Here is a 72,089-nt window from a genome sequence, read left to right on the forward strand (position 1 = left end):
ATCTAGATGTAATAAAAGCATATATGAAATCATCGATACTTGAGCTAATTCAAGTGATCTTATATCAGAAGAAAAGGATTACACAATAAACAAAATAGATCTACCAAGGTTAAACACATCGTTAGTCAATCAAATCAAAAGTCGAAAACTAAATAACAATACGAAGTTTCCCACCAATGGTACTACTAGAAACTTCTTGATCCCAAAAAAGTCTTTAAACCAAGCGGACGTAAGAGATTTCACCTAATTAAGATGCTCTCCTCTCTAGTGAGTATTACGAGAATATTTCTTATGGGATTCCTCACACAAACATCAAGTTTCGTGTGTTCCTGGATAAATTTGCAAGAAAAGACAAACTTCATCATTTATAATGACCAAGGTAGTTTGGACAACAAGGAATTATCGAACCCGAAAATACAAAAGATATGCAATAAATGCATATTTTCAGTTTTGTAAATATTCCAATGGTGTAGATCATCCAGAGGAGATATGTATGTATTTTACCTAAGGATAAATCCCAGAATTCTTTTGTTTTTTTGGATTTGGATAAATGCGGATTTCCAAGAACAACTAACTAAATATTAGATAGCATATAAACTATACTTTACTAATATAGCAACCAGAGATGTGCTTATATGAACGACACATAAATTCTGAATATTACAAAGATATTTAGAATGAGAATTTTTGGTTTGGGATCTCATCTTAAGTATCAAGGAAAATAGTTGAACATTAAGTAATAAGTGTTTAGCACACGTTCAGATACTATGTTGACATCTTGTGAACTTTCCATATTAACTAAGCCATATATCCGATAGCTATCCAAACCCTAAGTTAATGTCCGAATCGAAAAACATCTTATTTGTTTAACATAAGGACCGGTCCAACTAGAGATCCTTATTCAAGGATCGTTCCTTCTAGTGATCCTTGGAACTGTATCTACTAGAGATCCTTGGTAACGGATCGTAACTACTAGATATCCTTAGGATCGTTCCTAGTAGAGATCCTTGTTTAAGGAATCGGTCCTAGAATATATCCATTTATTTCTTACATGAAATACATGAAGGTAAATATGAACACAAAGGCTTTTACGTGGTTCGACCATTTATAGGATATACATCTATGGGTTTGGGGTTTCACTATGATGATTAATGAAATTACAAGATCTTATCTCGCACACAAATATTATAGATATATTTTTACTTCCTCACTATTTACCACTCGCATACTAGTGTTACATTTCACTGTCAATAGCTCTTACTTCGCCTAAGACTCAAAACGTGCCCTTACTCTTCACCCTAGCTAAATATTTATAAGCACTAGGAGTTAAAAGGATTATTCTAGTGTTTCTCAGACTACTATGATATGGTACATCATATTATCGCTCGGGCTTGTCTTTTCAATGAGGCTCTGCTTTTTGTAACTCATATGACCACTCTGATGACTCATTTCTGGATCATAGTCTTGTCCGAAGCTCTGTCATGCCATATTATCTTCTAAAACTGGATTCCATTATGTCTGAAGCTTCATTAAGTTCATTGACTTAGCTTTGAACTTGACCTTCAGATGATCCCGTCACCTTTCACACATCCTTGTCGATTTGAAGCTGTAAATACCTTAGTTTATGTGCAGCAACTTTTAAGATCTTCCTCTATGCCTCGTCTTTTTTCTCTTATCTTTCAGCCTCTCTACAGGATACATCCACGTGGCAATCCAATATTTTGTAAAAATGAGGGGACACCTATTACACCGTTAACTTTTTCGTTCGTGAACCTATATGGACTAACCTTGTACAATCTTACAAGACTGTAAAACAAGGTATCCTTGAGATGATCAATTAAGATAAAAATCTACAAACTCGACCAAGAATGTACCCGAACCTTCAAGATCCGAATTCAATCAAGAAAAATTCATGTATAATCTACTTGTGATATTCAATTATACAGATAAAACAATATCAAGCAGAAAAGAGAAAATACAAGACACCAAAAAAATTGTTAACGAGAAAACTTGCAATACAACTCGCCCTATTCAAATACCGCTCTTTATTAACCACCTACAAACATTATCCTACTATTAAACTTAGAATAAGAAAGTATTTGAAAACGAATCAATCCTACGAATAATTCATCTTTGGTCATGCTCCTTACGTCTCTTGGATTTCGCAGGATGTTATGCACTTGGTTCCCCTAGACAACGTCCTTTACATACCTAGGATTTTCTTTACATCACTCGTGAAGGCAAGTTCTACGATGCCTCTAACACGACACTTATTTTATTTTCTTCGGATATGTTTCAATCAAGGTATTGGAAATTTATTTGCTTTGAGGGATCTCTAGATAAAAAAGATATCAAGCAAACCTTAACAATTAGGATAACTCAATTAAAAATTAGGATAATTCACTCTCTTCAAAGGTTATAGAGATGCATAATTGATTCTACCTCGCAAAATCTATCCAAATTAATTTTAGATGTTAATCTTGCCGAACCATAAGGTCGGACACGAAAAACTCCTTGTATTTTTTATCAATTTTATTCCCTATTCAATAGTTCTTGAATGGCCATATAGCATAAGAGATGGATCTTTAGAATAAACAAGATGATCAATCTTATTCCTCAACCAATAGTTGCAAAAAATTCTTTATTCATAATGATGAAACCTAGATTGCTTAAATTTCAAGTAACTTGCATTCAACGCAAGTTCGTGAACTAGTTTCTATGTTTAAGAATTACTTTGATCCAAAGCAAACTTTAACTTTTCAGTATAAATTTATTCAAATTGAAAAGGCGAGGGTACCCAAATATACCTCAAGCTAAAACTTTTCTTACCTATAAGTCCTTTGTCCGAAAGTGATTGTCTATGGACTGAGTCGAGACAGTACAACTAATCGGTTCACACTTCGTGTGATCATCTATGGATACGAGATCGAGACAATACAACAACAAAGTATGTTACTTGATAAAAAGGTTCGGACTTAACCAAACACAATAGGATTCACTTATCAAGTAAATAGGAATTAACGTTTGTGCAATTTATTTTAATTATAATAAAACAATTATAATGCGGAAATATAAAGTAAATGACACAGCAAGATTTTGTTAACGAGGAAACCGCAAATGCAGAAAAACCCCAGGACCTTGTTCAGAATTTAATACTCTCTGGATTAAGCCTCTACACAAAATTACACCTAACTTCGTATAGTTGAGACCAAGCAACTAAACCTATAGTTCACCTAATTCCGTCTGTATTCCCACGCCTCCAACTTATAAATAAGTCACGTACTTGGAACAATTCCTTTGGTTCATATTCCAAACAGTAAAGGAACAACAAATATGTTTGGTATCAACTCTCTTTAACCAAGTGATATGAGTCGGAAAAAGGCTCTTCCGTTTATCTTAGCATAAACTCATTCGTCAAGTCCTTAGATCTATCTTATTTTCAATTACCGAAGTAATCGTTTAAGATTAATCCAACAACACTCTTAATCCAAAGAATTGTGTTGATGCCGATCTACTCAATTAATCAATCCAATCTACCACAAGGATAAACCGATTATTAATTGGATCCTCTTTTACCAAAACAAGTATTGTGCACACCAAAGATTATAAACCCAAGTCAGATCTTCAATATCTTCTTTGTCTTCAAATCTTATTAAATCTTCAATAAAAACCTGCACACAATCACTTGAATCTCTTATGATCAATCACGCACAGAACGGAGTCTGTTAACAATGGATTATCACAAGATCATCTTTAGAACTAACAGTCTAAAGATCCCTGTCGAAACTTTGAACTAGTTTGAGTGAATCTTATATCAGAAGAGAAGATCCTCAAGAATAAACAAACTAGGTGCAATCATATTTCAACCACCATTAGTCAATCAAATCAATCGAAAACAAAAGATAAACCGTAATTATCTGGTTTCCCACCAATGGTACACGCTAGAGATTCTCAATCCCAAAGAAGACTTTAAACTGATCGGCCGTAAGAGATTTCGCCTAATTAGGTTACTCTCCTCTCCGAATAGGCGGCTACACCAGTAACAACAACAAAAGAGGAAGCATGTTGTTACGAAGGATTGGTTTGCTAGAAAGGCAAACTTCAAGTATTTATAGACAAGGAAGTTTGAAAACCAAGGAATTTCCAAAACCGAAAATATTCTCAAGATATTAATTAAAGAACAAATTCGGTTTTCATAATTCCTGGAAATGCTCTGTCCAAAAATAATGATCGAAATCTCTCGGAAAATCTAATTAGTAAATGCACATTAATAATTCTGGAATTTCCCTACAAAATGAAATTAATAACCTTAATTAAAAGATTCTTTACTTACTTATGTTTCGATCCTGGGATTCTCTTCCCTTAGCTGTTAAGGAATATCTTTGAACAATTAATGATAAACATTCACAGCACGTATTCAAAGTATGGTCGATATCCTATCTTTGTAATTTCTCTTTCACACTTACAACCTTGAAACCGATTTTCCACACTTCAAAACAAGTTTGGAATTGGTTCATCTGACTTTCAAGAACTATGTGATTGATCAAACAAGCATTCAATCACAATCATGGGTTTAACGGTTCTACCAAAACAAGTTTTGGTTCTACCTCCATGTGAGTATTCTGCATAGTCACACTAGCTTTCCAAAATTAGGTTGACTAGGTAGTAGGATCGGTTCCCCATATATATATATGGTTTCTAACTTATATGTGTTGCACATGTCCATAGGATCGGTTCCCCTTTGCCTAAAAACGTGTTGCACATGTCCATAGGATCGGTTCCTCTTTCTGCTATAAACCTTGTTGCACCCCATACAAGGATCGGTTCCCTTTTGTGATGTACTGCACCTCTTACTAGGATCGGTTCCCCTTTCCTAAATTTGGTCAGACAAAACACAAACCCGATCATACCATCTCAGGTGATTACTTAAGATCGGTTTCACTAATAAAAGTCATACCAATACATAAGTCAGGCCTTTATGAATAGTTCTACCAAGAACACAAACAAGTTATGAGCGGTTATACTCAATCACACATATTGGTTGTTCATAAGATATGCAATGAATAACAAAATCAATAACACCTCGAAATTTCCTTTTCGGTTCACAAACAAGTTTATGAACTTACTTCCTTAGAACACATGTAAAACATTGTTCCCTAGGATGAAATCCTCGCCTCATACCCATACATAATCACAATATCATTCAAATGATTATGGCGATGTCTTATCTACAAAGTTTAATGGTTAAGTAATAAACCTTATATTGTATTCCTTAATATTATGTCTATCTAGAGTTCAAATATGCTTCGTAGTTATGTTTTCAATATGCACGACTTGAAAGATATGTTAGGGAATGAAACAGTTCAAGTAAAATATCACTAACCTCAAGTGGAAGGATGATCGTTTTCGTTGTAGCTCCTTGGTTCTTCACATCTTCAAGACTTCACAATACTTGTAATGTCTCATATCCTAATACTTTCAAGCTAACCTATACGAAGTTTACTCTAGTACATAATGAAGTGACTCTTAACATGAGTTTTGATTCACTAAAATATGACAACCAAACTTGACATACCAACGGTTGGTGGGTTCAACCGAGCTATGCTATAACAATCTCCCCCTTTGTCAATTTTAGTGACAAAACTCTTACATCATATGGATAAACAAATTACAAGAATTCATTACACATATGCTTGATTCCCGAATTCAACATCACAGTAAACTGCTTACATTCAATCCTTTAAAATGCCGTTGTTGACATTATAATAACAAAGAAAATACTCCCCCTAAGGAAGATAGGTAGATATTCAATCCGCACGTCTTTGTTATACCAATTCATATGACATGTTACTCCCCCTTAGTTTGTGCTTTCACTCTTTCGTTAGATAAACATTCAAGCACCAATGTTCTTTTCCTTAGCGATACCAATCAATGTAAAATCAATGCCAGTATCACTTGTTTACTCCATATATTTCTCCCCATTTTTGTCACAAAATGACAAAGAAACGAAAAAATAAAGCACAACACGAAAAGAATCTTACAAATCTCAATAGACTTGCAACCTGTAGAGTTAGGAAGGAGGGTTCCACACATTATGTTCTGATAACCAATATCAAAACCGAAACTACAAGTAGTTTTATTTTGATATGTTACCAAGGAAACAATTGTCCGAAACAATTTTTCCACTTTAGTTTAGCAAAAAAAAATCAACTAAGCATCTTAGTCCCTTTGCTAAACCGATTTTTCAAAAACAACCGCTTAATTCGATAAGACCAAAATAAAGATAACTCTATGAAAAAGCGGGGGTCTAACACCACCACCCAATAATTCGATTAACAATCTGTATGGACTAACTCCGAAATACTTTGCTAGAGAATCAACTAGACAGTCAGACTCAATCTAGATTAAAGTATCTCAAGGAGTTAATATCTCTCACTTGTTTTGATTTACTCAGGATAAAACAATAGCGAGTCTTTAATAAAACACAAGGAATAACTTGGACGGTACCAAAGACCAATGTTCAAGGATCAATAAATATCAATCAACAAGCAAAGGTTGGATTTCCAATTGATGATCTTGACGCACAACCTGTATTATTTCAATTATATAAAATATAATGCGGAAAAGAAATAACATAGACACCAGAAGTTTTGTTAACGAGGAAACCGCAAATGCATAAAAACCTCGGGACCTAGTCCAGATTGAACACACACTGTATTAAGCCGCTACAGACACTATCCTAGTACAAGATAACTTCGGACTGGACTATAGTTGAACCCCAATCAGTCTCCCACCGATCCAAGGTACAGTTGTACTCCCTACGCCTCTGATCCCAGCAGAATACTACGCACTTGATTCCCTTAGATGGTCTCACCCACAACTAAGAGTTGCTAAGACCAAAAATCGCAGGCTTTGACAATAAACAAATTTGTCTCACACAGAAAAGTCTATCAAAGGATAAATCTGTCTCCCACAGAAAAACCCTAGTTTTTTTTCCGTCTTATGATATGAAATCAAGGTGAACAGGAACCAATTGATAATCCGGTCTTATATTCCTGAAGAACAGCCTAGATTAATCAATCACCTCTCTACAATCCTTCCTGACTACACAGGTGGTTTGTCGAGGAATCACAAACAGTCAGACGAAGATGTTTGTGACTTCTTTATCTTTCCTATCGGAGAACTCTCACGATCTCAAGCCAATCAAAGATTGTACTCGTACGATAGAAGATGCAAGATCAGATCACACAACTACGATAAAAGTAGTATCGGTCTGTCTTCACAATCCCAATGAAGTCTTTAAGTCGTTAACCTGGTTTTAGAGAAGTAAACCAAAGGTTAAAGGAGAATCGACTCTAGAGAGCGCACTAGTATCACACAGACGTGTGAGGATTAGTTTTTCCCAATGCTAGATGACTCCTTTATATAGTCTTCAAATCAGGGTTTTGCCTTAGTTACAAAGCAATCCATATTCACCGTTAGATGAAAACCTGATTTAGATTCAAGCTAATATTTCTCAACCGTTAGATCGAAAACTTAGCTTGTCACACACCATTGAGGTATACGTTTACTGGGTTAGTGAAAACCATGCCCAAACGTGTACATGTACGTGTATGTTGGTTCAACATAGTAACACAAAAGGTTAACCATATGAGCATTTCATATTAAACTTGTTCTTCTTCACCATAACTAGTTCAAATGACTTCAAGATGAACTAGTTAGAGAGTTTTTAAATTGCTATGAGATCTTATGTAACTACACAAGACACAATTGAAACAAATATGATTTGATTCGATGAATCGGCTCATGAACGTTTTCATGTTCAGAGCACATCTTTAGATCATAATCACTTAAGTACACAAACAAGTTCGCGGACTTAAGATAACCGGCAGAGTTTTCCAAAACTCAACAGAAATTCTCGGTAAGAGAAATTCCGCCAGTTCACGGACTGAGTTCGCAGACTTAGCACATAAACGAGTTATAGGAAATCCCAGCAGAAATTCTCGGTATGAGAACTTCTCGACAGTTCGCGGACTGCTTCTGCAAACTGGTTCGTGGACTTGGCAAAGCCAATTCCTCCGGTTTCTCTCAATCAACAAAGTTCGAAAACTTCGGATTAAGGAACAGGACTTATGCACATATGTGTTACCACACAATGCTTATATCCATCATTGGTTATATAGACCTAAACTATTATTCCAACCATTGAAACATTCTCAGAGTTCGTTATTCAGTCGTTATTCACAGACCTTTCTCGTCAGAGCAATTTCCAAAGTAATTGACACTTTTCATGACTTTCGTCACTAGGTGAAGATAAACTCGATCAAAGCGAAACGCTTTACCAACACACGATTTCGAGAAAAAGATAAGTAGAGTATACTCAGCTCGAAATGTCAAATATGTATGATCCAGTCTATATAGCAGACTACTTTTGTCTCATAAGAAGTAGGAGATAGAATAGATAGACTTTTGAGTGATAGATAAGTTTAAGTCTCCACATACCTTTTTGTTGATGAATTTCCACGGTTCCTTGAATATATCTTCGTCGTTGTATGATGAATCTCCATGAAGTCCTTGAGCTCAACTACACTTTTCTATCCTAGTCCGAGACATAGCTATAATAGACTAGAAATCAAGACTCATAGTTTTGATCACTAACATTGAAAAACATGCTTGATATAGCAACGCATGCGAGGTTGACCGAGCTATGCTCTAACAATCTCCCCCTTTGTCAATTTTAGTGACAAAACTATTAATACATGTGGAATACAAAAAAGATAAACTTTAGTGGCTCCTATTCCATAGTCTAATCTTCAACGTTCCTTGAAATCTTTGTCCTTCCAAGTACTCCAACGATCCAAAAGGTTGTAATTTAGCACCACCGCTGTTGAAGATCCGTAGCTATAACAATGAGAGAAATTGAGATTCTCGATCATTATTATACAGTGATATAGTATTATTATGTAACATCATAGTCCAATTGGATCACGACTTTAACAACAATACTATGGTGATATGTATCACTCCCCCTTAGTCAATACCCCGTCTCGATTATGGAAACCACTCCCCCTTACATAATGATCCGAAAACCATATGTAGTTGTAGTGTGAACTACATTATTTCTCCCCCTTTTTGTCAATAAAATTGGCAAAGGTAAAAGAACAGGATCATAATGAAATTTCCACAAGAGACATTTCATAGACTAAAAGAAAAATACATACCAACTTAATTTAGATGCAATCATAAAGCCGAAGCTAAATGTATTCATCAAGGAGTTTTAAGATACAAGATAACCCCTATAAAATTCCACAGCCGCACACCCCGCAAGATATTACCATTAAGCACAAGTTCAAAAGAACTCTCCCCCATTTGATGTCATTCCCGAAAGAACAACAAGAGCGACCTTAATTTCGAAAGAAAAGAAGGATTTTTTAATTGGACACCAAAAACCATAGGAATGATTTTCTATATCCAAAACTCAACTAAATTAATCACAAGTAAACCCATGATTAATTTAATTGGAATACGTAACTAAATCAAACCACAAAAGTGATCGATTTAATTGATTGTGCTCAACATAAGTAAACCTAATGAGCTACGACTAAGCTAATCACATGGAGATGACTAACTTAACCGTTCAAATACTCAACATAAGGAACACCTTACGGAATATATGACTACATTAACCAATAGAACATGATTAGTATAGCCATTCATATACTCGGCACAAGGACTTGTGGAATATATGAAAACTCAACTAGATTAATTACAAGAGAACCTATAATTAATCTAATTGGAATACACAACCAAACTAATCACCGAAGTAATCAATTTAATTGTTAAAAGATTTTTCTCGACAAAAGAAGACTTTCGGAGAAAATAACTAAATAACCAATCAAGATGATTAATTTAGTTCAAGACTGCTCAACATATAGCATCTCATGGAACAACCAAACCAAAATTGAGTGACTTAGTTGTATCGTGCTCAACATGAGACACATAATGGAGCCTTCACGGTAATACATAACAAATGGATCAATGAAGATCAATACCGTGGATAACATACAAGGATCTATTCTATTTTCCATTATTAAATGCATAACAACATAATAGACTTTATCCTTGTCTTACAAAAGATTTCATCCTATTTTCCATCAAATAAATAACTGCATAGGCATAACTTTTGTAGTTGTCAAAAGTCCATTCGTCATTTCATCAATACGAATACCGATTTATGAACGACTTTACTTTTGACAACATATGGGACCTTCAAGTTCACGAAAGCAAACAGTACATATCCCATAAAAATATTAGAATACTTCAAAACAGATTAATACTGCAATAACCATCATCCTCCAAATATTTTTAGAATTTAAAACAAATAAACCTAAAAAATAACACAAGAAGATGAAAAACATAATAGCTATGTGTAGTCACAATCCTCGCTATTCAAAACACTGGTTATTCTTCCAACTAAACCAAAAACAAGACATACTAGGTATCAAAGATCTCTTCCAAAGCTTCTACAGAGAACTCCTTATCGTTATTGAAAAATCCACTGATAAACGGATCATTCAATTCCTCCAAATCTTTTGAAAACACTGTCAGCTTACTAAGTTCTTTTTCTAGTTTTCGTAAAGTGTTTGTAGATTGAGACAACATTTGTTCATAGTGAATTATATCTTTTAAGGATGCAGCGATCCGAGATTTTAAGATGTTTCTTTTGCTGATGAATTATTTTACCAGGTTCCTGAAGTTTACATCACTTTGATAAGTAGCCAAGAACCAGTTTGACGAAGGATTTTTACCATTAACTATAGTCTTCACTTTCTTTAATCTTGTGGAGGAGATTCCAGTACACCGACGTACGTTATCTGCCAGAGTTGCATTCCTGCTTGTGCTGCATCTAGTAACAGATGCCATGGAATAGAAGCTTTTTGAGATACACCGTTCGTGAACGACTGAAACCCTGGACAAACAAAAGATTTTGTATCTTTAGAGATTTATATATACAAAAATAACTATAAATACACTCCTTGAGACAAAAGACGCAAATCCCCATTTTCTCAAGACAAACATGGGGACGCGAACGTCTAAGGTTAGGTAGAAACGATGGGACCAAAAAGATCCCTTAGTTTATCCCATAGTGACTTTCTAAGGTAAGACACGTGAGCAGAGATTCTTATTCTTTCGTTCCCTGAAGCGCTTGTCACGTAGGACATGTGACAATTATAAGTAGGTTTAATAGCAAAAAAACATTCCATAGGAACAATTGTTTCTTTAAGCTCAATTTCTTCAACACATGAGTGTCCTTGAGGAATGACCCTGAGATTATCTCTGAAAGTGTTTAAATATTCTTCCTCATTCCTGGATACCCATTTAGAACCTTTATTATAGACTTTGGACTTGCATGATACAAGGTTCCACACAACTTGTTTATGAAGTTGATCTAACTCATCATCCATTGTTTTTTCCCAAGAGGAGTTGCTTAGAGTTATATCAATATTTCTTGGTTCTGAATGAGAAGAATAACAACCAATCGGAAGAAGTCCATCTGTCTTAGTTGTAGAGTCTTTTCCACGTTTAGATACGATAGAAGATACACACAATAAAGAATCACTAACATATGTAGGAAAGAAGTACAACGATTGTCACTACACCATTGAAGGGGAAAAGTAGGACATGAAGTAAGATTACCTATACCATCAGTACTTTTCTGTTTAGAATTTCCTGATAGTATTGTAGTCCCTTTTAAGTAACACAAGGTTGCACAGTATTCTTGCAAGGATTACTTGCAGCCTCCAGACTCTTTAAAGAAGACATACAGGGTCGTCGAGGATGATCGGATGAACAGCCATATGAATCAGACCCTTGAAATTTGTCTGAGTGGTTCCTAGTCACATTAGTTTTCTCAACAATCAGTTGTTGAACATTGTATAAACAGTGACTCTTCTTTGGAAAGGAATAACTGGATTCTCTCAGATTCAATAAGAGACTTTTACGAGATATCAAATCCTTAAGAGTTGCGATTTCTGCATACGAGACCAGAATAGATCCGGATTTTTTCTTCCAACCTCTTTTAAAAGTAACCAGTTTATCATACCATTTTTTACGGTTGTTTTTTAAACCTGGTGAAGCGTCAATTGAGACTTTATGGTCCATATAGTAAGATCGCTACAAACACAGGCTGGTTAGGTCTTTAAACGTGTTTGCCTACTCTGATACCAATTTAAAAAGCGGGGGTCTAACAACACCACCCAATAATTCGATTAACAATCTGTATGGACTAACTCCGAAATACTTTGCTAGAGAATCAACTAGACAGTCAGACTCAATCTAGATTAAAGTATCTCAAGGAGTTAATATCTCTCACTTGTTTTGATTTACTCAGGATAAAACAATAGCGAGTCTTTAATAAAACACAAGGAATAACTTGGACGGTACCAAAGACCAATGTTCAAGGATCAATAAATATCAATCAACAAGCAAAGGTTGGATTTCCAATTGATGATCTTGACGCACAACCTGTATTATTTCAATTATATAAAATATAATGCGGAAAAGAAATAACATAGACACCAGAAGTTTTGTTAACGAGGAAACCGCAAATGCATAAAAACCTCGGGACCTAGTCCAGATAGAACACACACTGTATTAAGCCGCTACAGACACTATCCTAGTACAAGATAACTTCGGACTGGACTATAGTTGAACCCCAATCAGTCTCCCACCGATCCAAGGTACAGTTGTACTCCCTACGCCTCTGATCCCAGCAGAATAATACGCACTTGATTCCCTTAGATGGTCTCACCCACAACTAAGAGTTGCTAAGACCAAAAATCGCAGGCTTTGACAATAAACAAATTTGTCTCACACAGAAAAGTCTATCAAAGGATAAATCTGTCTCCCACAGAAAAACCATAGTTTTTGTTCCGTCTTATGATATGAAATCAAGGTGAACATGAACCAATTGATAATCCGGTCTTATATTCCCGAAGAACAACCTAGATTAATCAATCACCTCTCTACAATCCTTTCTGACTACACATGCGGTTTGTCGACGAATCGCAAACAGTGAGACGAAGATGTTTGTGACTTCTTTATCTTGCCTATCGGAGAACTCTCATGATCTCAAGCCAATCAAAGATTGTACTCGTACGATAGAAGATGCAATTTCAGATCACACAACTACGGTAAAAGTAGTATCGGTCTGGCTTCACAATCCCAATGAAGTCTTTAAGTTGTTAACTTGGTTTTAGAGAAGAAAACCAAAGGTTAAAGGAGAATCGACTCTAGCGAGCGCACTAGTATCACACAGACGTGTGGGGATTAGTTTTTCCCAATTCTAGATGTCTCCTTTATATAGTCTTCAAATCAGGGTTTTGCCTTAGTTACAAAGCAATCCATATTCACCGTTAGATTAAAACCTGATTTATATTCAAGCTAATATTTCTCAACCGTTAGATCGAAAACTTAGCTTGTCACACACACTTGAGGTATACGTTTACTGGGTTCGTGAAAACCATGCCCAAATGTGTACATGTATGTTTGTTCAACATAGTAAACCAAAAGGTTAACCATATGATCATTTCATATTACCCTTGTTCTTCTTCACCATAACTAGTTCAAATGACTTCAAGATGAACTAGTTAGAGAGTTGTTCAATTGCTATGAGATCTTATTTAACTACACAAGACACAATTGAAACAAAGATGATTCGATTCGATGAATCGGCTCATGAACTTTAGCCACGGTTTCCATAAAGCATTCCTTAGTAATTTAAGTTTCATGTTCAGATCACATCTTTAGATCATAACCACTTAAGTACACAAACAAGTTCGCGGACTTAAGATAACCGGCAGAGTTTTCTAAAACTCGGCAGAAATTCTCGGTAAGAGAACTTCCGCCAGTTCACGGACTTAGCACACAAACGAGTTATAGGAAATCCCAGCAGAAATTCTCGGTATGAGAACCTCTCGACAGTTCGCGGACTTGGCAAAGCCAATTCCTCCGGTTTCTCTCAATCAACATAGTTCGAAAACTTCGGATTAAGGAACAGGACTTATGCACATATGTGTTACCACACAATGCTTATATCCATCATTGGTTATATAGACCTAAACTATTATTCCAACCATTGAAACATTCTCAGAGGACGTTATTCAGTCGTTATTCACAGACCTTTCTCGTCAGAGCAATTTCCAAAGTAATTGAAACTTTTCATGACTTTCGTCACTAGGTGAAGATAAACTCAATCAAAGCGAAACGCTTTACCAACACACGATTTCGAGAAAAAGATAAGTAGAGTATACTCAGCTCGAAATGTCAAATGTGTATGATCCAGTTTATATAGCATACGACTTTTGTCTCATAAGAAGTAGGAGATAGAATAGATAGACTTTTGAGTGATAGATAAGTTCAAGTCTCCACATACCTTTTTGTTGATGAAGTTCCACGGTTCCTTGAGTAGATCTTCGTCATTGTATGATGAAGCGCCATGAAGTCCTTGAGCTCAACTACACTTTTCTTTCCTAGTCCGAGACATAGCTATAATAGACTAGAAATCAAGACTGATAGTTTTGATCACTAACATTGACAAACATGCTTGATATAGCAACGCATGCAAGGTTGACCGAGCTATGCTCTAACACTCTATTTTTCTCATCAGGGTCTAATTATCCATAAACTTAGACCTTTCAATTTTAAACAAGACAAGTACTAGGTTAGTTAACTAGCATTTCTTTTTAAGTCATTCGATTAGACTTGAATAACCGAAACCTCACTTCGATAAGTCTAACTAAGATCATAATTAACTTAGTTTCTCTTGTCCGAAATCGAATTGGACTAAACAACTCATCCCGTACACCTTTTATTTCGTTAAGCCATAAATAATTCATACAAACCAACATAAATCAACTTGCATAGTTATTCACCTCAACCGGAAGCAATTGAAACAACATAGACATTAAAAGCTCCGCAATTGCACCGAAATTTTGTAATCCTAAAGAACTGATACCACACAATAAAGCAAGATAAAAACAGTTTTTCTTAACCGGAACCAATTGAATCACACACATCCACACACACACATCATGGAGGAAACATCAATTAAACCGAAATTTTGTTAAACAAAAGCAATAAATATATATAATATAAACTCAGGCTTTTCTTAAACATGAAAACAATTAACTAACAAGATTGTTACCTCAAATTTCGCATCCACTTCTCCAATATGTTTGCATCTTCGTCCAGGGAGAACTTATATCGAAATATCATCATGTTGTCATCCTTATTCCAAAACAAAAGAATAACAACAACCCTCAACTTTTACCAAAGAAAGGTTAAAAATCGGTTTTAACAATTGCAAGCAAAAGTTGAAAACCGACGAAACACATATGCTTTTATGCTAAACCAAAACCGATTCAACATATTGTGACTTTTTCACATATTGTTTCTACCAGAACCCCTCATGATTCTTTGATAAAGCCTGCCAACATGGGCTAGAACTTAATCCTGCTATACCAAAAAGTCACCCAAACCATAAGGGTTCACAATATATGAGATTGATTATTAAGGTAGTAAAACCGAAATCAAACATCCCATAAACATACATAGCAATAAGATAAAAGCATTTAAGCACAGGCTATGTAAACCGAAAACTATCACAAGAAAAATTACCAATCAAATAATTTTATTCATAATAGTTTTATTCATAATAGACCAATACAATCATTGAAAGAAATCAAAAATTGATGTCTATTTTTCTCAGTTTTGAAACTCTAAGCTCGACTTTTTAGAGTTTTCCTCTAAGAATGAAACCGGATCAGCAGATTTTACCGGATTCCAATCATCTTCTATAATAAAAAGTCTTGATTCAAGACTAACAACATTGTCATTGACTTATTTAACTTCCTTTCGCAGATCCTTTTCCATGTTCCTTACTTCACATAAAATTAGATCTAACTTTAGTGAGAGACTCTTGAGAAGATTATCATTGATAGAAGAGATCTCTTCATTAGGAGCATCATTTTGAAGCTCTGGAGATGAATCAGAATCGCCATCATAAGACTCAAGAAGAAATTTATTGTTAGGAAACAATATAATACGGACCTTTTCGGTCTTGCGTGAATTGCATTAGAGGTAGACATTCTGTCAGAACACTATGAAAATGAAGTAAGATATCTTACCTCTTATAAGCTCTACAACTTTTTCTCAAAGATCTTTGAGAATATTATTCATAACCGAAAAATAAATTTTTTGAAATATTTTTATCCAAATATTTACATCTATATCCTTATTGTATACTATCAAGGGTAACAAGTAAGGATTTATGATAACCCGTTAGGCTGTCACAAATTGGTCGTTGAAATTTCTTCCTTTGAAGATTTCAACAATGTGTTTGAGCATTTAGATTCACCTCTTAATCTTGATGTGAGATCATGATGCTCGAAGAGCTTATTCTCTTGTTTCGAAGAGACCTTTGATCTAAGCTTAGATCTTGATTTTCTGGTTTTATACAGTCTCTCTCTATGTTTAGTATTCGGACATTCCCTTTGAAAGTGCCCACTTTGTTTGCACAAGAAGCAAACATCAGAAATATTACTTTTCTGGATTTAGATCCTTGAGAATTGTTTAGCCTCAACTTCTTGTCTCTTGAATCGTACATACATGGTGATGATGTTTCAAGGTAATTGAGTCTTTCTCTCAGTTTCAGATTTTCTGCTTTTAACTTCCTGATCTCATCTTGGCAATAATGAATATCGAAGATAAGTTTAGACACTTGCGCTTTTCCGGAGCATTGAGTAACTTCGATTTCTTTAGTCGCTTGTTGAATTTTTCTTTATCATTTAGAAAACTCTGCTTGAGTTGATTAAGTGATGATTTTATTTCATAATGTCAGATTTAAGAAGGTGAGTTCTTTTATATTTACATGGAAATATCTCCTCGAAAATCGAAGGATTAAACTCTTTTTGAGTGTCTATAGTTGGAAGAATTTCAGATTCATTGACTTTTGCAATAATTGCAACATGATTTATCTCATCAACTTGAACATTCTCATTAGGACAATAATCAAGAGTGGCAGTGTAAGCATTTCTTTTCCACTGTGTGTCCATGGTTGGACAGTCTGGAGAAATATGACCAAATCCCCTACACTTGTAGCATTGAGTAATGATATCATCATCATCCCATGTGTCTCCACGTTTATGTGAAGGAACATGTTTTCTTTTTGACACAGGAGATTCTCTTTTTCGATGTCTCAACAGCTTCTTGAATTGTTAAGTAATAAGAGACAAGTGATGATTTATTTCAACTTCATCTTCATCAGATTGATCTTCGTGATCTATAAATATTTTCGAAAATTCAGTCGGAACACTTTTAAAGGCTTTGTAGGCCAGATTGTCCTTTTGCTTAGACATATTCTCTTGATCAAATATCTTCAATTTTCCTACTAGGGAACTTCTATAAAGAGATGAAAGATCATTAGCTTCAATGATTGCATGCTTTTTTGAATCGTGTCTAGATGGCAACGATCTGAAAATTTTTCATACTATATCCTTTTCATAAATAGTCTTTCAAAGAGATAAAGAGGCATTGATTATCTCAAAGAGTCGAAAATGAAACTCTTCAAAAGTGCCGATGTCATCCATTCGAAGATTTTCCCAATCGGACATAAGAGTTTGAAGTCTAGCTTCTTTCTCTGATGTATATCCTTCGAATACGATCAAAAGATTATCCCAAGCTTCTTTCAAAGTTTGACATGTTGAAACATGATGTTGTAAATCACTGCTTACAGCATGAATAATAGCATTCAAACCATCTGAATTCTGCTTGGCAAAAGCCTTTTCTTCGTTTGAAAAATCCACTAAGCGTTTGGGCTCGGTTTTCGAATTTTCTGCCCTAGGGTAAATGTATCGACGACTAATAGCCAAGTATTAAAGTCTCTTGATTGAAGAAAAGATCTCATAGCATATTTCCACCATAGATAGTTTGTCCCGTCAAATCTTGGCGGTACGTTAATTGAAGTCGATTCATGAGAACTCGAGTTCATTCTAATAGGTTGGATCGCACCAAAAACAGATTGTTGGATCTTTTCGTGTTTGTCTGCTCTGATTCCAATTGAAAAGGCGAGGGTACCCAAATATACCTCAAGCTAAACTTTTCCTACCTATAAGTTCTTTCTCCGAAAGTGATTGTCTATGGACTGAGTCGAGACAATACAACTAATCGATTCACACTTCGTGTGATCGTCTATAGATACGAGATCGAGACAATACAACAACAAAGTATGTTACTTGATAAAAAGGTTCGGACTTCACCAAACACAATAGGATTCACTTATCAAGTAAATAGGAATTAACGTTTGTGCAATTTACTTTAATTATAATGAAACAATTATAATTCGAAAATATAAAGTAAATGACACAGCAAGATTTTGTTAACGAGGAAACCGCAAATGCATAAAAACCCCGGGACCTTGTCCAGAATTGAATACTCTCTGTATTAAGCCTCTACACAAAATTACACCTAACTTCGTATAGTTGAGACCAAGCAACTAAACCTATAGTTCACCTAGTTCCGTCTGTATTCCCACGCCTACAACTTATAAATAAGTCACGTACTTGGAACAATTACTTTGGTTCGTATTCCAAACAGTAAAGGAGCAACAAATCTGTTTGGTATCAACTCTCTTCAACCAAGTGATATGAGTCGGACAAAGGCTCTTCCGTTTATCTTAACATAAACTCCTTCGTCAGGTCCTTAGATCTATCTTATGTTCAATTACGGAAATAATCGTTTAAGATTAAGCCAACAACACTCTTAATCCAAAGAATTGTGTTGATGTCGATCTACTCAATTAATCAATCTAATCTACCAAAAGGATAAACCGATTATTAATTGGATCCTCTTTTACCAAAACAAGTATTGTGCACACCAAAGATTATAAACCCAAGTCAGATCTTCAATATCTTCTTTGTCTTCAAATATTCTTAAATCTTCAATAAAAATCTGCACATAATCACTTGATTCTCTTGTGATCAATCACACACATAACGGAGTCTGTTAACAATGGATTATCACAAGATCGTCTTTAGAACTAACAACAGTCTAAAGATCCCTGTCGAAACTCTGAACTAGTTTGAGTAAATCTTATATCATAAGAGAATATCCTCAAGCATAAACAAACTAGGTGCAATCAGATTTCAACCACCGTTAGTCAATCAAATCAATCGAAAACAAAAGATAAACCGCAATTATCTAGTTTCCCACCAACGGTACACACTAGAGATTCTCAATTCCAAAGAAGACTTTAAACTGAACGGTCATAAGAGATTTCGCCTAATTAGGCTACTCTCGTCTCTGAATAGGCGGCTACACCAGTAACAACAACAAAAGAGGAAGTCTGTTTTTACGAAGGATTAGTTTGCTAGAAAGGCAAACTTAAAGTATTTATAGACAAGGAAGTTTGGACACCAAGGAATTTCCAAAATCGAAAATATTTTCAAGATATTCATTAAAGCACAAATTCGGTTTTCATAATTCCTGGAAATTCTCTGTCCAAATATAATGATCGAAATCTCTCGGAAAATCTAATTAGTAAATGCACATTACTAATTCTGGAATTTTCCTACAAAATGAAATTAATAACCTTAATTAAAATATTATTAACTTACTTATGTTTCGATCCTGGGATTCTCATCCCTTAGCTGTTAAGGAATATCTTTGAACAATTAATGATAAACATTCACAGCACGTGTTCAAAGTATGTCGACATCCTATCTTTGTAAGTTCTCTTTCACACTTACAACCTTGAAACCGATTTTCCACACTTCCAAACAAGTTAAGAATTGGTTCATTTGACTTTCAAGAACTATGTGATTGATCAAACAAATATTCAATCACAATCACGGGTTTAACAGTTCTACCAAAACAAGTTTCAGTTCTACCTCCATGTGAGTATTGTGCATAGTCACACTAGCTTTCCAAAATTCGGTTGACTAGATACTAGGATCGGTTCCTGATGTGATTTGTAGATAGTGGTAAAAGTGGTTCGATTCTCAGACTTGTGAAGGATATTAATTAGACTTAAATTCTAATATTAAAATAGAAAACTCACTAAAAATTATAGCAAACTTAATCAAAGATGATGTCAATACTAAAAGAAACACTGAGGCTAAGATTCCACTATTTTCCAAGTTCAAAGTGATTAAACCAATACTTATATTTATGCAATTTTCTTGTTTAATTTGATTCTAAAATATTGCAACAAGTAGATTTTCAAAAGTAATAATTGTAAATACCAAGTATGAAGCATCAAAAGTCTTAAAACTAAGCATACTCCATCAAAATGGATCACAAGCACTCAAATAAAAATCATATTCAATAATAGTTCAAGGAAAATAATCATATAATTATTGCAAATAAAAAGATAAAATAGAATATACCACTTTTTGTTAGAAAAATAGCTTCCTCTATCGCCTCAGCAATCGGTTTAGCTCCTTATATTAATCCTGATCTTAAAATATGTGTTTGTTACTCAAAAGATGATTAAAAGAGTGAAAAGTAATAACACAAACTGTTTGCAACAATGTATTGGTGTTGCAAAACAGTTGTTACAATGGAAGTGTTACAGAAAACTGTTGCTTTGTCGCTGATTTTAAGACCCTAGAATACGACTGCGCTGCACATCTTAATGTTCTTCAGCTGTTAAACAATGACACTGTTCTGCGACTGTTTCCTGTGCGTCAATGTTCTTCGCGTTCTTCCTCTTCAGTAGCAGCAGCAAAAACAGAGTTTGGTAAAGCTCTGATTTCTTCTTCTATGGCTCTCCTTAGGTTCCCAAACTCTCGACACCTCTTCTATATGACCCAAGACATCTATTTATATCAAAAATACCGATTAAATCTCTCCCAAATCTTCCAAAATCTCTTTCCTTCTCTTAACGGCCAAGTTGCGGCAATTTATTGTTTTAGAATTTCTACGCGTTTCTGAGCTTTCCTTTTTATTCTAAACTCTTTCTTAGATAGATACAAATCTTTGGGAAGGTTTACAGTGCTTTAATCTCTCTAGAATTCCCTAAAACAGGTCACACACGTGACTTTCCATATTTCCTGTTGTGAGAAAAATCTGTCGATTGAGCCCAGTCTAATCGATTTAAACACCCATATCAGATTTCTAGACCCATAAGGAGTCTATCCTATGAAAATCAGAGGTTTAATCGACCTCAAACTCCTCCAAATCACGATTGCCAAAACTTTTCTTCACTGCACCTATTTTCCCGCCAAAACCTGGTTTTGAAATGTTGAAGATGGTTGCCCCTTATACAGAGTAGGGGTGCGATTAGCATCTGCCTGGAAATGGGATTCCCCTTAGTAATTAGGTTTCCCCTTATCCAAAGTGAGAGTCCGAATAGAAAATGTCCTCCGGGTGCTTTCCGACAACTTTTCGAGCCAATTTTTTCCAAAAATTTTTATTGGCAAAAAATACCTACAAATAAATAAAACACCATAATAAGTACAAAAATGAGCCCTAACAATATATAGAATCGAGACAAATCGGACACAAAAATGTGTCTATCAAATACCCCCAAACCTATTATTTGCTGGTCCTCGAGCAAAAATAAAATAGAAATAAAATCCTAACTCACTGTCGCAGGCATCTTCGATTGCATTTAGCGTGTGCAAGAAGCTTTAAACCCCTAAGTGTCCCTAGTGGCGGAGTGTTGTCTCCGGAGGGCTTACCAGAGGTATACCCACAAAACCTTTATACTCCAGACCCTAGCTATCTACACAGAACCTTGGAAGGAACTAAAGAATCTCCTTGGTTGGCATACTTATTGACTACAGGAGGAAGTACCCTGATGCGAAATTCCAATTGTTGTACACGAGTTTGCACTCAAGCATACTAAAATTCATATGAAGTGACAGAGCTCTACTCAGATAGTCGCACTATGGACATCAATATCCGGATTCAAAACTAATCACATGGATAAAAACCTAGAACGATCTTGCTTACCCCAATGTTGAGGGGTTCGACCAGTAACAAGATAATTCACTATATTTTCATACCAAGGTGATTGGGAAACAGAGAACAATTGTTCATCAGGAAAGCTATCCCTTATAGGAAGGGAATCACTAGGGGAACTAACAACTAGTCTAGACAAGTGGTCTGCTACTATATCTTCTGCACCCTTTATGTCTCTAATGTCTTGGGAAAATTCATGTAACAATAGGATCCATCTAATCAATCTAGGTTTGGTATCCTTCTTAGATAAAAAGGTATTTCAAAGCAGCATGATCTGTATAGATTATGATCTTAGAACCTAATAGGTAGGACCTAAACTTATCCAAGGCAAACACGATGGCTAAAATTTCCTTCTCGGTAGTTGTGTAGTTCATTTGGGCATCATTCAGAGTTTTGCTAGCATAATAAATCACATGAAGTAATTTGTTTTCTCGTTGTCCTAAAATGACGCCTATAGCATAATCTGAAGAATCACACATCATCTCAAAGGGTAGGTTCCAGTTAGGTGCCTGGACTATCGGGGCAGTAGTGAGTAAAGTTTTAAGCTTCTCAAAAGCCTCTAAACAAGCATCATCAAAGACAAATTTAACATCTTTTGCAAGCAAATTTCAAATAGGTCTAGAAATCAAGCTAAAATCCTTAATGAATCGACGGTAAAAACCTGCATGCCCTAGGAATGACCTAATATCTTTTACGGTTTTTGGGACCTGTAAAGTCTTAATAAGGTCAACTTTGGCTTTGTCTACCTCTATACCCTTTGAAGACGATGTGCCCTAACAATTCCTGATTTAACCATGAAATGGCATTTTTCCCAATTAAGCACTAAATTTTTTTCCTTACACCTAGTCAACACTAATGTCAAATGATGCAAGCACTCATCGAAAGATGAACCAAACACTGAAAAATCATCCATAAAGACCTCTAAGAACCGTTCTACCATATCAGAAAATATGCTCATCATACAACGCTGAAAAGTTGCAGGGGCATTACATAGCCCGAAAGGCATGCGTCTATACGCAAAGGTACCAAAGGGACATAAAGTGGTTTTTCTTGGTCTTCTGGGGCAATAACGATCTGATTATAACCGGAGTAGCCATCTAAGAAGGACTATGTCCAGCTAATCGCTCTAGCATTTGGTCGATAAAAGGAAGGGGAAAGTGATCCTTCCTTGTGACCTTGTTCAATTTCCTATAGTCAATACACACACGCCATCCCGTGGTCACTCGGGTTGGGATTAATTCATTATTATCATTCTGGACTACAGTGATACCTGATTTCTTGGGGACAACCTGAACAGGGCTGACCCACTTACTGTCTGAAATTGGGTAAATAATACCCGCATCTAACAACTTAAGCACCTCTTTTCGAACTACCTCTTTCATGTTAGGGTTCAGTCGACGTTGCATCTCCCTAGAAGGTTTGGAGTCTTCCTCTAAATGAATCTGATGCACACAGTAGGACTTATACCCTTAATGTCTCTATAGTCCACCCTAAAGCTTCCTTATTGTCTTGAAGTACATTTACTAGCCTACTTTCCTGATCACTATCCAAATTGGAAGCTACAATCACAGGTAAAGTCTCAGATGGGCCTAAAAACACATACTTTAGAGTATCGGGTAGTGGTTTAAGGTCCAACTTTGGGGGCTCTTCTAAAGAAGGAATTAGGGTAGTCTCAGAAACTGGTAACGGTTCGAACCTAGCTTTCCATCTATCAGTGTCTAACACAGGGGTAGAATCTAATAGAGCATTCACCTGTTCAATAGTGCTATCGTCGTCAAAATCTAAACCAAAATGGGATAGACAACTTTCTAATGGGTCTTCAGACAAGATGTTTGGTAATGACTCCTGAACTAAGGCTTCTATCATGTTCACCTCCTCAACACATGTGTCATCTAGCTCATGAGGTTGCTTACTGACATTAAAAATGTTCATCTCCATAGTCATACCAAAAGATAAACTCATCACACCATTTCGACAGTTAATGATCGCATTAGACGTAGCTAAAAATGGGCGACCTAAAATCACAGGTATCTGGTTCTCTGGGTCAGGGACAGGTTGGGTATCTAGGACCACGAAATCCACTGGATAAATAAACTTGTCGACCTCAATAAGAACATCCTCGATAACACCTCGAGGGATTTTAACAGACCTATCAGCTAACTGCAGTGTCATCTGAGTAGGTTTCATTTCACCAAGTCCTAGCTGTAAGTATACATGGAATGGCAGTAAGTTCACACTGGCTCCTAAGTCAAGTAAAGCTTTTTCTACCCGGAAGTTACCTATTGTGCAAGCAATGGTAGGAGAACCTGGGTCTTTGTACTTTGGAGTTGTGGTGTTCTGAATGATTGAACTTACGTGACTAGCTAAAAAGGCTTTCTTATGGACGCTAAGTTTTCGCTTTCGCGTACACATATCCTTAAGGAACTTGGCATAAGCAGGAATTTGCCTAATTGCATCTAATAAGGGAAGGTTTATGGTAACTTGCTTAAAAACCTCCACTATGTCATTAAAGTTCGATTCCTTCTTTGTTGGTACTAATAGCTGAGGAAATGGGGCTCTAGGCCTAAAATCAGACCTTTCAGGAACCGAATTCACATCATCAGAAACTTTATCAGTCTCTTCAGCTACTGGTCCTGAGAGGTGAGATCCTGAGGGGTGAACTACAGTATGTTCACTATCGGGCATGGTTACCTTATTGTCTACAACTCTACCACTTCTAAGGGTTCTAACAGCATTCAATTGATTCGATGGTTTTGCACCTAATTCATGAACTCCTCTAGGGTTGGGTTGTGTTTGACTAGGAAACTTACCTTTTTCTCTCAAAGAATCACTTATCAGACCAACCTGGGTTTTTAACTCGGAAATAGCCTGACTATTTTCTTGTCCTATCCTGTTACTAGCTTGTAGACTCTGTTCTACGGATAACTGGAATTTTGCAGTTTGCTGAGTTAACAAGGCGAGAGATTCCTCTAAACTTAGGATTTTCTTATCTGACTGATTCTGAAACTGAGCTAGTCCTGAAGGATTCTTAGTATAGCCAAAACCTGGGGGAGCATTAGAATTACTAAACTGACCTTGACTTTGGCCCTTAGACCAAGAAAGGTTCGGATGGTTTCTCCAACCAGGATTATAGGTTTCTGAATATGGGTCAATCTTTTGACGGTTATCAAATCTAGTGTTATTATAAAGAGCATTGGCCTGCTCTTCAATATTCTGGCCTTCCCAAAAAGGCTCCACTCTACCACTAGTCTGGCCCACTTCTAAGGCTTCTAACCTTTTTGCTATAGCAGCAATTTTGGCATCTGATTCATAGCCTCCTTCTACCCTATTAACGTTTCCTCTACTTAAAAGAATTGTTTTCTGGGGTGCCCTACTATTTTCCCATTGCTGGGTTTTTTCGGCGATTTCATTAAAAAATTCCATCGCCGCATCAACAGTTTGGTTTTCAAATCCACCAGTGCATAGAGACTCAACCATGGTCGTTGTGGAATAATCTAAACCCTCATAAAGGATCTGAACTAGCCTAACCTTTTCTAAACCATGATGAGGACACTGGGATAATAAATCATTGAACCTTTCCAAATACCTATATAAAGATTCTCCCTCTTGTTGTGAAAATGTGCATATTTGCGTCCTAATAGACGATGTTTTGTGCCTAGGGAAAAACTTATTGAAAAAGGCAGATGTAAGTTGTTCATATGTCTCAATTGACTCGGAGTCCAAACTATACAACCACGACTTGGCCTTATCTTTCAGGGAAAATGAGAATAACCTAAGTTTCAAAGCATCATTATCTAAGCCTCTAATTCTTAGAGTACTACAAATTTCCTCAAAATCCCTAACATGGTAATAAGGGTTTTCATTTTCTTTCCCTAAAAATATTGGGAGCATCTGTAAGGTCCCAGGTTTCAGTTCATAGGGTGCCTCCGTTTCAGCTAACTTAATACACGAAGGACGAGTAGTCCTAGTTGGATTCAACAAAGCTTTCAAAGTTGCCATTTCTTGCGCTATTGGAGCAACATGGATTCTCTCCTCAGTCAAAGAACGTTCAAAAACAGACTCTTCAAAAGCCGGACTTTCTAGATTAAGGTAATCGAGACGCTTCGAACTACTAGGTTTCTCTTTACCAAATCTACCTAGTGCGTCTCTTTTATGTTCAGGCATACAATAGAATTTTCTAAATTGGAAGGGTAAGCAAACACAGATCAAGGACGACTCAACCAAATCAAACCTATTGATTTCTAGCAAACAAAAAGCATGATGGCTCCACTTAGATTGTTTCTAGACCAGCTTCTAATCCTTCGAACGGGAATTCGTTACAATTTAAGCAAACTCCTCTGGAATCAATAACGTAATTTGAATAGAGGCGAGGGAATCTCGGTGGAGCTTTGATACCCAAGGCCTCACCAGTATTACAAGGCGGCGCAGTCACGCATTCAACTTACAGAAACCGTCAAGAACTTCGAAGTATGCTTAAAAGAGTAACCAATATTTTTCGAATGACTTTCCTGTTAAGCTCGTTACCCTATCAGTCTCGTTCTAGTCAAAATTTTAGGCTTAGGTTCGCGTAGGTTACGTGTTCCTAAAGCGGGCAAGAAGAGAACGGTGATGAAATCCGAACCCTTATCTTGTATGGTCAGGCCTTGCCATTTACTAGAAAAATAAATGTTCGTATTCAGTCCTCAACATATATGCATACGAAGGAGTCCAGTAACTCGCTGACAGGGGATTGACGAGTGTTTAGAATCTTACCTACCGTTCCAGACGGGGGATGAATCGGTCGTAGTCGACTCGGGCTACTGACTCCGATGTCTAGTGTACGAACCCAAGGTGCAGAGACAATATCGTAATTTTCCTCCTTCTCTGCAAACAGTTTATATTTAAAGTACCCTTCCGTAAGGTAATAAAAAAAATAATGTCCCAAAGTCCAAAAGTCCAAAAAAAAAAATAAAGGAAAATTACAAAAATAATAAACCCTAATACAGTTTTTTTTTTAAATAAAATAAACAAACCCTAAACTAAAATTGTCTAAAATAAAATTGTCTTCTTTTCTGTTCTTTTTGCTTTAATCTTTAGCTCCAAGTCTTTATGAAATCACCAAACTCCTTGGCTCAATTTTCTTTATGATCCAGAACCTGTAGACACAAGATAAATACCCAAAAACATTAAAAAAAAGGACAAAAATAATAATAAAATAATAAAATAAATCTAAAACCCTAAAAACAAGTCCCCGGCAACGGCGCCAAAAATTGATGTGATTTGTAGATAGTGGTAAAAGTGGTTCGATTCTCAGACTTGTGAAGGATATTAATTAGACTTAAATTCTAATATTAAAATAGAAAACTCACTCAAAATTATAGAAAACTCAATCAAAGATGATATCAATACTAAAAGAAACACTGAGGCTAAGATTCCACTATTTTCCAAGTTCAAAGTGATTAAACCAATACTTAAATTTATGCAATTTTCTTGTTTAATTTGATTCTAAAATATTGCAACAAGTAGATTTTCAAAAGTAATAATTATAAATACCAAGTATGAAGCATCAAAAGTCTTAAAACTAAGCATACTCCATCAAAATAGATCAAAATCACTCAAATAAAAATCATATTCAATAATAGTTCAAGGCAAATAATCATATAATTATTGCAAATAAAAAGATAAAATAGAATATATCACTTTTTGTTGGAAAAATAGCTTCCTCTATCGCCTCAGCAATGGGGTTTAGCTTCTCATATTAATCATGATCTCAAAATATGTGTTTGTTGCTCAAAAGATGATTAAAAGAGTGAAAAGTAATAACACAGACTGTTTGCAACAGTGTATTGGTGTTGCAAAACAGCTGTTACAATGGAAATGTTACAGAAAACTGTTGCTTTGTCGCTGATTTTAAGACCCTAGAATACGACTTCCCTGCACAGCTTAATTTTCTTCAGATGTTAAACAACGACACTGTTCTGCGACTGTTTCATGTGCGTCAATGTTCTTCGCGTTTTTCATCTTCAGCAGCAACAGAAACAGAGTTTGGTAAAGCTCTGATTTCTTCTTCTCTGGATCTCCTTAGGTTCCGAAACTCTCGTCACCTCTTCTATATGACCCAAGACATCTATTTATATCAGAAATACCGATTAAATCTCTCCCAAATCTTCCAAAATCTCTTTCCTTCTCTTCACGGCAAAATTGCGGCAATTTCTTGTTTTAGAATTTCTACGCGTTTCTGAGCTTTCCTTTTTATTCTAAACTCTTCCTTAGATAGATACAAATCTTTGGGAAGGTTTACAGCGCTTTAATCTCTCTAAAATTTCCTAAAACATGTCACACACGTGACTTTCTATATTTTCTGTTGTGAGAAAAATCCGTCGATTGAACCCAGTATAATCGATTTAAACACCCATATCAGATTCCTAGACCCATAAGGAGTCTATCCTATGAAAATCAGAGGTTTAATCGACCTCAAACTCCTCCAAATCACGATTGCCAAAATTGTTCTTCACTGCACCTATTTTCCCGCCAAAACCTGGTTTTGAAATGTTGAAGATGGTTTCCCCTTATCCAGAGTAGAGGTGCGATTAGCAACTGCCTGGAAATGGGATTCCCCTTTGTAATTAGGTTACCCCTTATCCAAAGTGAGAGTCTGAATAACAAATGTTCTCCGGGTGCTTTCCGACAACTTTTCGAGCCAATTTTTTCCAAAAATGTTTTTTGGCCAAAAATACCTACAAATAAATAATACACCATAATAAGTACAAAAATGAGCCCTAAAAATATATAGAATCAAGACAAATCGGACACAAATATGTGTCTATCAGTTCCCCACATATACATGGTATCTAACTTATATGTGTTGCACATGTCCACGGGATCGGTTCCCCTTTGCCTAAAAACGTGTTGCACATGTCCATAGGATCGGTTCCCCTTTCTGCTATAAACCTTGTTGCACCCCATACAAGGATCAGTTCCCCTTTGTGATGTATTGCACCTCTTACTAGGATCGGTTCCCTTTCCCAAATTTGGTCAGACAAAACACAAACCCGATCATACCTTCTCAGGTGATTACTTAAGATCGGTTTCACTAATAAAAGTCATACCAATACATAAGTCAGGCCTTTGTGAATAGTTCTGCCAAGAACACAACAAGTTGTGAGCGGTTATACTCTATCACACATATTGGTTGTTCATAAGATATGCAATGAATAATAAAACCAATAACACCTGGCAATTTCCTTTTCGGTCCACAAACAAGTTTATGAACTTACTTCCTTAGAACACATGTAAACATTGTTCCCTAGGATGAAATCCTCATCTCATACCCATACATATTCACAATAGCATTCAAATGATTATGGCTATGTCTTATCTACAAAGTTTAATGGTTCATCAATAAACCTCGTATTGTATTCCTTAATACTATGTCTATCTAGAGTTCAAATATGCTTCGCAATTATGTTTTCAATATGAACGACTTGAAAGATACGTTAGGGAATGAAACAGTTCAATTCAAATATCACTAACCTCAAGTGGAAGGATGATCATTTCGTTGTAGATCCTTGCTTCTTCACATCTTCAAGACTTCGCAATACTTGTAATGTCTCATATCCTAATACTTTCAAGCTAACCTATATGAAGTTGACTCTAGTACATAATCAAGCGACTCTTAACATGAGTTTTGATTCACTAAAATATGACAATGAAACTTGACATATCAATGCTTGGTGGGTTCAACCGAGCTATGCTCTAACACAAACAATGGACATCATGTAAGCATATAGGAAGGTTTCCTTGTAATATAAAGAAGAATGTGTACCCGCATATTGTCGATTGAGAATCATGTACAAAATTTAGCTCATGAATTAATCAATTTGATCAGTGAACCATCAAGCAATGTCGAAGCTTAGTAGCACCCAAAATCTGACCAGTTTGCAAACTAAAAAACTTGGTTCGCAAACATAACATGTTTGGAGCGTCCATGAACATTTGGAGCGTCCATGAACATATTCGAAAGTGCTTAGTTCGCAAACTAAAATACCAGGTCATGAACATAAGAGAAAATTCACGAGCTCTAGAAATATCATGAAACTGCATAATTCCTCAACTAGGAAAATCAGTTCGTGAACTCTTATGCACTTAGGAGTTCAGTAACATCAAATTTTTGCGCAGTTCACGAACTAAAAAATCAGTTTGCGAAAATCAAAGCAACTTGATTCTTAGGATCTTCTTTTACAAATATAGTTTATTGAACAATAAGGATTGTCCTAAACCTCAAAAGCGATAAGTTCTATGAACATCTAATGGCAGTTCTTGTAGGATGAACAAACCATAGATTTGTCAATTTTTCTCCCATTATGAGATGAGCAAATCGCAAAAACGGATGGCCCATTGCGGCCCATCAGAGTCGCTCGTTTATTTATATACCGCGCGGATGAAATTTTTCCGATGGCGGATGAAGTTTTCCCTCCCAATACTTCTATCTATATATTATATACAAATATTCTTATATTACATGTCATCTTTACTTTTTAATCATTAAATTTTTTGATTTTATTATATTTTGTTATTTGTTTTATTAATTGAATAATTAGTGGGAGTCCAGTTTTTATTAGTGGGATCCTAAAAAAACCAAATTTATTCATTTTGCTTTGATTTTTTATAATGGAAAACCACGTTTTTCCATCCATGTGGTTGGGCAAAATTTTCAATCTATCCATTACCATAGAACTGCCATAATGCTTGAGGTCATGTTTCGAGATTATTATAATATAAACTTGAACTCTAAACTTCTGTTTTGTAATTCGCCATATATACTAAAGTCATACGACATAATTGTCTCAGAAGATAGAATCATAAAGATACTGAGTAGATAGGATAGCCAGTCTGCATATTGAAATTCTTGCATGTAGATTCCTTTGTTGTTCTTCAGTCTTCAATCTTTGAGAGTATTCGGTGATTTCTAATACTCAACTACCTAAATCTAATCCTAGTCCTAGAAAATTAATCAATAAATGAATTTAATCAACTAACATTGACAAGTCGCTTGACACACCAATACGTGTAGGTTTAATTGCGATCCTCTAATATTTTGTTCTCGCGGCTATTATTTTACATCGGAATGTATTTTCGAGCATTTAGACCATGTTACCCAAATATCGTCAGCAAATTCCTCTTATAAATGCGCTTTGCTTCCCATCTTAAAAACATTTACAGGGGTTAGTCAATTGAGACTTGTGGAGAAAGAATTTTGGAGACTTCTAAAATCTCTTGTTAGTCAATAAAGAGTTCTTCAAAATATCAAACAATCTCTGTTATTGGATCTTGACTTTCTAAAAGTCCCGAGGATTCTCTGTTATTGGATTTGGAATTTGAAATCAATGACTTACGGTTTTGAGAATTCTCTGTTTATACCATAAGTGGCTAAGAAAAAGTCTCTCCTAAGTAGGTGATATTTTGAGAGACTTTGTTTTTCTCTTTTCTTTAAAGATTAAATATCAAAATATTAAAAACAATAACCAAATAAGCTACAATTAAATTCGTAAAAATGGAAAAAAAATGTTGTCTTCTAAAACCCAATAAGTTTACTAGAGATTCAAATTCCTTCTGTTTGTCTCCTTTTGATTTTATTGGCAAAATGGTTACAATTTTTGTTAGCTATGCATGGGCTAATACATTTTCATCGAAATATTAATATATTCATTTTGTAGTATATTGTTTGTCTCATGTGTGTAAGCTATAATTCATACATGTTTTATTGTCTCAATAAATTACCATAATTCCTTGAAAATCATTTAGAGAGTCTCTCAAAATCTCTAAACTCACAGAGATCACCTAGGATCTCTTACATAAAAAATCTCCCCTATTAGATATTTTGCTACCAACACGATATTTTTATCTTTTAAAATCTCGTATTGACGAATTTCGAATTCCTCTTACAAATCACGTCCAATAACTTTACTAATATAAAAGACAGTTTAATAGGTGATACTTTTCTTAGGTCACGAGTTTACGTATATACATATACAAATCGTTGTCCTTGGACATGACATCTGAAGAATGAGTAAAATACTTTAGCTCCTCCAAATAACCTTGTCTCCCATTTTCCTAAATTAAGTTTTAAGCCGCATTCATTGACTGAGAAGATCAATGACGACTTCCGACCAAACAGTTGCTAATTAGTTACTATTTAGCCTTGCTACTTGATTGAGATTTAACATTTTGCCTCTCCTTTACGTTCGTTTCGTATCACTCCTGACATGCATAAAGTTTTTGGCTTTCGGCCTCTCCCTTTAAAAGTTGAAGAAAAGTAGTGAAATTGAAATTAAAGATACGAGCAACATGGCAACATACATCTAGTTGGTAGATGATTCCATTGATGAAAAACACTAAAAGCCACTAAAAAGCTTTGTATGCTATGTGAATAGCAAATTTGAAGAACAAGATGTTTGAATTTTGGGTAAAAGGTTATGATTTGAGTTGTTTTATCTCACATGTTGCAATGAACAGCTTGTCGGGGTTTTGCTTATAACTTGGATGACGGATGGATGAGACTATATGATAGTTCTCTTTGTTTTCGAGTCACTTCAGTTTCACTGTCATGGTGTGTGTTGGTCACTTCAGCTGCGAGTTCATTTTTGTTGTTACGCGCCTGGCTCAGAAAATAATTACGTAGTAAAATTGCTGCTGAGTAGATAATTTCTAATATCTGTCTGTTATTCGTCATGATACTGCAATGGTGATATCTGAACCGATATACATCGTTAACACACCAACAACATTGCCAACTGTGTTAATCACGGAGCTGCGTTTGCATGTCTTTTCTTTTTCTTCTTCCTAGCTAATGGGGAAGCTGATTCTGCCTATCTTCATGTCCCCAACACTCTAAAAGAGGCCTTGACCATTCATGCACCCGTTATATCCGGCCGTTGAACACTAACTTCCCTACATGGTCCCATTTCCAAACAAGTAAAACTAAAATCTTATACATAACCACCACCATGTGGACCCAATCAACATAATTTGGTGTCTCATTTATCCAACTTTGTGAGACCAAACTGTTTATTGATCTACAACTATGAGTGGCATTCAGAGATGGGGTTCTCACCAGGTGTTTAACTTAACGTCCTATACTTCTATCTCCCACATAATGTAGCAACTGATGATATATCCTGTCATTTTGAATTCAGGTGAAAGTGCAGAACATTTCCAACATCATGATATGAACTAGTAAGGGGATACTTATCTTTCTTTTTTTCAGTATTTATGCTCAAATTGCTTTGATGCATTAGCAGTGCTATTTGTAATGTCCCTAAAAGAAGGGATACTTCTTTTAATAGTTGAACCAAAAATGATGGCTATAACAACCTAAACTGGATAAGAGAGTGACACCATGATGTCCCTCAGAAATTGAACTGTCAAAGTCCTCGAGGACCATACAATGTCAGTCGGTATAAGGTTTGTGCTTTGTGGGATATACCAGACCAGTAAGGCAATCCATGAACATCTTATTTAAATAATAGGTATCCATCACAAATAGCTGTAAGCATCTGAATCACAGCAGAGTCTCCCAAAATTGAGGGGACCATAGGGGACAAACAACTCAAAACCCCAGGGCACACCAACACTGATCCCAATTCTAGGGATTAAGCTCACCACACTAACTTGGAACTTGTATGATGAGGCCCAAATCCACTGCCTCTGATTTTGGTACCAACAGCTAGAAAAATAACAACAGATTCAAGAATAAATTCTTATACTAAGATTCAAAGACTCGAGTGTGAGTACCAAAACCTAAGAAGTACAGAAGGGAAATGGACAATTAAGACACATTAATCTGCCTAAATCGGAGAACGAAACCAATACTTTGGCCTAAATAAAGTGTGACACTATTGAAAGAACAGAATAAGCAAAAGGTTTATCATTAACTAGTACTCGAGGTTCTAAATCTGAAATGGGCAATTAAGTAAGACACATCAATCTGCCAAAATCAGTGACCGAAACAAATACATTGGCCTAAATGAAGTCTGACGCTATTGAATAAACAGAATATGCAAAAGGGTTATCTCTCATATGATACGTTAACTAGCTACTGGAGGTTCTGAATATCAACTTCACAAATTTAGACAACATAATCTGTATAAGGTAGCTTAATATGTTCAGACTCTACTGCATATCATAGTATAACAGCTCAAGTGTATTGTAAATATTTTCTGATTCAGCATGAGTTTCATCCCTTGTGGTAAACAAAGGTACCTTACCATTTATGTCAACCCAACTGTAACTAATCTCCTTCTTTGCTTCTCTTTGATTCATTCTCCTCCTCATATCTAAGGCATCCGCGGATCGTCCAACAGATGAATAAATCTCAATGGCCATCAAACAAGCACTTGAACTATGGGGTTCAAGGTCTAATACTCGAGCAGCTGCAAACATGCCCAATTTCAAGTCTCCCCAAATCTTACACCCGTTCAGCAATGTTCTCCAAAAGATGGCCACTGGTTCAAATGGCATTTTCATTACTATCATCAATGCTTCTTTGACGAATCCTGCACGTGAGAGGACATCCACAATGCAAGCGTAGTGCTCAGGTCCAGGGGAAATACCATAATCCATTTTCATATTTTTAAAGTATTGAATTGCTTCTTCCACAAGTCCACGGTGGCTGCACCCTTGAAGTACACCCAAGAAACTAATGCTGTCAGGTAAAAAGTGAGTTTTTTGCATTTGATGGAAAACCAAAATTGATTCCACAGCATACCCATTTTGCCCATAACCCACAATCATAGAATTCCAGGTGATAATGTCCGGCTGAGGCAAACCTTCAGATATTCCCCTTGCAAAATCCAAATTCCCAGATTTCACAAACATAGAAATGGCCGAGTTTCCTACACAAGTGTTACCCTCAAACCCCGCCTTAATGCATTGAGAATACAATTGCTGGCCAATTGAGTGTGCAGCTACATCTGCGGAAGCAGTAAAAACGCTAGTAAATGAATGGGGAGTTGGTCGAATACCCACTGATAACATTTGTCTAAAAAGAATCAAGGTTTTAGAAGCCAACCCATTTTGTTGAAATCCTGATATAATCGCAGACCATGAAATAGAGTTAGGTTCAGGCATTAGCTTAAACAACCGCCACGCATCTGTTATTTGTCTGTCTCGAGAAAGCCCTGAAATGATTGTAGTCCAGCTGGTAACATCCTTATCAGGCATGATAGAAAACAGCTTCAGCGCGATATGCATCTTTCTTTCTCGGGCATAAGCCATGATCATTGAATTCCATGATACAGTGTTCTTCTCATGCATCCTTTCAAACATATCTTGCGCATCACTAATCCTATGATTCTCAATGTAACTCTTAAGCATAACGTTCCAAGTAATACAATCTCGATGGGGCATTTCGTCAAATATCTTTCTTGCAGTATCTATTTCTCCTTTAACTGACCGTTCCGATATTCTTTTGGCGAGTAACACCAAATCTTTACCACTCATTTCGGTCTTACATCCTAAAAATCTCCTGTGTGGAAAATTGCATGCTGGAAAACTGATTTCCTTGCTCAATTTTATGTTATGTGATGCAACAAATTTCATCAGTTTTGTAATACAAGATCTCATTCTCCCGCCACATTACGAGGCATCAACCATACAGGCAGAGCATTTACCCATTTCAACTCTAAAAATAGGAGAGGCGCCTATAGTGATATATTGTGTTCTTGTCACCTAGAGGTTTCACAAGACAGCCTTAACGGGTATTCGGCAAAACAGAGAGCCGGCAGCAGGGGCATCTTGCGCCCTTAAATTGGAAGTGTACTCTCAACTCGGAAGCAAAAAAAAATTCCATTTGTAAACTTTGTGCAGCAAACTCCAAAGTAGCAAAACGAATCAGATAACAGAAAAGGAAATTTATTATTGGTTCTAGTTATTATTAGTTTCAACTTCGGTACATTATTCATATATCCACCCAAACCTTCAACAAAATAGAAAAGATTTTCTTTTCTTGTTTAATGTATTTTGTAACGAATTAATCCTTTGTTAATAACTACTATAGAAGAAGAAGTATACATGTAAAACAACAAAGTATGAAACTCACCCAATTCATGTACATTCAGCAATGCATTATTAGTTCCCAAGTTAGCAACCAAGTTTACCCTGTAAAATTTCCTTCGAGTTTTTTCTCAATCTTCAACGGCAAAATCTGGTTCAGAAGGTTTCTGCAAAGAGCTAACTTTAGGAGAATCAGGAGAATCTGATCCATATGATAACTTTGCACCTCTTCTAGTGCTTGCTGCTAATCGTGCGGCATAAACGGCTAAACCTGACCCTGGTGGGGGCAAACATGACAAATCTATTGGTGCCAATGGCGACGGTTCACTCCAACTCTCCCTAGCCCTTAGTTGAGCTGCTAAATTCCGTTTTTTAAACCTACGCCACGCTGCTTGTATAAAACATGCTCCCCAAGTTCGCCATTGATGTGAGTAGAACCGGAACTTATGCCGCAGTTGTTTACTGTGAAGTCTACGGAATTGAGAAGCTACAAATTTTAGATCATCTGCTATGAGAGCAAATGCTTCTACTTCGGAAATTGCCTTAACTGTTCGAGTTGATGACGGGAGGATACAACTCGGATGTGGATCAAGCGCCCATGTTAATAGCTCTTCTCCACAGAAGTCACCAGGGCCAATTCTGCATGAGTTGAAGAAACCAGTTCTACCTCCATTTGTTGTGTTGGAATCAAGGTGACCTCTGATGATAAATAACATTTCATTAACTGGATCTCCTTCGCGTACTACGCATGTACCTTGGGTACAAAGTGCAGGTTTTAGTCTTTCACATATTGCGTCTAACATTCTTTCATCCATCTGATCAAAGAGAGGTACCTGTTATTCAGCTCACCAATTAAGAAATGGTAAACATATTAGTGTAAAAATATCAGTTACTAAATGAGTTGAAGGTGAAGTCTTTCAAATATAAAATGAAAGTTGCAAAAGAAAGAAATATTCAACTTACTCGTCGAACTAGGTCAAGACACAAGTGTCTTTTAATGTCTCGACGAAGATCCATTGGGAGACCTTTGAGAAGAGTTTCTTCATCAACTCCTCTAGTTGCCAGCCACTTATATTGATCATACCTTCTAACACATTGTCGTAATTCCTGAGGTAACTGCCTGTGCCTCATCCATTGTTCAGTGTCTGTTCTCTTGATTCTCCACTCTTCTAATCGCACAGTTGTTGATTGGAGGTAAGTCTGTTGTAATCAAGAAAAGCAGATCATTAATATACATGAGAGAAGAATCATGCAACCCGAAACTTCAAACTAGGCTATCATATATAGTGGTGGACTTTAAATGAAGCGAGTACATCTAGTTTCAGTAAATAGAAAGGGTGACCCTTAGAAGGAAGAATTCCAACTCAGCTGAGGCTAGTGTCAGCTAGAACGGAGCACACACTTCTAAGGGTACATTAATGCATTGAGAAATATGTATTCTTGTATGACTAGACTTACTTGCATATTTCCGATAAGCAAAGCGAAAAGCACCAGACCAACAATCGCAATAACGATGGCAAAACTTATTTCTCCAACGTAAGTGCTTGTCGAAAGATTTTGCCCTAAAGAGCTAAACAAGTTGATTGACACATAGTTGCATGAATTTTAGAAGAATTATTAGAATGTTAATTAGTGAAGGTAAGCTCAGAAATATGTTTACCTCAGGTTCCTCAAACCCCACCAAAGACAGTAAAAGTACTTGTTAAAGAATGACGCAGATGTCACATCGAAGTCTAATGCGTCCCCATATATTCCAAACTTAAAGTAGTCATTGACAGTAGTACACAGTGAAGTGATGTTGCTCGATGTAAACCAATCAACCCTATTTGGCTTATTCATGTTACGACAATCAAAAAATCCACTTCGACAAGTTGCCCTCTGGACTTGGCAGACAGTTCTCCAACATGATTCTTGTCGTTCAATCGCTAAGAGGTACCAGCAAGCTCCTACAACCTTTAAACATGGAAATGGATGAGTTGAAAATCCATTTTCAGCTTAACCAAAAACCAATAATTAAACCATCCAGGTTCAAAAGAACTTGTAGTGTTAATCCATGCTGATTTGGTCATTCAGGCCATTGGAACACCCAAAACCCCTAAAGGGCATGAATTTCTTATGCATAATAATCAGAGTTAAGGTAAATTGTTCTTCTTTCACCCTTTTTGATTTTCCACCGAGACTCTCATAAGTAGAAGCTGAACTTTAAAAAACAACAAAACTTACATGGCTTGCCAGCATATACAGCATTAGGTTATAAGCAGCTCCCGCCCATGCAGTCTCTGTCACAACACCGGTGGCTTTTACAATCTGTTGTGAGAGTGGGAAAATGAGAAATAGCCGGGGTAGATACTGGAAAATTATGCTGAACCGAAGAATGTTTTTCGTATTTGTCACTGTTGAACTCCCTGGATTAGTGAATGCACACCAAATTAACACCTACAACATACGGAAAGGGTCAGGATATCTATCATAATATGATGAAAGACTTGCGAATAAAACATGAAAAAACACAAACAGTACAACAGTTTGAAACACTTGATTGACTGCTGTGTTGACTGAAATTGTGCACATCTGAATATTTATAAACCGAGAGGTACTCCTACATGAGGAAAATTTTCAGTTAGTCTCATACCTGTGGAAGCGGTAATGCTGCTACAAGGTCAATCCAGAAATCCTTCGCTAGGTACTTAGCGGCAATCTTTTTAGAATCTATTACGAGCTCGCCTCTACCAAATACACGAGAGGATGGAGCAACATAAGCTGTTTGAAACCGTACATATATCTGAACTATGTAAAACACATCCGCTAATGACCTTACAACAGTGAGGAATATTTCAAGACCTAATCCAACTTCAATACACATGTCATCTTTAGCACCTGGTATGAAAAAAAATAATGGATCCACAAAAAGAGAAACTAAACACGCTATTAAGAACATTTTGTTCCATCGATGAATTAATGATCCGCGGGGATCCAATATTTTCTTATTGGCTCTTTCGTAGTCTTCAGAAAATACTCTTGATAGCACTTTAGATTTTAACGATTTGCTTATCCTGTCCGACCCGTCAGCGTCGGACATCCTCGGGCTTGAATCAGGGAACTGTGTTCCATCTATCTTGTAAGTCAGCTTAACCAAATTGTCTACTTTACTTGCTGTGTACTTGGAAACTTCAGCATCATCCTGAAATCTAAAACATTTATTCCGAAGCAACCAATACATGTCAGCTTGGATTCAATTATTATGTCAAGAACAAAAAGCAAAACAAGGCAAACCAATATCTGAACTAACTTCACTGAGAGAGTGAAATGAATAACCTCACTGATCTTGATTTAGTGTATTCCATAGAAAGTTGAAGAAGTTTCGACCGTGAATTATTTAGCGCCCGGACTCCTCTATCTTCTGACAAAAGCCAAAGAACTTCTTAAATGTTAGGCAATCGATGCAAAAGAAATGTGAACACCTTCAGTAACTGCTTTCATCAAGATTCCTGTGAGCAAACTAACAACTATCAAACTTCAAAAGCAAAAAAGAAAAAAATAACTTTGGGTCAACAAGTATTCTACAAGGGCAGTGAAAAAAATATTTTTATTTTTATTATTTTTCTGGATCTTCATATTTCATCTTTCACTCAATAACAGTTATAGCCACGTTCAGATTTCAATGTGGACTGATTATATTCTCAAATCTGAACCAGAAAGTCAATCATGAAATTGAAACCAAAAACAGCTTCTCTATCTTTATACTGACACTAAAACACAAATGCAATGCACAAGGATATCTAAGAATTTGAACAGTAACTTACTTGAATTTCTTAATTCTGCCCATCACGTTCATATTTGACTGCAAATTTCACAATTCATACCCAGATTGAGAAGATGTGAGATTTGGATTTTCAGACAAAATACTTGGAGAAAGCACTAGAAATGAAGTCTGGTAAAGTGGTTAAATTCACTGATTCATCTTCCAAGCCGTAAAAGGTATTACATTTGCTTACAGAAGTGGCAAGAAGTACATAATTTAAATGACAAAAAACAACAAAAAGAAACTACAAAACTTTCACTTAGTTCTACTTCTTCTCCTCTGGGATTCTTCTTGTTTCTTAGTTCTTAGTTCTTGCAACTAATAATTAATTTCTTTTCCCAACTGTCAATGAATTTTATATATAAAATTATTCAAAAAATTCGGAATATCTGAATTAAACTATGCACTATTTTAATTTCATATGGATTAGTTTATCAGTAGTCACATTTTTTCCCCTGAAGTGTAGGCAGAGAAGAGGACAGACATATGGATCTTCCAATCCAGATTCATCAAAGTTAGAGAGAGAGAGATTGAAAACTGCAAAGGGATCACCAAAATAAGCAAACTATATTAACTAATTAATGTACTATACTACCTTGATGAGTTGACTACGTTAGCTTGTCATGATCAATGGAGTACCGACACGTACCTCATGCCATTTTTACTTCTCTGATTCATAATATCTTCCTTCGTATTCTCGAGCAAGTCACTTTGTCATGCTTGCTCACCCCACCACGTCAGTCCGTATTGGATATTCTACTTATAAACATACAAAGAAAGAACTGAATTTCAATCGAGCAAAAAAAGAAATAACCAAATTTCGCAACGAGCCCACTTGGCAATAGAGACATTGGAAAAAAAAAATTAAGCATTTCTCTGAACTAGGGGTGTGTAACGGACGGACGGTTGCGGATTAGGAGTCACCCGTAACCGAACCGTCAAAGTTGCGGATTTGTAAAATTGAATCGTGACCGGCCCAATCACCCGCGGATTTAACCTTTGCGGATCCGCGGATTGTACGGGCCGGTTGCGGATTAACCGCGGATTTGACCTAGTTTTGATTGTACTTGTTGGGCCTAAATTCAGTTAGTGTCTTAACTTAGTTTTGATTGTATTCAGTTAGTTAACTTAGTTTTGATTCTATTTGTTGGGCCTAAATTCGGTTAGTGTTTTAAGGACTTTACTTCTTTTTCTTTGGGCCTAAATTCATTTAGTTAACTAAGTGATCAAAGAACTTCACTTCTTTCTCTTTGGGCCTAGGTTCATACTCAGGTAAGAAAACTTTGCTTCTTTCTACGGTTGCGGTAATCCGCGGTTTTCAAATAACAACCGCAACCGCATCCGCATCCGCACCGCATGCGATTTGAGAATTCCACCCGTGTCCGGCCCATACATCTTGCGGTTTGGGTGAAATCCGCAATTTTGCGGACGGATACGGGTTAAATCCGCGGTTCCGGTTTTTATGCTCACCCCTACTTTGAACCGTGCAATCGAACCTCCTCGAAACATAACAAAGAAACCCAAAATATTTAATGTTGGAGCGTAAAGATTGCCTCTGTGACTTACCCATGTTACCTTGGCTAACACTGTTATACTGGAACTGAACCAACCAAGATTTCCTAATTACAACAATGGGACATTGCCAAGTACAGGAATGATCTTTAAGAGATACAGGTAAGGCTGTGTCTATGTAAGCTCAGCCAAAGAAGCAGAGCTACAAGCTAAATGGAGAGGTCTGCGGACCACAGGGATAGTTCAAGTAACGGAAATCTCTTGGTGGTGGGTGATGCTAAGATTCTAGTGTAGCTTGTATAGAGTCATCAACACTTCCAAATACTATGTTAAAGTTTCTACCAAGAATCTTTACCGACTCTGCCCAGTCTCTAGAGCTTAGTGTGCCTAAACAAATTTATAACTTGTGGTGATGAATTTCACATTGAAACGCAATTCTAATTTCCGTGTCTGCCAACTGCAAAAGCTGATCTTTAACTGTCTATAATAATTCTTGTTGATATTTGTTTTGATATCCGACTCTGTAGTGTATGGAGAAGAGATGAACAACGCAAGAAGATGAATTTTGAAAGCTATCCGACAAGGAGCGAGATCTCGGTCCCAGAAGTAGCGTGAAAAATCTTAAAGCATTACCTTCCGGCCCATCATTTCTTTCTCTCTTTACACGTCACAATATATATCGCACCATCATCAGTTCCCTCAATATTTGTTTGAAGTCCCAATTGATGTGTGTGTTGTTAACTAGTGCAACGCTTCAGTTATGAAAACAAGTGCATAATCATATGACTTGAAAACGGGCATAACATTTGTATCTCACAGCTACCCAACAATTAAGAATAAGAAAATACAATTAGGTGGGAGATTGTTCTACAGGCTGGACAAGAACTGCTCATGCGCGGGAGGTTTCTTTAATGTAGCAAGTAATACAACACTTGTTGGGTTAAAGAGGCAATGAGGAACACAGTGTCTTAAACTGGTCCCCACAAAACCATGTTGTATTGTTGTGTACTCACTGTTTAGTGTTTATTCATCAGCTTACATGAGGGCAACTACTTAGTTGTATCTGTCATTTCCTTGAGAGGAAAACACAGGATCTAATAACTATACTATTATGTAATGTTCTACATTACACAGCTAATAACATTGCAAAAACTCACAGATTAATCAAAGATGATGAGGGTGTGTGGTCTGTGCCAGAGAGATGAATAAAGAATTAGAGATTCAAGTAGAAAAGCTTAAACTATGCGGGATGCACACGTCTAACTCTGCACATATAAAACATAAACATACGTCGGTGGTGATTATTATAATGCTATCTTGACTTTTGAACAGAAATGAAGTTTCCATGACCGAAATCAGTAAGTGTGGGCCCATTAGTTGTTATACGTTGAAGCCGGTCAAATTCAGACAGTTGAGGTGGACCTCACCAAACCATACCCTTTAGGCAGAGTAATGGCAGTGAATTATAGTGATACATGCATCAGAACATAAGATAGCTTAAACCACCAAAAAGCCCATGTTGGAACTTAAGAAGTTATTCAAAAGTTCATTTCAGGCGTATACAGTGACATTCACCATTACAGCATAAAAATAAACCTAAAAAGGATCAAAAGACGTTGTGGGCGCACCCGGGGAACGACACAAGATGTGCAAAAAGATGGTCATCTGCTTTTATACGAATTCATGTTCACCAAAACCATTATAAACTTCTTTGGGTATTTTTGGAATTTAAATTTCACTATGCATGATTCAGAAACCCATAGTTCAAGAGTCACTCATCCTCATCATGCTAGACATGTTAGGAATTATGTTCAACAATTAGGTCTCATTGACTTAGATTTCTCAGGAGCTGACACTACTTGGTCAAATCATCGTAGTGGAGATGATCATGTCTCTGCTCGTCTAGATAGGGCTTTAATGAATAGTCGATGGATCAATCATTATACAACTGCTCATCTTCAACACTTAATTCCTATTGCTTCGGATCACTGCCCAATTTTTCTCCATAGGGTTCCTACTGCTAGTAAAAGTTCTCCTTTTAATCTCTACAAGTGTTGGTTTCAACTGGATTCATGTACTGATACTATTTCTCGAAGTTGGCATCAACAATATTCGGGGTCTCCATCCTTTCAGTTTTCTAGTAAGTTAAAATCTACTAGAACTCAGCTGCAATTGTGGAAGAAAATGTCCTTTGGAAACATTGAAAGTAATCTTCAAAGCATTCAAAATCAGCTTCAACGTTGTTATGACAATAATTTGCCTTCTTCTCATCCTCAGGTTAAACAGTTAAGTTCATCCTTGCAGCAATGGCTTTCAATTCAGAAGGAGTTCTTCGTGCAAAAAGCAGTGATAAATTTATTGAGACTGACAGAAACACATCTTATTTCCATTCATTAGCCAATTATAATAAAAAAAGATCAAATATTAATGCTATTCAGGGTCCTTTGGGAATTTGGTATGACAACAGAAGTGATATTGAAGCTATTTTTTGAATCATTTTGCAAGTATCTCTAGTTCTTCTAAACCTCGGACTAATAATGAGATTTTGCAGCTTTTTACACCTTCTGTTTTAAAAATTCAGAACAACAGCCTTATCCAGAATCCTGATGCTCAAGAAATTAAAGATGTTGTGTTTCAAATCAGGCCTTGGGCTTCTCCGGGTAATGATGGGTTTCAGGCGGCTTTTTATCAACAATGCTGGGATATTTTCGGCTCAGAGGTAATTTCCATAGTTTAACACTTTTTCACTCATAAACATATGCTTAAAGCCATCAACCATACCTATCAAGTTCTAGTTTCTAAAATTCAAAACCCGAAAACCCCAGCTGATTACAGACCAATCAGTCTGTGTAATGTTAGTTATAAAATTATTTCAAAAATTTTGGCTAACCGTCTTAAACCTCTTCTCCCTGACCTTATATCCCCTACTCAAACTGCTTTTGTCTCTGGAAGACATATCCATAACAATATTATTATTGCTCATGAGATATTGCATAGTATGAAAACTAAGAAGATTAACAAGGCTTTAGTTGTATTAAAGTTAGACATGTCGAAAGCTTTCGACATGGTAGAATGGTCATTCGTGCTTTCTATTTTTCTCCAACTGGGTTTTCATTCTGACTGGATTATTTTAATTGAGAAATGCATTTCTACTTCAAATATCTCTATTCTGATTAATGGTAGTCCTTCTTCGATTTTTTTCTCCGACTCGGGGTATTCGTCAAGGCGACCCACTGTCTTCATATTTGTTTCTTTTCATCATGGAAGATTTCTCTCGTCTTCTGCAGCTTAACATTGATTCTGGTCATCTTTCAGGAATTAATATTAATCGTCAATGTCCTTCATTCAATCATCTGTTTTTTGCAGATGATTGTTTGTTTTTTTTCAAGCTGATTCTTCTCAGATGAGACATCTTCAACATTTGCTTCACATTTTTGGGCAAGCCTCAGGTCAGGTTATAAATATATGCAGAAATCAACTTTGTTTTTTGGTAAACATACTTCTAATGCTCATAAGTCTTGTATAACCAGTATTCTTGGTATGAAAGTTATGGGACTAGGAGACAAATATTTGGGTATACCTCTTCTGCTTCACAGATATAGACATCAAAGCTGTCAAGGTATAACTGATAACATGTATAATAAGTTGCAGGGTTGGCAGAGTAAAATTGTTAATCAAGCTGGAAGAACTACGCAAGTGAATTCTGTTCTCAGCACCATGGGCATGTACCAGATGCAGGTTTTTAAGTTACCTGAAACTACCATCCAACAAATGGACAGAATTCAGCGGAATTATTGGTGGAACAATTACAGCAATCCTCATTCTCAAAAGTTCATCTCTTGGAGTAAGGTATGTTTACCTAAAAGATTTGGTGGATTAGGCCTTAAAAATTTAAGTAATTACAACTTAGCATTTCTTGCAAAGCTGGCCTGGCAATTATTACACAACCAAGATGCTTTGTGGGCAAAATTGTTGAAAGGCGAACATTTTTTTCATAATGACTTGAAATTTTTTCCTCCACCTGAAAATTCTAATTCGAGTTGGATATGGCAGAGTATCTGTATTGGACTAGAGATTGTATTGAAAAATGCTAAATGGAAAGTAGGTAATGGTTCAAGTATCAACATTTGGACCTCTAACTGGATTCCTTCTTCGAGTTATGCATTACAAGATTGGAGTGATCTAAATACTTGCAACTATCAGTGGGTTTCTGAGCTTATTGGTACCAATACTGAGCAATGGAATGTGCCGCTTCTTCATCAACTTTTTACTCTTGATCAGGTGAACTCCATATTAACTATTCCTATCCAGTTAGATCAAGAAGATAAATTAATATGGCCCTTTACAAGTTCTGGTATTTTTACAACAGCCTCAACCTACAAACTGCTTTGTGACAAGGATTTAGTCAAAGACAACTCTATGGGATTATCTCAACAGTTTTGGTTAACTTTCTGGACGTTAAAAGTTCCTTACAAGTTTCAGATTTTTCTATGGAAAGTAATCCACAATGTTGTTCCAGTTAAAGCAAGAATCTTCAATCATATACATAATGCTGATTCTAACTGTGTGTTTTGCAATTTAAATCAGATAGAAGACCTGGATCATATGTTGCTTCATTGCCCTTTCTCTAAGGCAATATGGCAGTTTTACTTCCCTCACCAGTTTCTCTCTATTTTGCAGCACTCTACTGTCTTATCTTGGATTCAGACTTGGCAGTTAAAAGATTCCTTCTTTAACATCCAGAAGACTCCTCAGATTATTCACTTAGCCATGTGCATTATTCATCTCATTTGGAAACTCAGGTGTAGAGCTGTTTTTAGCAACATCAACCCAAATCATAACTCTGCCATCTATCAAGTTAACTCATACATTGCACAACATCGTTTAGGCAGCCCTCCTTCTAATTATAATCATCCTCAAAGTTATAATGTCTTACATCATAATTGGAAACCTCCTCCTCTGCAATTTTTGAAAATTAATGTTGATGCTTCTTACAATTCTAGTTCCCTATTGGCTGGTATTGGAATTATAATTCGGAACTCTGCAGGAGCATATGTCATGGGAAGGGGAGCATTAAGGAGAGCTAGCAATGTCCAAAAAGCAGAAGTCTGGGCTATGTTGGAGGCTATGCAACTGGCAACAACAAATGGTTGGTCTCATGTTGTGTTTGAGACTGACAATCTTGCAATCTGTTCTTTCTTACAGCAGCAAGCTACTCTTTGTCACTGGCAGAGTTTGCCTTTACTGAGAAAATGTGTAGATATATGTAACATTAATCCTGTGTGGTCTTGTACCTTTGTGTACAAAGCTTGTAATAAGGCTGCGGATGCAATAGCTAAGGCAGCTCGCAAGTACAATTTATGTGGGGAATGGTGGTTACTCCCACCAACAATGTTAATTCCTTACATAAGTCATGATGTAAGAAATATTTCTGTTTAATATATGGTTGTTTGTTTAAAAAAAAAAAAATTATAAACATGCAGTTCATGTTACCCTTTCAAGATATATTAGTTTGTTCACAGTTCATAGGTATACTTAAAAACAGTGATCAGAGGAAGCCTTATACTACGTCTCGTCGTAAAGCAGATTCACATAGCACCAGCGACTCTCGAGTATCTGTTTTGAGCACAATTAGTCGGTTGGGATTCATAAACCTTAGAGATCACTCACAAGTAGTGCCAAGTAACAAGAGTAAAAATCTAAGTGCAGAACAAATAGAGTAAATATTACTGTAAAACCTACAAATTTAAGACTAAGCTGCAACACTCAAAATTGGCGCCTTTGCCTTGCTTCTGCCACGCTCACTCGGATTGATCTACCATTCAAATCCTGCATCATGTCCACGGCAAAACAATTTGAGAAAAACAAACAAAATAAACACCAGATCCCTAAACAATAAGCACCATCCGGTTAAAATGAAACACTCCGACACAGTATATCTTAACTATAATGGAAAATCAAGGTGCTCGTGTACTTACAGCGCCATCTAGAGAATCAATTGCACTCTGGACCTCTTCAGCAGAGCCGTAAGTGACAAATCCAAAACCCCTTGATCTACCAGTCTCCCTATCATAAACCACTTTGGCTTCCAAAACTTTTCCTTGCTCATTGAACAAGGTTTCAAGTGCTAAATCATCGACACCCCATGAAAGGTTGCCAACATAACACCTGTTGGAAGAATCGAAACCGCCACCACCGCCACCACCACCACCACCAATTCGGGGTGGCCTCGAGGAATAATCATCCTTTGGTGGAGGAGGACCAGAGTTCACCCTCAATTGCCTCCCATCGATTTCCTGTGACAGATACCATAGTTCACCGGATAAATAAAAATTGAAACAAGACTCACATTGAGAGTCTCTTATAAACAGCTTGGAACTTCAAAGACAGTCGAGAAATATACGAATTTTCAAAATCTTGAAAGGGCCAAAACTGTCCATAATGCTATTCATCCTCTTCTTGCAAAAGTGCCACTGTTAAGTGGAACTAAGCTTTCAAAATACTTCTTCTCATTGTTCAAATTTTTCATAATAACAATACTTGAATATACAAGACTTCCACTTCGAGTGGCATAGAATCCAACCACCTCTACTAACTTGGTTTAGCCAATGTCATAACGACTCAATTTCCCATGAGTCTAGAGTCCAGGATAGGACTTACAGTTACAATTCAGATGTTCAGGGACCTCAATGAAATACATCAAACAATGTTTAAAACACCTTCTGCAAATCCAGTAACTTATCCAAAAGTAAATCTTTTCACTCAACAAAAGGTAACACCATAAACTGATAAAATGAACTGGAACTGGGCATCAAGAAAACTTACATAGCCATTGAATTGCTCCACTGCAGCCTTAACTTCATCGGTGGATGACATAGTCACAAACCCAAATCCTCTGCTTCTTCCACTAATTTTATCATATATCACCTGAACAAGGTCAAACAAATTCAGTTTTTACAAGTCTTCGGTAAAAAATAAGCAAAATTTTACTACCACGCCAGTTGGTAAACCCTAAAACCAACCAAATTTGGATAAGCTGCCATAAACCCTAAACCACCCTGAATAAAAATGATATACCGATTATATAAAGTTTTGATTTTTATTAAAGATTGAGAGATAACACAAACCCACCTCAACCATCTCAACAGTACCAGCTTGTTCGAACAATTCAGCAAGATCAGCACTTTCTACACTAAAAGGAAGATTACCCACAAAAATCTTCAAATCAGGAGAGAAATTAGTTTCATCTCGACCAGAAGAAGCTTGGTCAAATTCAGCAGCAACCCTTGTGACAAAACGAGAAGATGAACACCCTTTATTAGATGGAAATGAAGAAGAAATCGAAATGGGTTTGGTTTTGAGAGAAGAAGAAAGACAAAGAGTTGAAGATGGTAAAGACAAACAAGTGTTTCTTCCCGTTTTGGATAAAACTAGGGTTTTGATAGAGATTGATGGGAGGACTAAAGAAGATGAAGCCATGACTCAAACAGTGTAGATGCTCCTGATAAGGTTTTGATATGGAGGAGGGGAAGGAGCAAGGGAGAGAGGAGGAGGGAAATGATATTTCTGTGACTATTTATCGAACGAAATGGATAGGGCTGGGATTTGCAAATGCCTCTTGTTTCTCATAAAATTACTAAATTATCACAAGAAGGTTGGGGGAGGATCTCTCTAACCGTTATCTGCTAAACAGAACCGAACCAAACCAAACCGGTTAGAGGAAAATCGAATCCAACCATTCACTAATTGGTTGGTTTTGGTTTAAAAAGATAAAAATCAAAAAACATGGTTTCAGTTATGGTTTGATTTTATAAACTAAAAAAACTAGTTGTGTGTTGCACGGGCTCTGATTAGTTTTTTTGAGTTGGCTTGTTTTTAGTCATATAAATACTTTTCCTTTTAATATAATTTTTTTTTAACTAAAAAAAAAATTAAAAAAAAAAAAGCAAAAAACTCTTAGAGCCTTCAAAAATCAAAATTCAAATTCCCTTAACGCAACGGTATACAGTAACTTTGTCCACTTGTCACTTTTACAGTTGGCAATAATAACGATATCGAGCGATATTCATATTAGTCAGTGATAGAGACTTTATCATTGACGAAATAGACAATATCGCTCAGTAAGGTTTCAGTCGCTCAACTGTTTTACTACAGTGGCACAACTGATTTGCCATGCCAGCTAGTATGGTAAACAGGATTTTTTGACATGGTACATAGGTTTGGCCCTAAGTGGGGAAAAGGAAGAAAGTCTAGATTAGACGTTCTTCATGACCTTGGGTATTAAGTCCACGTTATCATTTTGCCTCTAGATTTCTATAAAAATTAAATAAATAAGACGTTAGGGAGATGAACTTTAGGTAAAAAGTTATTTCTTTATTTTTGCTTTTATCATTTAGCAATGATGCATCAGAGATGCTCTAAAAAGAAAAATGATAAATCTTTTTTCATAGTGGGTCCACACGAAAGCCATAAATCCCGTAATTAAAATAATGAATCATGTAAAGATGATTTTGTGGATGTTTTTTTCCATAGCAACCTTATAATTTCAATATGCATCATCAGGCGATAAATGAGTCGACACAAACTCTACCTGTTTCACAAGTTATCCAATCAATCTCGACAGATCCATTGCTGATTTGTTGATTGGTCAAATATTTTCTGTTTGGATCTATAGATTAATCATCTTTAGTCCTCAAATCTACCAATCAATCTCTACCAAAATCCATATTTTCTTCTCAAAATTAAATATGTTCTCTGCAAATGAAGTTTAAATAAATCTTATTCCTTTCCTGGTTATCTTGAGCTCCCCATGCTAATTGCAATGAAGTCCTAAGGTATTATGATCTTATCTATCTTAATATGCTAATATTTATGTTCTTTTACAGGGTATTCATTTTCATTTTTTATTTCGCCTTTGTTTCGTTTCTAAACCCTCCCTTTAGCCCTCAAATCTTGCCCCCAAACTGTTTGATCTTGCTCAATACAGTTAATCCCTCACCATAGATCCTGTGGGGTTGTTGTACAATGAATCCCTTTGAACCGAGAAAATCTTATAAACCACAGCTCACCCCATCTCCACTCAAAGTAACCCTCAATCTATACTGTTTTTAAGCCTTATTGGTTTTGAGTTAATGAATCTGTGCCTAAGTAGTTGGTGCAACAAATAAATAATCGGTTCCTCTAGCTCTCAACCTGTTAGTTTCAATTTCAAAAAAGTTGTTTCTAGTCCATCTCCCTCCCGAAAAGCCTTGGTGAAGCAGTCGAAAAAAGACTTGGTGTGCATAAATTTGAAAAGATCACCATACAAAAATCAAATGATTATTAGAGTTAACAGAAGTGTAAAAAAAAGACAATGAATCACATAAGTAAGAAATTGGCAGTTGAAAATGGTGATATGGAAAAGTCATCGAAGGAGTTGAAGGAAAATCATGAAATGGCAGCTGAAATACAAATGAACGAAGGATGTTATCTCGCTACTCCATCTGATACAGTTGCCCATCTCTGACACCAAACTTTAGAGTGTCGGTCAGAAATAATGAATAATGGGGTGGCTTTCAGGTTTCAAGAAAAAGGCTTGCTGACTCATTCCAAGAAGAAGAACCAGCTTGGAAGATTCTCAGGATCAATAGGAATTCGTATAATCTGGAAAAAGGAGAAGTATACAACTCATGTAGCTAGGATGTCCTCTACAAAAGAAGTGAAACCACAAAAAAAAAAGCTCCCTGAACCTATTAAATCCCTAAGCCACAACCTAGAAATGAACAATTCAAAGTTAAATCTCAAGACCCTCAATCATATCCTGGTGTAAGTAAAGATAAAATGAGGATGAATGCTCTCAAGAACACCAGTAAGGAGGAAGAAAAAAGATGGGGGAATGTCGTTAGTCCTACTACCGCCAAATCTTATGCAATAGCTAGTAATGGGGAAGCAAGCTCGCTCAAGGATAACCATGTAAGCCTAAGTCTTACAGGTTTTCTTTATATTCGCCAGATTGTAGTTATATTCAAGGAATTAATTAGTTTTTTTCGTAACATCAGATGCATACTTTCAACATACACGGTTGAAACATATGTCACTTATGTTATACATGGAATATCACACTCCCATCTAAATGATTTGGACAAACTCAAACCCAATAGTTGCCAACTAGCTTTCCTCACTAGTCCAAAAGCCTCTTGTCACACTCTCATCTTCTTATTTTGGAGTGTCAATAAAAAGCATAATTTTATGGATCTAAGTGTCCTAGACTGGGACTGTCAGAGCTTAGGCAAATCATCGACTCAGTCTAACCTGAAGAAACTTATTGCGGAACATATCCCAGATATCCTATTTCTCCAAGAAACAAAAAAAAAAACAACATGAAACCACTATCAATTCTCTCATCAAAAACCTCAAATATAACAATATGGTTATCATGAACCCAGCTGGGGTGATAGGTACTGCAGGAGGGCTTGTTTTAGCTTGGTCTAGTAAATTAGACGTACATGTTCTTCACACTTCTAATAACCAGATATATATATAGTTACATGTAAAAGCAACAAAAACTCTTGCATGTTCTCGGGAGTATACGTATGTCCTTACAAGATCAAGAGACATGTTAGTTGGGAACATTATATAAATCTATCCAAAAATGTTGAAATGCCTTGGTTAATCACTGGAGATCTCAACTCTACCCTTTTGAGCTCTGAAAAAAAAGAGGTGCCTCTCCTGACCAAAATGAAATATCATTTTTCTCCAATTTGATTGATTCTGCTGATCTAGTAGACCGAGGTTTTGTGGGATATAACTACACATGGTCCAATCGCCGTCAAGGGAAAGATTTTATTGAGGCTAGGATAGACAGATCTATGGCCAACACTGGACGGTTGAGCATGTACCCCAGGACCATGGTATATCATCTGACCCTTGTTGGGCCTGATTATGCCCTAATTATCATAAGAACTTCTCCTTGCGGGAAAGATGGAGCCAAACCATTTAAGTTCTTTGGGATTTGAAAATGTGGGTGAAAAGACGAGGGTACCCAAGTACACCTCAATCTAAAACTTTTCCACCTATAAGTCCTTTCTCCGAAAGTGATTGTCTATGGACTGAGTCGACACAATACAACAAATCTGTTCACACTTCGTATGATCGTCTATGGATACGAGATCGAGACAATACAACAACGAAGTATTTTTACTTGATAAAAAGGTTTGGACTTAACCAAACACAATAGGATTACTTATCAAGTAAATAGGAATTAACGTTTGTGTAATTTACTTTAAATTACAATAACAACAATTATAATTGCGGAAAATAAAAGTAAATGACACAGCAAGATTTTGTTAACGAGGAAACCGCAAATGCAGAAAAAACCTCGAGACCTTGTCCAGAATTGAATACTCTCAGGATTAAGCCTCTATACAAAATCAAACCAACTTCGTATAGTTGAGACCAAGCAACTAAACCTATAGTTCACCTAGTTTCGTCTGTATTCCCACGCCTCAGACCTGTAACAAGTCACGTACTAGGAACAATTTCTTTGGTTCGTATTCCAAACCATAAAGGAACAACAAATCTGTTTGGTATCAACTCTTTTCAACCAAGTGTTATGAGTTCGACAAAGGCTCTTCTGTTTATCTCAATAAACTCCTTCGTCAGGTTCTTAGATCTATCTTATTATCAACTACCGAAGTAATTGTTAAGATTTTGCAATCAATACTTTTAATCACAAAGAATTGTATTGATGCCGATCTACACAACTAATCAATCTAATCTACCACAAGGATAAACCGATTATAGTTGGAACCTCTTTTACCGAAACAAATATTTTGCACACCAAAGATTATTAATCCCAAATCAGAAATCTTCAAAGTCTTCTTTGTCTTCAAATCTTCTTAGATCTTCAATAAACACCTGCACACAATCAACTTGAATCTCTTGTGATCAATCACGCCCAGAACGGAGTCTGTTAACAATGGATTATCACAAGACGTCTTTAGATCTATAAATAGTCTAAAGATCCCCGTCGAAACTTCGATCTAGTTTGAGTGAATCTTATATCAGAAAAGAAGATTCCCAAGCATAAAAAAACTAGGTGCAATCAAAGTTCAACCACCGTTAGTCAATCAAATCAATCGAAAATAAAAAATAAACCGAAATTATCTAGTTTCCCACCAACGGTACTAATAGAGCTTCTCAATCCCAAAGAAGACTTTAAACTGAACGGCCGTAAGAGATTTCGCCTAATTAGGTTACTCTCCTCTCCGAATAGGAGGCTTCACCAATAGCAGCACAACTGAGATAGTTCTTGTTGTACGAGGATTAGTTTGCTCGAAATGCAAACTTTCATATTTATAGACCAATGAAGTTTGGACACCAAGGAATTTCCAAAACCGAAAATATTCTCAAGATATGCAATATATTCCATATTCGGTTTCCATAATTCCGGGAAATGCTTTGTCCAAATATTGACCGAAAATCTCTTGGAAAATCTCCAACTAGTAAATGCACATTACTAATTTTCATTTTCCTAAAATAAAATGAAAAACCTTAAATAAAAGATTCTCAATTTATTTTATTCGATCTGGGATTTTCTTCCTTTAGATATTGAGGAATAACTTTGAAAAATTAAAGATAAGCGTTACTCTCACATGTTCAAAGTATGTCGACATCTTTACTTTGTAAGTCCTCTTTCATACTTACAATCTTGAAAGCGATTTTCCACACTTCCAAACAAGTTTAGAATTGGTTCATTTGACTTTCAAGAACTATGTGATTGATCAAGAACACTCAATCATAAATCATGGGTTTAACGGTTCTACCAAAACAAGTTTCGGTTCTACCTCCATGTGAGTACTGTGCATAGTCACACTAGCTTTCCAAAATTCGATTGACTAGGTACTAGGATCGGTTTCCCACATATATATGGTATCTAACTTGTATTTGCTGCACATGTCCATAGGATCGGTTTCTTTACCTAAAAACGTGTTGCACATGTCCATAGGATCGGTTCCCCTTTCTGTTAAAAACTTGTTGCACCTCATACAAGGATCGATTCTCTTTTGTGATAGGTTTCACCTCTTACTAGGATCGTTTCCTCTTTACCCAGAATCATCCATACCAATAACACAAAATCGATCATACCATCTCAGGTGATTACTTAAGATCGGTTTCACTAATAAAAGTTATACCAATACAAAAGTCAAGACTTTGTGAATATTTTTACCAAGAACATAAACAAGTCATGAGCGATTATACTAATCACACATATTGGTAATTCAAAAGATATGCAATGAATAACAATACCAATAATGCCTGGCGATTTCTCTTTCGATTCACAAAACAAGTTCATGAATTACTTCCATAAAACAAATGTAAAACATTGTTTCCTAGGATGAAATCTTCAACTTATACCCATACATAATCACAATAGCATTCAAACAATTATGTCGATGTCTTATCTACAAAGTTGTTGATGGTGGTTTTTAGTTCAGGGCTAAATTTGTAAAAGTCTATCTACCTGACCCGGTATTAGATGTAGTAGACATCGATATGTCTATGTTTCGTAGCGAATTTGGAGAATATATCAAAATCTGATGAGCGCCTATGTCTATCTTCATATTATATTGAAACTCAATCTCCTAGATGAATTGTTCACTAGTATAGAGACTAATGAGTGTATAAGCTCCTATCTGCATTACTCACAAGTGTCGGAGCCTGCTGAGTACTTTTCTTGTGCTTATGTTCCCCGGCAGAACCCTTAATATTGGTATGGCATGACGGATTTGTGTTCACTCGCAGCAGAGTAGCACGGACCTCCAAGTACCAAGGTTAAGGCCCTTGCACAAAATACTCAGTCAGAAAGCAAAGAATAAGCAGAGCCGCGGAGTAGGAGCAATAACGAGGGAAGCGTGGTCATGTCATATCTAGCCAGCGCCACTTGGCCATGCCCCATGCTACCCAACCGGCCCTTATTCCTTTATCGACCAATCACGTCGCTTTAAACCTCCCACACTCCCATGAGTTGTGGCTGGGCCATACTTGCCGGCCCTATTCCCCATCGACCAATCAGGACGCATTAAACCTTCCACGCGCACCAAAAGGTATCCACGCCCATGCTTGCCTGACGCTCTACTTTCATTGACCAATCAGGTTGGTCTAAACCTGCCACATCTTTAAAAGAGGTGGAAATTGTGTCAAGAGGTCGCCATATCAAGTTGGCTTCCCAAAACCGCGCCAACATACTAACAGCACGCCAAACATGCCAAAACGAGTATGCCAAGCAAACGGCATGCCAAACATACCAAAACAAGCATGTCAGGCGCACATGCCAAACGTCATGCCAAACATGCCAAAAGCATGCCAATCGCACACGCCAAACGGGCATGCCAAGTGCACGTGAAGCATGGCAAACTTGCCAATCCACTCTCCGTGCGTGACCAGCTTCACAACGGACTTCAATTTTGCTAGCCTAGACCTTAGGCGCGGCCATGCTCTAGTGGCGGTGGATGAAACCCTAATTTATAATTATGGCACAAAACTATGCCACCTCAGGCCCGCAACATGCCACAAGCCATACAAACTTAGGAAAACCCTAAACAAGGCGCCACTGTGCCATTGTCAAGCGCCAACGGAAGGTAGCCATAATCAACGGCTACCCTTCCCTATGAGATGCAATCTCAGCCATCCAAGTTTGCCACCAAACTGATAGACTTGTGGAAACTTTTAGGCGACCAGCCGCCTAAATCTAGTGGACATGGATACGCCAGGCGCCACTTGCTCTATCATGTTGCTGGCATGCACAAACTATGCCAGCCATTCCACCGTGCCACTGGCATACACGAGCCATGCCATCCATGCCGCATTTCTACTGGCATTCACCAAAGCGCCATTGTGCCAGCAAAAGGTAGCCATAATCAACGGATACCCTTCCTCATGAGATGCAATCTCAGCCATCCAAGTTCGCCACCGAACTAGCAGACTTGTGGCAAGTTCCAGGGGACCAACCAAGATGAGCCTACTAGCATCACATGCTATTTTCCTGCGGCAAGCCTCTTGATTTTAACTTTCCACATGTAGAAAAGTGCTACATGTTTTCCACGAAAACACTCGAGACATCAAACATGTCACAAACTGGGGGATACTCATCAGGGTATTGGTTTGGCGGTTTACAGCGTGCGGCGTGCAATACGTCTGTTACAAGAAAGTTTCATGAAGAAGGGCGGTTAGTAATGGCAAGAAGTAATGTGTAAACGTTTCCTTCATCATGGAAGCATAAATTCTGACGTTACACATTACTCCGCTCTTCCACTACTCAATCGTTTCTACTTCCTACGAGACCAGGGTACGTTTTATTACGACTTGTATAAATAGGCTTCACTTATTTCCACCAAAAAACAAGTTTTGGTCGGTAACACAACACAATATCCAGAAATCACCTGGTAGCTCTCCATTCTGCTAGCCAGTTCTACTTTCTGATACAAGTCATAAACAACTACACCTACGGAATCAACTATTCTGGTCTCAACACTTTCTTCGCTTCCCTCCCTAAGACTAACCCTTCTCCTTAACTTTGTGACCGAAGCAAGCCTGGAACGGCCATTTCTTGGTTTAGGCAAGGATTATACAGATTTATTTCTCGAATCAAAAGTACTCTCATGCAGTGCATTGTTTAGGGTCCAGACTCGTTTCTCATCCGCGTACACACAAAATTACCAAAACCGGCAGAAGCAGTTTTCACCCATAAACAATTGGAGACCATAGTGGGAGATTAATCTCTCGGTTACAACATCAATTTCCAATTTACAATTACATTCTTCAACACGATCTCAAGATGGTAGAACTCAGGTCCGGATCAGCAACAAACCTTGAGAACACTAGTGCTGAAATCATCCCTGGTACTAATGCTTCTTCCAGTGGCATTAATATGCCACCTGCCAAACACCAGCAGCGCGGAAAATGTTCCTTTAAGTGTTACACCACCGATCACCATAGCCAGAGCCGCTGCCTCCTCTCCCAACGTTTCTACAAGTCTGACACCTCCAACCGTCACCAGATCTGCTGCTACTCCATCACCAGGACGAGAGACTGGAGGATCCAGAGGAAGCCAACCTCCCCTTACCACTGTTTATTTGATGGAAAGACAAAAGGTTCTCGTAGGGCTCAAACAGACATGGCTACAAGCCTACAACTCATAAGGACATACCTATTTTCCACAAGACACTAACAAGCAGCTACCACAAGAGTCACGTCAACCCCAGATGGAGCTGACAAGGAATACTTTTAACATCCGGAGCATTCACTTCAGTAGGACGCTCCTTTATAGATGAAGAGGCTCGTGTTGCTCCTAAACTCCCAGTAGAAAAGAATCAGCAATCCAATTTCATCACACGTGAAGATCAGGAACGACTTCTCCAAAATCGAGGCAAAGAAAATCAGCAACCCACCTGCATAATTTCTGGGGACTCCGTCTACAAAATCGTGCAGTCTATGATGAAACATTTATGTGAGATTCTGTATTTCTCCAAGGTGCAGCGTCAAGACATATTTGCATCCCTCAACCGCATTGTATCAGGAAAGCAGTTGTTTCCAGCCAGCAAAGCCGTTCCCAAACCCCAACCTCTCTTGGAAAGCACGATTGATAGATGGAACTGGGGACTCCTAACCACTCTTCACTTAAAGGATGTCGAGTTTGACAGCACTGGGGCCTCCGACTTCAACATTGTAACCGTCAAGACTCCGAGAGTTTCAAGGGAAAATCAAACAGAAGAAGCGTATTCTTTCCCATGAGGAGAAAAGCAAGACTTGCCGACCAGCACCATTTGTGTGTCGTCTTCCCATATGCCATATCGTATCAACTTGTTTTTCGAAGTCAAAGGTTAATGGCGCCCTCACTGGAGTTCTTTCTAGGAGCCGCTTCGACGTTTCTCTCCAGGAGCCGCCTCAACATTCTCTCGAGAAACCGCTCCGCTTCTAGAGCCAGAAGCCGCTCTGCTTCAACGTTTCGCTCCATAAGCCGCTTGAACATTCTCTCGAGAAGACGCCACGCTTTTAGAGCCAGAAGCCGCTACGCTTCAACGTTTCTCTCTGGAAGCGGCTTCAACATTCTCTCAAGAAGCCGCTACGCTTCTAGAGCCTACGCTTCAACGTTTCGCTCCAGAAGCCACTTCAACATTCTCTCTAGAAGCCGCTCCGCTTCCAGAGCCAGAAGTCGCTCCGCTTCAACGTTTCGCTCTAGAAGACGCTTCAACATTCTCTCGAAAAGCCGCTATGCTTCAACTTTTCGCTCAATAAGCCGCTTCAACATTCTCTCGAGAAGTCGCTTCGCTTCAATGTTTCGCTCCAGAAACCACTTCAACATTCTCTCCAGAAGTCGCCACTCCTCCCTGTCAGGGATCGTAGTCACAACCAACCAAGGTTCGTAGTTGTGGACACTTTTTGATCAATTTATCCAAAGCCCGTGGTCGTGGAAAGTTTACTCACTTACGTATCCATTCAATACCTTTGCTTACATGGAAGCCCATGCAATTCCTACCAATCTATTTTGTTTCCATGACAATGTAGTCTCTTCTGATCACATCTGCTGCCAAGAACTGTTGCTGCTCTTTTATTGATACCAGTCAGAGCTTTACCGTAGCAACAATCACTACAAAGAAACATGTAAACCACACTTGGGGGCTGAGGCTCTACACGGAATCCCTTCAGTGTCAAAGCTCAGAAGACACGGCCACGAAAAGGTCATCTACTCTTCGAGGGTGTAGTGTAAGAATATCATCACCTCTCTGTCTAGAAGGCGCCTGCAACACTTTACGAGACCGTGACGGATCCCAAGCCTGCTCAGAGAAAGCAACTTCAGTAACTAAAAAGAAGTGTGACTAGGACTGCGATGAGATAACTCCAGAGATGCAGATGAAAAATTTTCTTAAAGAAACAGGGGGAGCCACGATTAACAACATAACTCTGTCACCTCTACCTCTTCATTATCCGGAACATTTCGTCCATGTGATGTTCCAAGCATAACAACATGACATCCAGGAGAGTACAACAAGCTTGTATCAAATCCCAGAGGTGTTGATTCAAGGTGATACAAATGAAGTAGGCTCCACTTGGGGACTTGATCTTCCTTCAGGTTTAGAAGTTTAAACACAGTCACCACCTTACCAGCGAAAGTAATAGGAGCACACCTCCCATGAAAAAATAGGCTCAGGATAATTACACATGGGGACTTCCAGCATGGGATGCCTTCACTCCCCTCAACCAGTTTATTTATGATGTCAACATTGTCACTGTCGAAGCTTTACGAGTCGCTGGAACTTCTCAACATGAAGCCATACACGTGCATCAAAGACTCCAAAAGCATGCCGCATAGATATTCACAGATCCGGTCACACCATCGAATCTATGACCAGACAGAAGTATAACTGGGGACTTCTCATCGCATCCTATTATACACGATGGTCGAAGGTTCAGAAGATGGTTCAAAGGATGTCTCTTGGAATGAAGTCTTTGAAGATTTGATAGCGGCACATCAGCAACGGAACGCTCTCAGCTCGTCTACTTCACCCAATGGCTCCAGAAGATTTCGACCATGCAAGCATCCACAACATATCACCATCGCAATCAGAAATTTCAGGAACCAAATAACCTAAAGTCAAGGATGGACCAACAACGCAACCACAATCTCCAAGATTAGCCATGACATGATCATTGCCAAGCATATATTTCATCCATCCATCCCAAGAGTGCAGTTTGGTAAATTTTGAAATTTACTAGAGAGGTTAGATACTCATTCTTCTGGAGTCAGAACCTTATTACACATTCTGGAGAAGATCGAGGGTACTGTTGAGTGACTACGTGCGCAAAACGGAAAAGAGCACCTACCTTGAGTTCTCCTGGCTCGCCTTGCTGCTGATTATAACTACTGGAGATTTCTTTTTTGACGTTAATGATCGCTCTACCACCGCTAAAAATGACAAAAAAGAGCCTGACGCTGCAGACGAAAACATGTAGTCGGACGAGCAACAAAACAGAAGAGGATCGATACCCCTTTTCATACGAATGGAGTTTCTAGAGTTTGAACAGAAGAAGGATTCCTCCTTTCTCCATGAATGGGAATATATGACTGGGCACATCACACTCATGCTCCATAGTCGAACAAGCCGTGTGCCAATATCTCCGCTCCACGACCGAACCAGCAGCGCGCCAGCACGAGGAACACCAGTCGCTCAACCTGCAATGCTCCATGGAACCAGCACTCCATGGTCAAGCCAAATCCCATGGCTCCAGCACTCTGTGTTTAAGTTAGCGCTAACACTCCAGCATTCCGTGATCCAGCCAACAAGCTTTCCAAGTGCCATTTCCACCATTCTGCGGACTGAAGCCAGTTTCCACCATTCCGCCGACTGAAGCCAGTTTCCACCGTTCTACGGACTGAAGCCATTTCCATCATTATGCGGACTATCACCATCTCATGCTTACCCCAAAACAATGCCATTGTTACGAGCTAAGCAGAGGACTTAATGTTGATGGTGGTTTTTAGTTTAGGCTAAATTTGTAAAAGTTCTATCTACCTGACCCGCATCAGATGTAGTAGACATTGTTATGTCTATATTCCGCAGGTAACTTGGAGAATATATCAAAATCCGATGAGCGCCTATGTCTATCTTCATATTATATTGAAACTCAAGCTCCTAGATGGATTGTTCACCAGTATAGAACCTAATGAGTGTATAAGCTCCTAGCTGCGTTACTCACAAGTGTCGGAGCCTGCTGAGTACTTTTCTTGTGCTTATGTTCCCAAGAAGAACCCTTAATATTGGTATGGCATGACGGATTTGTGTTCACTCGCAGCAGAGCAGCACGGACCTCCAAGTACCAAGGTTAAGGACCTTGCACAAAATACTCAGTCAGAAAGCAAAGAATAAACAGAGCCGCGGAGTAGGAGCAACAACGAGGAAAGTGTATCCATGCCATAGGCTAGACAGTGCCACTTGGTCAAGCCCCATGATACCCAACCGGCTCTTATTCCTTTGTCGACCAATCACGTCCCTTTAAACCTGCCACACTCCCATGAGTTGTGGCTGGGGGCATACTTTCCGGCCCTATTCCCCATCGACCAATCAGGTCGCATTAAGCCTACCACGCGCACCAAAAGGTATCCACACCCATGCTTGGCCGGAACCCTACTTTCATTGACCAATCAGGTTGATCTAAACCTGACACAGCTTTAAAAGAGGTGGAAATTGTGTCAAGAGGTCGCCATACCAAGTTGGCTTCCCAAAACCGCGCCAACATACTAACAGCACGCCAAACATGCCAAAATGAGTATGCCAAGAAAACGGCATGCCAAACATGCCAAAACAAGCATGCCATGCGCACATGCCAAACGGCATGCCAAAAGCATGCCAATCGCACACGCCAAACTGGCATGCCAAGTGCACATGCCAAACGCGTCACTTACCGCCAAATCATGCCAAACTTGCCAACCCACTCTCCGTGCGTGACCAACTTCACAACGTACTTCAATTTGGCTAGCCTAGACCTTAGGAGCGTCCATGCTCTAGTAGCGGTGGATGAAACCCTAATTTCTAATCGTGGAACAAAACTATGCCACCTCAGGCCCGCAACATGCCACAAGCCATACAAACTTAGGAAACCCTAAAAAAGGCCCCAATGTGCCATTGTCAGGCGCCAACGGAAGGCATCCATAATCAGCGGATACCCTTCCCCATGAGATGCAATCTCAATCATCCAAGTTTTCCACCAAACTGACAGACTTGTGGAAACTTTTAGGCGACCGGCCGCCTAAATCTAGTGGCCATGGCTACGCCAGGCCCCACTTGCGCCATCATGCTGCCGGCATGCACAAACTATGCCAGCCATTCGACCGTGCCACTGGCATGCACGAACCTTGCCAGCCATGCGACATTTCCACTGGAATTCACCAAAGCACCATTGTGCCAACAAAAGGTAGCCATAATCAACGGCTACCCTTCCCCATGAGATGCAATCTCAGCCATCCAAGTTCTCCACCGAACTGGAAGACTTGTGGCAAGTTTCAAGCGACCAGCCAAGACGAGCCTACTAGCATCACATGTTATTTTCCTGTGGCAAGCCTCTTGGTTTTAACTTGCCACACGTAGAAAAGTGCTACATGTTTTCCACGAATACACCCGAGACATCAAACATGTCAAAAACTGGGGGATACTCATTAGGGTATTGGTCTGGCGGTTTACAGCGTGCGGCGTGCAATACGTCCGTTACAAGAAAGTGTCATGAAGAAGGGCGGTTAGTAATGGGACGAAGTAATGTGTAAACGTTTCCTTCATCATGGAAGCATAAATTCTGACGTTACACGTTACTCCACTCTTCCACTACTCAATCGTTTCCACTTCCTACGAGACCAGGGTACGTTTTATTACGACTTGTAAAAATAAGTTTCACCTATTTCCATCAAAAAACAAATTTCGGTCGGCAACACAGCACAGTATCCAGAAATCACCTGGTAACTCTCCATTCTTCTAACCATTTCTACTTTCTGATACAAGTCATAAACAACTACACCTTCGGAATCAACTATTCTGGTCTCAACACTTTCTTCGCTTCTCTCCTTAAGACCAACCCTTCTCCTTCATTATGTGACCAAAGCAAGCATGGAACGACCATTTCTTGGTTTAGTCCAGGATTGTACAGATTGATCTCTCGAATCAAAAGTACTCCCGTGCAGTGCATTGTTTAGGGTCCAGACTCGTTTCTCATCCGCGCACACACAAAATTACCTAAACCGGCAGAAGCAGTTTTCACCCATAAACAAAATTTTAATGGTTAAGCAATAAACCTCGTACTGTATTCCTTAATACTATGTTTAACTAGAATATAATCATTCATTCTTCGCAGTTTTGTTTTCAATATGCACGACTTGAAGACGTTTAAGGAATGAAACTGTTCAAGTCAAATATCACTAACCTCAAGTGAAAGGATGATGTTGTCGTTGTAGATCCTTACTTATTCACTTCTTCACTTCTTCAAGTATTCACAATAGTTGTAATGTCTCATATCCTAATACTTTCAAGCTAGCTTATACGAAGTTGACTCTAATACATAATCAAGCGACTCTTAAATGAGTTTTGGCTCACTAAAATATGACAACCAAACTTGACATACCAACGCTTGGTGGGTTCTGTTAGAGCATAGCTCGGTCAACCTCTCATGCGTTGCTATATCAAGCATGTTTGTCAATGTTAGTGATCAAAACTATGGGTCTTGATTTCTTGTCTATTATAGCTAAGTCTCGGAATAGGATAGAAAAGTGTAGTTGAGCTCAAGGACTTCATGGCGATTCATCATACAACGACGAAGATCTACTCAAGGAACCGTGGAACTTCATCAACAAAAAGGTATGTGGAGACTTGAACTTATCTATCACTCAAAAGTCTATCTATTTTATATCCTACTTCTTATGAGATAAAAATCGTATGCTATATAGACTAGATCATACACATTTGACATTTCGAGCTGAGTATACTCTAGTTATCTTTTTCTCGAAATCGTGTGTTGGTAAAGCGTTTCGCTTTGATCGAGTTTATCTTCACCTAGTGACGAAAGTCATGAAAAGTTTCATTTACTTTGGAAATTGCTCTGACGAGAAAGGTCTGTGAATAACGACTGAATAACGTCCTCTGAGAATGTTTCAATGGTTGGAATAAGAGTTTAGGTCTATATAACCAATGATGGATATAAGCATTGTGTGGTTACACATATGTGCATAAGTCCTATTCCTTAATCCGAAGTTTTCGAACTTTGTTGATCGAGAGAAACCGGAGGAATTGTCTTTGCCAAGTCCGCGAACCAGTTTGCAGACGCAGTCCACGAACTGTCGAGAGGTTCTCATACCGAGAATTTCTGCTGGGATTTCCTATAACTCATTTATGTGCTTAGTCCACGAACTCAGTCCGCGAACCAAGTCCGTGAACCAAGTCCACAAACTGGCGGAAGTTCTATTACCGAGAATTTCTGCTGAGTTTTGGAAAACTCTGCCGGTTACCTTAAGTCCGCGAACTTGTTTGTGTACTTAAGTGGTTATGATCTAAAGATGTGATCTGAAAATGAAACTTAAATTACTAAGTAATGCTTTATGCAAACCGTGGCTAAAGTTCATGAGACGATTCATCGAATCGAATCATCTTTATTTCAATTGTGTCTTGTGTAGTTACATAAGATCTCATAGCAATTGAACAACTCTCTAACTAGTTCATTTGAGTCAATTGAACTAGTTATGGTGAAGAAGAACAAGGTTAATATGAAATGTTCATATGGTTAACCTTTTGGGTTACTATGTTGAACCAACATACACGTACACGTTTGGGCATGGTTTTCACGAATCCAGTAAACGTATACGTCAAGTGTGTGTCACAAGCTAAGTTTTCGATCTGACGGTTGAGAAATATTAGCTTGAATATAAATCAGGTTTTCATCTAACAGTGAATATGGATTGCTTTGTAACTAAGGAAAAACCCTGATTTGAAGACTATATAAAGGAGACATCTAGCATTGGGAAAAAATAATCCCCACATGTCTGTGTGATCCTAGTGCGCTCGCTAGAGTCGATTCTCCTTTAAACTTTGGTTTTCTTCTCTAAAACCAGGTTAACGACTTAAAGACTTCATTGGGATTGTGAAGCCAGACCGATATTATATTTATCGTAGTTGTGTGATCTGATCTTGCAATTCTATCGTACGAGAAAAATCATATTGATTGGATTGATATCGTGAGAGTTTTCCGATAGGCAAGATATAAAAGTAATCACAAATGCCTTCGTCTCATCATTTGTTATTCCGCAACATCTTCTTTCGCTAGTCGATTAAGTTTGTTGTGAGGTGATTGATTAATCTATGCTGTTCTTCGGGAATATAAGACCGGATTATCAATTGGTTCCTGTTCACCTTGATTTCATATCATAAGATGGAACAAAAACTAGGGTTTTTCTGTGGGAGACATATTTATCCTTTGATAGACTTTTCTGTTTGAGACAGATTTGTTTATTGTCAAAGCCTACAATTTTGGGTTGCAGCAACTCTTATTTGTGAGTGAGATCAACTAAGGGAATCAAATGCGCAGTGTCCTGCTGAAATCATAGGCATAGGGAGTACAACTGTACCTTGGATCTGCGGGAGACTGATTGGGATTCAACTATAGTCCAGTCCGAATTTAGATTGTAGTAGGTTAGTGTATGTAGCGGCTTAATACAGTGTGTATTCAATCCGGACTAGGTCCCGGGGTTTTTCTGCATTTGCGGTTTCCTCGTTAACAAAACTTCTGGTGTCCGTGTTATTTCTTTTCCTCGTTATATTTTATATAATTGAAATAATACAGGTTATGCGTTAAGATCATCAATTGGAAATCCAACCTTTGGTTGTTGATTGATATTGATTGATCCTTGGACATTGGTCTTTGGTACCGTCCAAGTTATTCCTTGTGTTTGATTAAAGACTCGCTATCGTTTTAGCTTGAGTAAATCAAAACAAGTGAGAGATATTAACTCCTTGAGATACTTTAATCTATATTGAGTCTGACTGTCTAGTTGATTCTATAGCAAAGTATTTCGGAGTTAGTTAATATAGATTGCTAATCGAATTATTGGGTGGTGTTGTTATACCCCCGCTTTTTCAGGTTCAACCGAGCTATGCTCTAACAATCTCCCCCTTTGTCAATTTTAGTGACAAAACTCTTACATCATATGGATAAACAAATTACAAGAATTCATTACACATACGCTTGATTCTCCAATTCAACAGCACAATAACCTGTATACATTCATTCCTTAAAAGCCGTTGTTGACATTATAATAACAAAGCTAATACTCCCCCTAAAGGTAAGATAGGTAGATTTTATCAATCCGCACGTCTTTGTTATTTCCTTTGTAGTCCATATAACTACAAGTATATGATCTGTTACTCCCCCTTAGTCTATGCTTTCACTCTTTCGTTAGATAAACGTTTAAGCACCAATATCCTTTCCCTTAGTGATACCAATCAATATAAATCACTACCGGTATCCCTTGTTTACTCCATGTATTTCTCCCCCTTTTTTCACAAAATGACAAAGAAACGAAAAAATAAAGGACAAACCGAAAGGATCTTACAAATCTCAAAATAGACTTGCCAACCTATAGAGTTAAGAACGAAGGATCCACACACCATTTTTGATAACCAATATCAAAACCGAAACTACAAAGTAATTTTTTGATATGTTAACAAGGAAACAATTGCCCGAAGCAATTTTCCCTAATAGTTTAGTAAGCCAAAAATCAACTAAGCACCTTAGTTCCTTTGCTAAACCGATTGTACAAATACAATCGCTTGTTCGATAAGACCAAAATAAAGATAACTCTATTTTTCTCATCGGGTTCTAATTATCCATATAGCTTAGACTTTTAACTTTTAAACAAGACAAGTACTAGGTTAGTTAACTAGCATTTATTGTTAAGGCATTCGATTAGACTTGAATAACCGAAACCTCCACTTTGATAAGTCTAACTAAGATCAGAATTAACTTAGTTTTTCTTATCCAGAATCGAATTGGACTAAACAATTCATCCCGTATACATTTTCTTTCGTTAATCCATAGACAATTCATATAAACCAAATAAATCAACTTGCATAATTATTCACCTCAACCGGAAACAATTGAAACAACATAGACATTAAAGCATCGCAATAGCACCAAAATTTTGTAAGCCTAAACAGTTGATACCACACAATAAAGTAAGATAACAATAGTTTTTCTTAACCGGAACCAATTGAATCACACACACATCCATACACAAATAATGGAATAAAACATCAATTGTACCGAAATTTTGTTAAGCAAAAGCAATAAATATATGAAATAAAATCAGGCTTTTCTTAAACAGGAAAACAGTTAACTAACAAGATTGTTACCTCAAATTTCGCATCCACTTCTCCAATATGTTTGCATCTTCTTCCAGGGAGAATTGATATCAAAATATCATTATGTTGTCATCCTTATGAAAAACAAAAGAATAACAACAACCAACCTTTACCAGAGAAAGGTTGAAAACCGGTTTTTAACTATTGCAAGCAAAAGTTGAAAACCCCGAAACACATATGCTTTTATGCTAAACCAAACCGATTCAACATATTGTGACTTTTTCACATATTGTTTCTATCAGAACCCCTAATGATCCTTTGATAAAGCCTACCAACATGGGCTAGAACTTAATCCTGCTAAATCAAAAAGTCACCCAAACTATAAGGGTTCACAACATTATGAGATTGAATATCAAGGTTAGAAAACCGAAATCAAACATCCCATAAACATACATAGCAATAACATAATGCATTCAAGCACAGGCTATGTAAATCAAAAACTATCACAAGAACAATTATAAATCAAATAATTTTATTCATAATAAGATAGTTTTATTCATGATAGACTTAATATAATCATTGAAAGAAATAAAAAAATTAATGTATATTTATCTGGATTAAGTATTACAGCATATAACTTAATCTCTAGTGGTGCTCTTGTTGTTCACTGAGGTTTCTTCAGTGTTCAAACTTTTTAAGCATGTCTCAAGAGACTTGTCTGCAACCACTTCTTGTTTCCCAAGTTCTTCAATAAGAACCTTGAGTTCAGCAAGAACTCCTCTTGTTCCTTCAATATTTTCTTTTACCCAATCTTGATGTCGAACAGTCATGACAAGATTGGTTTCCAGTTCTTCAAAACCTTGGATATATTTAGTCATACTATCAGAACGAATCCACTTGGTTTTGGTTGGATCTTGTTTGTTGTAAGCCAACAGACATGACTCATCTTGTGATCCAACAAAACTATCAGAGTCATGGTCAGACATGACTTTTGATATGTTTTTCTTCTTCCTCTCTGTATTGATTCCTTGACAATCATTAACCTTTTGAGCTTCCTCCTTATTAGCCTTTGTGATACTGCGAGTTATTGGAGGCATGCTCGGTTATATAAATAAGGATTGATCAGGGTTTTAATAATACATGAAAGAGATAGTTTCCCTTTAAGAAGAGACAATTCTCGGACCAAAAGATATCAAGAGAATCCGAAAATATTAAAGAATATATTTCGTTTCCTTTGTCCGAAAATTCTAAATAAAACCTATTTTTGGAAGATCATGACAAACATGAACATTTTTTTTAGACAACCATGGATTCGCAGCTATCCATAAAGTGTCACAACTTTTCTGATAAACAACTACACAAACAAATATGCTCCAGTTTTATTGTGCCTTTCCCATCCATGAATAAGAGCACGGAAAAAGATGAGAGTGCACAATTTTGATACAACTAAGTTGCATCAGAGTAAGTTTTTTCTAGATTATAGTGAATATCATAAACATAGTTCATGTTTCTTTACGGGAATTTCTGCCCAAAATATTTTCTCCCAAGACGATGATCTTTTATAACTCTAGATATATGATCATGTGGAGAAACTTTACTGACGTGAGAATTTGCAGAGATAGATAAATCTCTCTTAATTCTTTCAATGAGATTTTCATAAGATTTTCCCATTCTAAGGACTTCCTTATGATCCACATCAGTGTGATTATCTGAAACAATTATCGGAAATTCCTGATTGTTTCTTTTGGCAGAGATTCTCTCTTTCCCTTTCTTCTAGAGTTGTTTTTCATCAAAACTAGATATGTTCGATATGGGTGAGGAGGAACCTTTTTCCAGAAGCGATTATCAACTCTTCCCTCTAACTCTTTTGAGTTGATCTTATAGGGTTGTGGTATAATTTGTCTTTCTACTGGGGTATGATCTTTCAGTTTTTTAAGACAAGAAACTTCTTTCAAAATTTTTACCACCATATGTTGAAGAAGTATAAGTTTCTTGTCAAGTGACTGAAAATTGTATTCCTTAAGATCACTTACACGGAATCGGTTCAAAGTTTGCTTCGGACAAGATTTCGTTTGATCATCAATAGATATAGAAGATGGTTTCTTATCCTTTTCTGACTTGATGTAGTTAGGCAAAATACCATCATCTTGATCTGTTTCAGATGTGACTAAACCGATTTTATCACAATTTGTAAGAGTCGAGCAAGGACTTTTAGTTTCCTCAACATCAGAAGAAATCACAACAACATAATTAGTCAGAGTCATAGGACGTGTCTCCTTTTCTTGAGAAAGAGATTTACCAAGAGCTTCTAATTTAACAGTGAGATTCATATTCTCTATGGCTAGAATATTCTGTTGAATGTCTTTATCTCTGATATCTTATTTAAGAAGTTTTGTCTATGTCTTTAATATCAGCACTTTAGAAGACAGAGATTTTATAGGCTTTAGGAGTTTTACCAACTCTTTATCAGCATCTTCCTTTCCATCAAAGATGGACACAGATGTTTCCGCAACTACTGGATCATGAGTCAACGAAGTAGTAACATCTTCAACTTTTGAGTAGTCATACTCTTGCATAACGTTAACTGAATCAGACATAGATTCAATTTCTTCTAGGTTGGATCGCACCAAGCACAGATTGTTATATCTTTTCATGTTTGCCTGCTCTGATACCAATAGAAAAGATGAAGATACCCAAATATACCTCAATCTAAAACTTTTCCACCAATAAGTCCTTTCTCCGAAAGTGATTGTCTATGGACTCAGTCGATATAATACAACAAATCGGTTCATACATCGTGTGATCGTCTATGGATACGAGATCGTGAAAATACAACAATGAAGTATGTTTACTTGATAAAAAGGTTCGGACTTAACCAAACACAATAGGATTAATTATCAAGTAAATAGGAATTAACTTTTGTATAATTTACTTTAAATTATAATAACAACAATTATAATTGCGGAAAATAAAAGTAAATGACACAGCAAGATTTTGTTAACGAGGAAACCGCAAATGCAGAAAAAACCCCGGGACCTTGTACAGAATTGAATACTCTCAGGATTAAGCCTCTATACAAAATCAAACCAACTCCGTATAGTTGAGACCAAGCAACTAAACCTATAATTCACCTAGTTGTGTCTGTATTCCCACGCCTCCAACCTGTAATAAGTCACGTACTTGGAACAATTCCTTTGGTTTGTATTCCAAACAGTAAAGGAACAACAAATTTTTTTGGTATCAACTCTTTTCAACCAAGTGATATGAGTTCGACAAAGGCTCGTCTGTTTATCTCAATAAACTCCTTCGTAGGGTTCTTAGATCTATCTTATTATCAACTACCAAAGTAATTGTTAAGATTTTGCAATCAATACTTTTAATCACAAAGAATTGTATTGATGCCGATCTACACAACTAAACAATCTAATATACCACAAGGATAAACCGATTATAGTTGGATCCTCTTTTATCGAAACAAGTATTGTGCACACAAAAGATTATGAATCCCAAATCAGAAATCTTCAAAGTCTTTTTTGTCTTCAAATATTCTTAGATCTTCAATAAACACCTGCACACAATCAACTTGAATCTCTTGTGATAAATTACGCACAGAACGGAGTCTATTAACAACGGATTATCATAAGACGTCTTTAAATCTACAAACAGTCTAAAGATCCTCGTCGAAACTTCGATCTAGTTTGAGTGAATCTTATATCAGAAGAGAAGATTCTCAAGCATAAACAAACTAGGTCCAATCAAAGTTCAACCACTGTTAGTCAATCAAAAAAAAAAAGATAAACCACAATTATCTAGTTTCCCACCAACGGTACTAATAGAGTTTCTCAATCCCAAAAAAGACTTTAAACTGAGCGGCCGTAAAAGATTTTTCCTAATTAGGTTACTCTCCTCTCCAAATAGGTGGCTTCACCAGTAGCAGCACAACTGAGATAGTTCTTGTTGTACGAGGATTAGTTTGCTCGAAATGCAAAGTTTCATATTTGTAGACCAAGGAAGTTTGGACACCAAGGAATTTCCAAAACCGAAAATATTCTCAAGATATGCAATGTATTCCAGATTCGGTTTCCATAATTCCTGGAAATGCTCATTTTCCTAAAATAAAATTAAAAACCTTAAATAAAATATTCTCAATTTATTTTATTCGATCTGGGATTTTCTTCCTTTAGTATTAAGGAATAACTTTGAACAATTTAAGATAAGCGTTATTGCACATGTTCAAAGTATGTCGACATCTTTACTTTGTAAGTCCTCTTTCATACTTACAATCTTGAAACCGATTTTCCACACTTCCAAACAAGTTTAGAATTGGTTCATCTGACTTTCAAGAACTATGTGATTGATCAAGAACACTCAATCAAAAATCATGGGTTTAACGGTTCTACCAAAACAAGTTTCGGTTCTACCTCCATGTGAGTATTGTGCATAGTCACACTATCTTTCCAAAATTCGGTTGACTAGGTACTAGGATCGGTTCCCCATATATATATGGTATCTAACTTGTACTTGCTGCACATGTTCATATGATCGGTTCCCCATTTCCTAAAAATGTGTTGCATATGTCCATAGGATCGGTTCCCCTTTATGCTAAAAATTTGTTGCACCTCATACAAGGATTGACTCCCCCTTTGTGAAGGTTGCACCTCTTACTAGGATCGGTTCCCCTTTATCCAGAGTCGGTCATACCAATAACACAAAATCGATCGTACCATCTTAGGTGATTACTTAAGATCGGTTTCACTAATATAAGTCATACCAATACAAAAGTCAGGCCTTTGTGAATATTTTTACCAAGAACATAAACAAGTCATGAGCGGTTATACTAATCACACATATTG

At 37.2% G+C, this 72,089-nt stretch overlaps 3 protein-coding genes and 1 pseudogene across 6 annotated transcripts; 1 reads left to right on the plus strand and 3 right to left on the minus strand.

Annotated features, from left to right (window-relative positions):
- Positions 1 to 25,558: 25,558 nt before the first annotated feature.
- On the plus strand, positions 25,559 to 25,658 carry LOC113300763 (annotated as a pseudogene).
- Positions 25,659 to 34,173: 8,515 nt separating this feature from the next.
- LOC113295328 (pentatricopeptide repeat-containing protein At4g02750-like) lies at positions 34,174 to 35,502 on the minus strand. Its single transcript, XM_026543672.1, has one exon. The coding sequence runs from the start codon at positions 35,500 to 35,502 to the stop codon at positions 34,174 to 34,176; it is 1,329 nt and encodes a 442-aa protein (XP_026399457.1).
- Positions 35,503 to 36,163: 661 nt separating this feature from the next.
- Positions 36,164 to 40,119, minus strand: LOC113298624 (protein CNGC15b-like). 3 transcript variants are annotated; one of them, XM_026547407.1, is made up of 8 exons: positions 39,858 to 40,119; positions 39,370 to 39,454; positions 38,687 to 39,242; positions 38,278 to 38,490; positions 37,715 to 38,007; positions 37,513 to 37,624; positions 37,018 to 37,254; positions 36,164 to 36,887 (listed from the first exon to the last, which is right to left on the minus strand). In XM_026547407.1, the coding sequence occupies exons 2-8, from the start codon at positions 39,396 to 39,398 to the stop codon at positions 36,186 to 36,188; spliced, it is 2,142 nt and encodes a 713-aa protein (XP_026403192.1). In that variant the 5' UTR covers positions 39,399 to 39,454; positions 39,858 to 40,119; the 3' UTR covers positions 36,164 to 36,185. The 3 variants fall into 3 exon arrangements, with proteins under 3 accessions (XP_026403192.1, XP_026403191.1, XP_026403190.1); XM_026547406.1 differs by having other exon boundaries at positions 39,370 to 39,542; XM_026547405.1 differs by lacking the exons at positions 39,370 to 39,454; positions 39,858 to 40,119 and having other exon boundaries at positions 38,687 to 39,344.
- Positions 40,120 to 46,785: 6,666 nt separating this feature from the next.
- Positions 46,786 to 48,937, minus strand: LOC113298625 (29 kDa ribonucleoprotein A, chloroplastic-like). Of its 2 annotated transcripts, XM_026547409.1 has the most exons (5): positions 48,500 to 48,937; positions 48,194 to 48,295; positions 47,347 to 47,664; positions 47,111 to 47,197; positions 46,786 to 46,984 (listed from the first exon to the last, which is right to left on the minus strand). In XM_026547409.1, the coding sequence occupies exons 1-4, from the start codon at positions 48,845 to 48,847 to the stop codon at positions 47,135 to 47,137; spliced, it is 831 nt and encodes a 276-aa protein (XP_026403194.1). In that variant the 5' UTR covers positions 48,848 to 48,937; the 3' UTR covers positions 46,786 to 46,984; positions 47,111 to 47,134. The 2 variants fall into 2 exon arrangements, with proteins under 2 accessions (XP_026403194.1, XP_026403193.1); XM_026547408.1 differs by having other exon boundaries at positions 46,837 to 47,197.
- Between the last annotated feature and the right edge of the window lie 23,152 nt (positions 48,938 to 72,089).

This window comes from Papaver somniferum, chromosome 7 (genome assembly GCF_003573695.1).
Source record: "Papaver somniferum cultivar HN1 chromosome 7, ASM357369v1, whole genome shotgun sequence".
Lineage (NCBI taxonomy): Eukaryota > Viridiplantae > Streptophyta > Magnoliopsida > Ranunculales > Papaveraceae > Papaver > Papaver somniferum.

Excerpts from the sequence above, each read along its gene's own strand:
- LOC113298625 (XM_026547409.1), bottom strand. The coding sequence starts at position 48,847 with ATGGCTTCATCTTCTTTAGTCCTCCCATCAATCTCTATCAAAACCCTA. Across the intron at positions 48,296-48,499 it reads GTACTGTTGAGATGGTTGAG|GTGATATATGATAAAATTAG; the intron begins GTGGGTTTGTGT and ends GACCTTGTTCAG. Across the intron at positions 47,198-47,346 it reads TTGATTCTCTAGATGGCGCT|GATTTGAATGGTAGATCAAT; the intron begins GTAAGTACACGA and ends GACATGATGCAG.
- LOC113298624 (XM_026547405.1), bottom strand. The coding sequence starts at position 39,274 with ATGTATTGGTTGCTTCGGAATAAATGTTTTAGATTTCAGGATGATGCT. Across the intron at positions 38,491-38,686 it reads CAGCATTACCGCTTCCACAG|GTGTTAATTTGGTGTGCATT; the intron begins GTATGAGACTAA and ends CGTATGTTGTAG. Across the intron at positions 36,888-37,017 it reads GTCTTGACCTAGTTCGACGA|GTACCTCTCTTTGATCAGAT; the intron begins GTAAGTTGAATA and ends GCTGAATAACAG.
- LOC113295328 (XM_026543672.1), bottom strand. The coding sequence starts at position 35,502 with ATGAGTGGTAAAGATTTGGTGTTACTCGCCAAAAGAATATCGGAACGG.